This window comes from Lindgomyces ingoldianus, assembly GCF_010093535.1.
Source record: "Lindgomyces ingoldianus strain ATCC 200398 unplaced genomic scaffold BDR25scaffold_33, whole genome shotgun sequence".
NCBI classification, from domain to species: domain Eukaryota; kingdom Fungi; phylum Ascomycota; class Dothideomycetes; order Pleosporales; family Lindgomycetaceae; genus Lindgomyces; species Lindgomyces ingoldianus.
Genome location: NW_022985194.1, coordinates 33,134 through 98,619, shown reverse-complemented (window position 1 = coordinate 98,619; position 65,486 = coordinate 33,134). Strand labels below are relative to the sequence as shown.

The following is a 65,486-nucleotide window of genomic DNA, read 5'->3' as shown; positions in this document are numbered from 1 at the left end:
ATCTGAGGGGGTGACGTATTGGGTTCCAGATATCCATTGCATGTTTGATATTGTTGGTCTTGGCGGAACCAACAGCTCTGGGTTCAGAAGTGTATCTCTCATTTGGTCCCTCCATGATATTAGTACTTGGCTGCTAAAAGGAAGGAGATTGTAACTCACAGTTTAAGCCCAGTTCCAAAGACGTTGATCAAAACCAGCTCAGCGGGGCCCTTCCACCCAAAAATATCGCCCGTGCTAGTAATGACTGCCTCAGAAAACCTCCTCGTATCCAAGACTTGATCTACCTTGATCGATCCAATCTCCTTCAACGCCGGTATCGAATACGCTCTTGCACAGCCGTCACCGTAAAGCCCAAGCAGTGCATACCCAAGCTCTTCATACCGAACGATGGCAGCAGAATCACACAAGAACTCATCCCACGTCTTTTGGGCACCTTTGTGTGTTGCTGGCTTGAATATTCTGGCTCCTGATGCGGTAACTGCAAGAAGAACACCATTCACCTTGGCTCCATTTCTAAGCCCCGAGACGGCTGACTGGGAGGCATATGCTGGACGGCCAGTCTCTGCATGGATGGGACAGATGTTGACTATGCGGTCATCAAGCGAGACGGCGCCAGCGAAGCTTACTGAGTATCGGCCACCTGAGTCCGGAAGTAGCTTAAACGTAGCGAGGCGTCCAAGGTTTGTTCCAATGTGAAGTAAGATGCTGGAGTAATCATCGCCTTCCACTGTCATGACACTGAACTCAATACTCGTTGGCCATTCAGGTTTAGTAGGAGCCTGAGTCGAGCTGCGGCGGAAGCTGCCTCGCTTATCCGTTTTGATGAAGTCGGTCACTTTCGCACTGTAGATGATGGCAGGGCCTCTGAGGTCGATGACTGCTAAGCTGCCTGCTTCGAATCCAGCAGCGACGAAGCCAACATCTGAATGCTTCAACGCTGTCACAGGCCCATTTGATTCATTCAGTAAAGTAAACGGTAATAGCCCTTCTTTGAGCGCAGCTTCCGTCCTGTCAGTGATGCTTGTAAGTGCATGCTCTAGATTGGGTCCGGGTGGGAATTCCTGTCCAGAGTGCTTGTTGACGCCCCATCGGAAGATGACGACTTCACCGGATCTAAGACCCACGGACAGTTCAGCCGCGGCGCCTGCGAACGCCATTCGAGTGACCTCAACATCTTCGGGACGGCCTACCGCTCGGCTTACATCAAGTTGGAGAAGCGAGTCGTTCTCAATTTCGTCGGCATGCCCAGCATCCCAAAGCCTAACCGTTCCGTCTGCGTGGGAAGTCTGGACAATGTTGCGATGTTCGAATCTCTTCAGAGGGCTATTCGCTTCCGCGCCGCCAGTAAGGAAAAGAGGACCACGCTGTCGCTTCTCCGTCATACCTAGCCATCTGGTTCTGTCTACGGGCGCTAGATTGATGTGGTTTACAAACGGGTGCACAAGGGTCATAGAAAGGTGCAGTTGATTTGTTGGAGAGATGGGCATACCGCTGGGGAAACTCAACGTAATGAGTTCTCCAGATGCTAGTAAGGCTATGATAGCAATCGGATCCTGTGCTCCTGCAAAGTGCGGGGAAGAACGGGGAATGAGGCAGAAATCGATAACTTCGGTGTTTGGTGGGGTCGGTAAGATCCTCTGGCGTTTTGGATTTTCGAAGTGCCCGGAAAGAACCTGCCATGAGGAGGTGTTGTACACGGGCGTACGGCCGAGTTCGAAGAAGGTCAAGGCTTTGGTGGTTAGGGTAGATGGAGCACCGCCAGCGATCAGAATCCCCGTGTCATCCGGGTCTTGGTTGGCGCACCAAGCAATGCGAAATAGTGGTGACTTGAGTGCAAATGTTCCCGGCGCCGCACCAGGACTAAATGTTCCGGGGCCAGGTCTGTCCACGTTCGTGTCTTGCAAGGTCCTGGCCTGAACGATCCTCCCATCTTTCGAGTCCCAGATGACGATACTGCTGTCCTCATGCCCAGTCAGGACGAAGGTACCAGTTGGGTGCCATACAGCCTGGGTCAAGGGCGGACTCCTCTCTGTAAAGACTGACGATGGGTCAGAGTCACCCCCAGGAGCGCCTTTGCCGAGCACATAGTTAAAAAACTTCACAGCTTTATTCTGCTTGAAGGAGTATATAGCCGCACCAGCACTGTAGCCGATCAACAAAGATCCGATGTCTCGTGGGTGAAAGGAGAGCGAGACTATCGAGGTTAATCGCGACCGAGGGAACTTTTCCCTCCACAAATTTGGTATTTTGAATGGCGCGAGATTCTCTCGGTCGAGGTCATAGGCCAGTACATCGCCTGTAACTACATTCAGCTAACGCAAGTCATGCAAAGCTGTGCCACGCACCCGTTTGTGTCCCTAGCAAGGCATAGTCTAGCGTGGGATCACTGTGCAGAGCTGTGATTTTCGCGGGGGGAGAGTGCGCATTGATGAGCCGCTTAGTCTCCAACGAGAATATAGAGAGATCGTTTCGTGAATCGAGACACAACAACTTCTCGGCGCAGAACTGCAGGATCTTGACCGAGGCTCGATGTGGGAGGGGTAGGACGACTTGGACGCGCTTCTGGCCGAAGATATATATCTCCCCAGAGCCAAACTTGCTTTCGTTGGTACCGACGGCGATGAGGGACTGCACGGGGTCGTAGGCAATCTGCGATATTTGGGAACTAATTCCAAAGTTGGTGATCTGCCGCCAGATTAGCTGGCGCTCCCGGCAGCGCTCTGCGCCCTGTGGTGAGGCTGATAGCTACATGATCGAGCACAAAGAGGTCAGGTCCCAGGCCGGCAGAAAGGTCGCTGTGGACGCCGGCCTGCTTTCCGCGCAGAAGGTGTGCCATGGTGCAGGTGTTGTGGATGTTTCATGTCTTTGTTAATCGGAGCTCCGCGAAGGAAGCTTGAAGGCTGACTGTGGCCTGTCTTGGACGTTGCACGCGTCTGAGCCACTGATTGCGCCATGACGTAGGCAGGTCTTAGCGAGGCATCAAAGCCCATTCACAAAGTCACTACCTCACCATTCACTCTCCTACTAAGACACCCACTTCAGCAATCTGGGTTTGATATTACAATGCATTGCTCTGGGCTCACCCATCTGAGCTTAATCTCACAATCTTCAATAGAAAGTCCTCTTGGAGACGCACAGATAATGTGAACCCCGCCTCCCCCAGGAACACGAATTTCTAACCTGGATAGAACGGAACACAGCAACATAACTGGTCCCGTTACCAAAAAAAAAAAAAACTATTTGGGAAAAGAAAATGCTGTCCAGCTTCTGTGTGAACAGACACAATACAACAGAGTGGGCCCAATCGCCCGCGTCCCAGAGGCCGCGCTGTCCCGTGAATCTATTCCCTTATCCAACGCCGTGCACGCCGTCATTGGTATCGAGTATTCCGGCCCATAAGAAATTACTGTAAAGCACTGTCCTTCATTAAGCCACCATAGGAGGAGCGCCGTTGCCATATTGTGAGTTCGGGGGTTGAGGCGTACCCGAACCCTGCCGGTTGAAGCTATTCTGTGCTGCCATACGTGCCTGAGGCTGGGCAGCCAACTGTGCTTGCTGTCGATCCAACATCATTTGTTGGTGATTTGAACTCATTGCATTATATCCGGTTGGGCCAGGTGTAGATGGGGTGGGAGGCTGCGGGGTTGAGTATTGGGTACCTGGTTGCTGGTAATAGCTAGCGCGCATTTGCGAGCCTGAGACTGGTGTTCCGTAGGAAGGACGTGATGCACCACTGAAAGTGGTCTGAGGAAACGACTGGTTAGCCTTCAAAGGAGATGCGGTGCGCGCATGAGGGCTGGGAGCCGCGTTGTAACTTTGCATTGGTGCAACGTTCTGTGGCCTTTGGTAGAAGCCATTTTGAGTTTGTTGCGCCGGATAGCGATTCTGAGATTGAGCTTGAGGAGTGGACTGATAGTACTGAGAATTGGTAACACCACCATAAGCGCTTGATTGAGCAGGCCTTTGTGGATAGTATTGTCCAGGTTGGGTCTGGCCAAAAGATGCTCGTGGTGCTTGCTGGCTATAACCTTGCGTTACAGGGTAGCTTTGTCGTGGGGTGCTGCTGGCATATCCGCCAGGAGTCTGAAAAGACTGGGTAGGGCCCGTCGATGAGCGTTGATAGTGCACTGAGGGCGATCTGTGGACTGATTGTTGCTGGGAATAGTAGGTTTGAGACGTCTGAACTGGCCGGGCCGCTGATGAATGGACCGATGACGTGGGCCGAGTATACTGGGTGCTGGACTGGGGGTAGTGGGACGTGCTCGTGCCAGCGGATGCCATTCGTGACAAGGACGGTGGACCCGCCGCAGCACTGAGCGCGGCAGCTTTAGCCATTCTTGATGCTTGATCCTCTTCCAATACACCCTTATGCTCCTTGGTCTCGATAATGATAGTTCGGCTGATGTTGAGGTCGTCGAGTTGATCGCCGTTCAGCTTGGCAACAGCGTACGGAGGGAGCTGAGCAATCATCAAGGTCAATTGGGATTTGAGCATCTGGTAGATGTCAATCTCTTCTTCTGAAGGAGTGGAGGGGCTACCCGCAAGGGACGCAAGTGATGAGTTTTGGATCACCGGAGTGCGCGGATTGGTAGCCAAGGAGGAATTCCGGATGCGTTGGTGCGATGCCAGGATCTCGAGAAGCTCGGAAATTTCCTGAAGAACCTCATCTGTACTCTTCTCGAGATCGGGCTTCTTCTCCGAGAAGGGGTTATCTTCTGCTGGGGTGAAGCTTTCTACGGCTTCTTTGAAGCTTTCAGATTCGTCCACAGTCCCGTTTACGTCGGGTTCTAAGGACTCATCCAAGTTCAGTAAAGCAGGGTCAATGAGGTACATTTCGTTGAAGCGCTGCTCGCCAAACTGCTCCCACCAGATTTTGTTCTTGGTTTCTTCGGGAACTATTGCAGTGGAGTCATCTCGGCTTGGGGCGAAGCTGGAGTAGGCACTGCGAAACAATGCGTCCTCCTTTGCCTGTTGAACAGCCGCGCGGGTTGCTATAGATGGTGGTTGCTGTGCTTCCCCAGTACTGAGAGCGCGTTGTCTGCTCTTCTGCTTGGCGGTGGGTGACGTTGGATCCTTCGGCATATCCACTCCGCCGTACCCTAACCATTGGCCGGTAGAGAGATTTTGGTTCGTGTACGTGTGCGAACCTTTGCGTTTGGTCTTGGATAATGAGCTTTGTGGGACGAAGGTGACGGTATTCCCGCGTGTGGTGAGCGGCTTCGTGACTTTCGGGGGGCTAAGTTGGGGGACGTTTGCTGGCGCGAAGAGCTCGCCAAAGGTGGTGCCATTCTTTTTTCCACCCTCGGTCTGTTCTGGGGCTGGGAAGACCTGGGTTGTGGAGATGATGTTGGGGAGACTTGATTCGCGTAGAGGCAAAGTAACTCTGACCGAAGTATCAAGACCCGACCATTGCCGCCCACCCGAGGGAGGAATGCAAACTGGCTGCTGCAAGCTAGAGAAAAGCTGCTTCGGGCCTTGGGCGCTACCATAAAGCGTGAGGACCGTGCGGCCCTCAGGTTCCTCCTCTTTGATTTGCACGGATTCAGTCCCGTCGATACTCTCCACACACTGCTCCTTTGTCTGTTCTATTGACTCAGGCTCCATTGCCGTATGCGACTTTCGGGCCTCTTCTCGCGTTACCAAGGTTTTTAGCATCTTCCGAAAGGCCAGAACATTTGTCTGGAGCTTGGTATCTGCCAACGAGAGGCGCGCGGCAGACATCTCACCAGGAACAATAGAGGAGAGAATCTCCGTTGCTGCAGTTTCCACATCTTTCTCGAGAGCACCCAGGGAGTGATAGGAGCCGTCTTGGACCAGACTGCAAATGCTTGACGAGCCATCTGGGGGGGTCAATTTGGTCCGCTTCGAGGCGGATTCGCCAGAGGTGGCTCGAGTGACAGTGGAGGAAAGCGGCAGGTTCAGTATTGAAGGCTGCGTGTCGTAGCTGTGGGGCGCTTCTGTTAGAAAGGGCAATAAAGGTGCACTCTGGAAGTTGTTGTGCTTCTTACCTTTTCAGAACGGCTAGTATGTCGTCTAGATTTGCCTGCAGAGAGAGCGTGGCTCCATTCGCAAGGCCGCTCGTGGATGGTACGGATGTGCCATTGGTAAGGATTGCGGGCTCTGCCTCGGAGCGCTTTCGCTTTGCGAGAGACGGGGACGAGGGCGCGGGTGGGAATGATGGCGGGGTCAAGGTGCCGTTGGTAGTAGCCATGTTGATGATGGGCGCGGTCTTGGATGCGGAAGCGATGCAGTGGAAGTGCAACGCGCTCAGGGCGGCCCGTCGAGGCGTGGAAGCTCACTGCCCTTCGCCAACCACACCACCCAGAAAGGCGGCGACAGAGGGCGAAGTTATTCCACAGAAGGGGGCTGGGCGTGCGGGAGTTTATCGCTCGCGGGGATGCGCGCTGTGTGAAAATGCGCGGTTGCTCGGGACGTGCAAAGCTGGGGGGGGGGGAGGGTGTGAATGGAGAGAAGTTCGTCGAGAACGCGAATCTAACCTTGCCAAGAAGAGGCGCTGCAAGTCACACAGAATGGCACGACCACAACACGGCCGTGAATAGTCCAGTTGTGGGGCCCTGTGATGAACCGGGAACGTGAAGTGATGGAAGGGCCTTGCGTCTTTCGCTGGAATGTGTCTGGTATGCAGAGCTGGGCTGCTTGGTGCGAATCCGTGGTGGTTGAGCGGAATAGGAATAGCCGTAACGAACAGCCCAACCACAGTTAGCGTGGTTAAAATTACCACAAGCTTTCCGCCTTTCCGCCTTCCACCCGCACATAGTCACGCTCTCCCAGCTTTTTCTTCTACTCCCTCTTCTTTTCACATTCGTCCCCCACCCGCCGCAATCCACATCTACGGCCTTGTCAATGAATGCCATTGACTCTTTCCCTGGCCTCCCCAGGTAGCCAATGCTGCTTCCTCGCCAACACGTCACGCATTGCCTGCATTTCGCCCGCTCACAGCTTGGTAAATTCTCTCCGGTCATTCTGAGGAGCCCGGCTGACTATGGATAGCACTTGCCTGTCTCAATTTCACCCTGTCCAATCAGATGTCGTAGCAGACGGACATGTCTTGTCCACACTTACCCCGCTCCGGTGAGGCCTGGTTGGAAATCACAGTCCAATGCAACAACTCAAGCTGGCATTCAAGCGCTATTCCCTGAGCCCCGCCATGCTATTCCTCTCGATTTGAGACGGCTCTCAAGCATCCCCACTCCCTCCACCCAGGAAGCAAGATCAGCTGCAATATTTGACGAACAAGCTGCAACACTTGATGACAAGTCTTTTCTCACTGAGGCAGAATCCATAGCTAGCGATGAACAGTCAAAGTTTAGCCATGCGACTGATCGTCTGCGGCGGCGGCCTCAGCCTAGTAGGAACAAACTCAAGGCCCGGCGGATGAGTCAGCCAACGCTCCTTCTAAATGCTATCCATGGACAGGCTCGGACGCTATATTCACAACCACAACATGGGAAACCTGACCTAGCCTACGCCAGCCCCCGTGTGAGAGGGGCTCGTGGAGTACTTCGAAAGAGCTTCAACCGTCGCAACCAAGTATTAGATCATACTATCGATCTAGAGAAAATGCCAATATCCCTCTATACTATTCTAGCTCGATACCTCCGAAACCGGACATTATCCCCGTGGGGAAAATCTGAACATCGATTCACCGATCGCGAGGTCGCTGTCTTGCAATCGCAGAGCTATTCTCCCCACAACGTCGAACGGTGGGCATCCTGTCTACTCACCAGGGACTCGTATGTTGCTGCAAGGATATTTCAGCCTGGAAATCCCAACCCGCCCTTTTTCCTGCTAACCCTTTTCCTGTTCCGCAAGCACATGACCGCATACGCTCTAGGGGTAGTCGCAAGACATATCGCGTTAAGGTTGCAGCTCGGTCATCTCGATTGGTTGTCGGTTAAGCTTCTTGTTATACGGTTCCTTCGCCACGCCCGGATGATATGGTCTGAAGCCATCCCTTGGATAGCTTCCATCTTCACCACACAGGCTACCAGAATTTACGACAAGATGGGAGGCAATGGGAACCTCTCCCCAGAAATAAAGTCCGACCTAACTCACTTCTGTAACTCCTTTTTGTCCCTCCTTGCCCTTCCTACCAGCCATCACCCGGTCCTCTCTACCCACTATCAGCAGAGGGCACAATTCCAAGTACTGAGGTTTATGGCCAACCGTTCTCCCGCGCTGATCGTCACCAGAGTTGGCTTTAGGGCAGTGACCAGAGTTCATCTCGCTCAACGCAAGACACCCCAGGAGCAGGAATGGGCAGTGCTGAAGGGCGCCTCATGGCCGCCATGGAAGGAAAATCGGACAGCTATGGATGAAGAGAAGAATTTCGAGTTTGGGAGCTCTCGAGCATCGAAGATCATTCAACGCATGTATGAGGCCGGATACCCAGGTGACAAATTTGAAGAGGCTGCCGAAGTCTATGCCGGATGGGACATAGATCAGAGTCCTACCATTCAAACACGGACGTCTTTTCCTGGAGTGTCAACGCATTACGGAAGTAGTAGAAGGTTTCGTTACTTCCTTTGGGCGGCTCGTATCAGGGCGACGCGAACAAAGAGGGAGGCCTGGGCTTGTTTCCTTGCTTACGAAGCTTCGAAAGTTCCCGCACGTCAAGAGGTGTATCATGCCATGTTCGAGAAGCTCGTTCACCCAGAGTTGCAAGATGCACCGACCAGTTCCCATCACGTCCGAGCTCTCCCTGACACGCAGCTTGACAATCAACTTCTTCCAGGCGATATAAAGGAAGTCTTCCCAGAGCCTACGTCGCCTTTAGACCTAATCTACATTAGCGAGCCTATACCATCATATGAGCAACTGTTCCATCGAATGGCGGGAACAAAAATCAGACCCACCAACCGATTCTTGGCGTTCCTTGTGGAGACGTCTTCGGATTTCCACATGATATTGAGCCTTTTGGAATCTAACAAGGATCAGTTTGACGGCGGGATACAGGGCCTACTTGACGGCTCACACCTGGACGAGTCCTCCTTACAAACCCTTCCAGGGTATTTTCTCGCGGCTTTCGTGGGCTTTCTGTGTCGGTTTGGTCGCTATCCTCGAAACCCTTCTGTCATTCCCGCTTTGCTGTCCCGGGAAGAACACGAGGAAAAACTCAATACGGACCGCTCATATCTCATCGACTATGCTTACGCCCTTGTCCTTCGCTTCCCACCACGTTACAGACCCGTTTGGACGGCTTACATGCAAAAGCTCAGTGGTCCATGGCGCACTCACGCAAATAAGCAGAAACCCCTCATCATCTACAAGATCATGTGCGAGCTAGTCGACAAGATGCACGAAGTTGACCTCGAACTCGACGACGAGCAATTCCGGCTCATCTGCACTGCACTCCGCCATGCAGCTCTCTGCGCCCTCCGAGGATTCTTCTCTAGCACTGACACTAATTTTGTCCTTTCTACCGGTCCACGCCAGATCAGAACGCTTTTTCACACCCTAGTTAGCGCAAACATCGAAACCTCTCATTTCTTCCAGCCCACCCTAACTCCGATCCCGATCCCACCGCATATCCCCGGTCCAGCCGTCCTCCATGCATATGTCCGCGCCCTCGGCGTCCTCTGCGATTTCGAGGGCTTGTATTCCTTCTCCAACTGGGCGTTCTGGAATTCTGCGGAAGTCACGGTGCGCGCGAATGCGCAGTCTGGAGGGCCGGTGCTGTGGCGCAGGACGTTGGTTGCGCTGAGGGCAGGCTTGGATGGCGCGTTCAGAGAGGGAATTAGAAATGGAGATAAAGATGTGGCGCCTGAGGACCTGTGCGAGTTGGTTAGGACCCAGGTTCAGGGCGTGGAGGAGTGGGGGGGGTGGCCGTCGAAGGAGGAGGTTGAGGGGTATATTGGTGGGAAACGGAAGGGAGGGCTTTAGGAGCCCACCCATTTTATCAATGTAGATGTAGCACACTTTTCTTTCTGTATATAGTTTCTGTCGATACCCAAGTGTGCTATTTGCAAGAATAGTGCAAAATACATTCCAGTGCTACGATATTTGCCAACAGGTGTTTATTAGTATGGATGGGAGATCTAGATTTGATAGCGTAGATTTGTGCTTGTCGATCAAGGCGTCTAAGTCCAAAATTCCTAGTTCCAAGATGATACCCAATATAACCCTCAACCCATTCCAGACCCATTATACCCCCCACGACGCCATGCTGCCAGCCGCCATGGATATCAAGCATATCTCATGAGGTGTCGTCCAAACCCCAATCCCAATCCCAATCCCAACCCTAGTCCCGCACCCATAACCCCATCTATACGCCTACACCAACGCATCTAACTCCCCTCCTTCTCCACCCAATCCCTCCACTCCCTCCACTCCCTATACTCCAGCCTAACCTGCCTTCCCTGATACCTCACTACACTCAAATCCACCTTCTTCCAATCCTCCTTCCTGCCACTCCACCCCGCTTTCCGCATCAAGCTGATAATCGTTTCTTCCTTTGTCCAGCCTTGTTCCTTGGCGACGTCTGGCAAGTAGGTGGATCCGTAGCGGCGGCCATGGTAGGTGAAGGAGATGCGGAGGCCGTGAGTGCCGATGTTCCAGTCGAGTGCGGAGGAGACGGGCTCGAAGTGCGTGAGGAGGGTTACACCGCATTCGAGGGTGGGGAGTTCGCGGAGGGGGATGGGGAGGAAACGGGTATCATCGAAGGCACTGGACATTCAATTCAGCATTAGGATTCCCCATCGTGAAGCAAGCCAGGGTGTGCTTGGCAAAAGTGCCAGTGAGTATGGGCATAGGAATAGGAGCGGCGAGTTTACCTGGTCAAAGCATAAGACCTCAACCCATCATCCAACTCCTGCGCCTCAAACGTCCCAATACAACCCCTCAACCTCCTATCCCCACCCTTCGCAACTGTATTCCACGTCACGAAAAGCGGGTGATCCTGCACCTCGACCCTCTCCTTCTCCTTCTTCAACCGCCGCCCCAAACTAAAGAAACTGCTGCGCGAGCTACTCTTACTGGTCGCCGAGCTCGCCTCACTAACCCCACTTGCTGGCGTCGAAATACTGCTATTCACTGAAGAGCTAGACACGGTTGACGGACTAGGAGCAAGAAGTCGTGAAATCGCAGCTGGTCGATACGGAGACTGCGAATGTATCTGAGTCTCTGAACTGGATTCAAGGTGTTCATTCGCGTCTTCCATATCCTCGTCCTCCGAGGTTTCCACGTCGTGAATCGACGTATCAGCATCGATGTCCGAGGACGTGGGGTCGGCGTTATATTTCCTCCATAACGCTTCAACTTGTCGTAATGAGAGGCTAGGGCGCTTTTCCAAGCTCGCAGACAGCGATTCGAAGCAATATGCGCAGTGGGCTTGCGTCGCCATTTTGGGTGAGCGGCGGTGACGATGGGTGTCGTCGGCTCCGGGGCTTGCGGGGTGAGGGTGAGCTTCGCCAGACACGACGTAAATAACAAGCAGAGAGACAAGGAGTAACAAGCTGCAGACTGCAATATAAGTAGTTTCAGGTAAGACGATGCAGAACAGGGTGACGAGTGGCGTGCGGCAAAGATACGTCTAGTGATTCAGACTAAAGAAGGCTGTGCAATGCGTGTCGTTTACGCTGGTTGTTGAGCTTTAGTTAGGTTCAGGAACAGGGTTCGCTTTGGCTCGTCCGGGGTGAGCGTTACAAGAACATATTCATGCTTGTTTAGAAAGTTGGCTGCGGCGGGTGCTCTTGCATCACCTCCGGAGAGTTAAATGAGATGTGAAGGGTAGAGGGAGGCGTGGTGGAGAGATGAAGTTGGGAACAGAATCTCGAAACCCCGCCGGTTGGAGCGAAAGCTTGACAGAGGAAAGAGGGCAGGTCGGCCGGTGTTGAGCTCCGATCTGTCATGCACGTGGTGCGAAAGACATCACCTGGACCAAATACCTTAGTACTCATGCATGAAAGACCTCACCTGTTGACGTTATCTCTTGTTCTATGTCTCTTTGGGAATACTTTGCATTGGCTTTCTGCTGGGAAACCTGATCTCATGTTCTACAGCACGTTCCAAATCCCTCTCCGACTCATCTACACACGCCTCTCATGTAGGCTAAATATGTAACCCTATCTCCATGCACCCGGACCCTTATGAGGGAGAAGGGAGAGTGTTTGGTAATGATAGGGTAGTTGATCTCGGCACGAGATATTATCCTTCAGCATTCGCGTATGGGGGAAGCGCGGTGCTGTACACACTAATGCCGTGTTGAGGAACAGCCCTCAGTCTCAGAGAATCGTTAAAATCACAGCCAGCCATGAAAAATTTGGCAACGCTGTATTGCCAACGTCTTAGATCTCACCGGAAACAAATACAATCACAGGCCCAGAACCTTTGGACTTTTCGGCTTATTCATTCCCACACTCATACCTATATTGTGTTGGAATCCGCTTCCCGATATCTTCGGCTCGGGGCCGAATGCCGTCATACAAGTCCGTATGCCATTGACGCCAGCAAAATGTCGCATCGTGGAATTTGAAAAGCCGCCCCGCCATTCGTGCTCACCCGCCCTCTCATGCCGAGTCGCGCTTGCCCTCCTTGACCTCCTTCTGTGTCCGGCAGTCAGCATGCTGTCTGGTGTAGTCGCCAAACATTGCCATATTTGGCTATGAAGTACGCACCAGTGCCCTCATAGTGCCATGAAGAGCATGCCTATGGTTTCTTCGGAATTTAGGGTCCGTTCCCTTGAGCGAGGGGTATCGGTTCGTCTTTGGCTTCTTGATACTGCAATCCGCCGTTCAAATTAGCTCTATATATCCAAATATGCTTTGATACGCTGCGATAAAAAAGTTCAAGGGCCGGGGAGGGGGCTCATTGCCATCGCAGGAAGTGAAATGCGTACCCGTTCTTGTGGTTCTTCTTCGACTGGTTGTGCTGAGACGAGTTCTTTGACTCTAAAGAAAGCTGTCAGCGCGGTCTGCAGATTGATACTTCATCGTAACTTACTAGCCATAGCGACTGGTGTGTTTGCCTGTGTTGGCTGTGTGAACTTGCGTCGATGGGCTTGTGGAAGATGCAGCTCGAATTCGACAATTGTGGGTGGCTAAGCGAACCCTTTCGACTAACTCAATGTAGTAGCTTAGTCACCACATTCACTTGGCCAGTCCCAGCACTCCAATATCTCTAAAGATATGAAGGTTCATGAAGGAATTTTCTTCGCATTCAGGATACTATGGGTGAGAGGTATGATTCTGTCACCTCAATCTGAGCGAACCAGCCGCCTTTTTCAGGGGAATTCCTGTCGTAGCGGCTCCTCGCTGAGCGCCCTGCAAACCACACAAACGCCTCATGAAAAGGTATAGACATTGACCGACGACTAACGATCTCGCTCTCCGTAGTAGTCCATTTGCTCCTGATTCTGCACCCCACCTTGAGCCGCCTGGCGCTGGCGTTGACGCATCCTCTCGCGGATGACTTGCTCGGCAGTTTGGGCTCCTCCAGGGCCCTGGCTCGTCAAAGGAGGCGTACGGTTTGCTGTATCCACAACATTCTCGTCGTAGGTCATGCCATCGATCATCTTTGCATCCTGCTTCTGCTGCTCCGCACTTGAGGTTGTCTGCACAGTACCAGAGCCGCTGGGAACATTGACACTGGTCATTGGGTTGGCCAGTGGTTGATCCCTCAAGTATTGCGGCACGGCATTCACCTTGCCAATTGCTGGGCTTCCAATCGCGCTGTGCTGTCTAGCTGGTGTCCTTGCTCCCTCGCCAAATCCGACCAAGGATGCAGCCTCATCGCTGAAGCCGCCCATGCTGGACGTCTCATTGTCCTGATCCTCGCTCATTCTGTCAGGATCGTATACATCGCTGCCACTAGCCCACGTCGTTCGGCCCCCCACACTGCCTGTCGCGCTCGCACTTCCAACAGTGCTGCGCTCGCGGAACATCTGGGGCTGATTGTTGGCATCGAAGTAGCTAGGAGGCGGGTTGCTCATGCCCGGGGCTCCAGGGACAAGACCGCTGCTGTTTTGGTTGCGGCCAGTTACAGCGACCCGCTCAAGGCCTGCGAGTCGGGAGATACGGTCGGCACGCTCAGCTTCGGCCGGATGGTGGTGATGCGGAAAGTGTCCGCGGTGGCCATCCTTGATTGCGACAGTGGACAGCTCGGACATCGAGGTCGTTGCGGAGTTGGGTGTGCCTCTAGATGATGAATCTAATCAGCTTTTGGGGAGCAAAGCATAGCTAATAGGAGGGGCTGCCTTACGGCGCATCTGAAGGGGTGACAGGGTCTGAGGGTGGGGGTGGGAGGTTGATCAGGGTGGGATGATTCGCAGTCATGATGATGGGTTTCTGAGTGTTATCCGGGTTTGCTTCTTTGTGGTTTGATGTTGGAGAAGAAACAGCTGTTGGTCGTGAGTTCCCGAGGAAGGTACAAGACTAGAATGTCGCGGTGACGTAGTGGCCTGATTCTGCGCCCAGGATGAGTTCAAAGGATGCAAGGGCTAGTCACAGGGGCACTTCAAAGCAGCCAACGGAGAGTTTAACGGCAATAATATATGCGATTTGGAGAAGCTTGTCAGTTTCTGTAGAGATTAAGGGTTTGACACTATTCCGACTCGCTGCACCGTTCCTTGAGGGGTCTTGGCGGTGACGTTGACCCGGCGCAGGGACAGCAGATTCGTGCAGGCCCTCATTGGTTGGTATTATGCCTCACTTTCGCCATCAACCATTCATCTCTTTGGAAGCTTGCACCCATTCCTCACTTCTTACATAGTCCTCTATTGCATTTGAGAGAATATACCTTGGATTTCAAAAGGCGCAGCGCCCCCTAGGTGTTTCATGCCACATTGCATTCCGTTCCCCTTTCCTCTACCATTTCGAATTGAGACTATTCTTGACCTTACTGCGGACCAGGCCGTCCTTGCTGCATAATTTACCTAGCAGAACCCTACACCTCAGTCTTATCTGGAGAAATATCTCACAGACCTGCAGGAGAGCAAGAGCTGGGTATCATCTCATGCGTTGCTTGTAATGGAGCCACCACTCCAAAGAACATGTCTCGTCTCAAGGAGCAATGTCCAAAATGTTTAGAAAACTCCGGCCCTGGGAACTCAAGTTTGAGAGAAAGCTGGTGCAGCATAAACCCATATGAATTCCCAGAGTCAAGGTACAAGCCGTCTAGCTGACCCATTGCAATACCGACATCGCCAACTGTGGTGGCAATCGCTGGATATTCATGTCTCCACCGATCGCGTTTTTATGATCCTGTCGTATCTATGCGAAAGGGTGCCCAGCCCCAGTGCTATGGGCCAAATCATAAGTGCAAAGAGCATCATGTTACTGGCTCGATTGTTTTAGAATTGATCGGTCTGAGATAGCGAAGCCATACTCTCGGGACAGTTTACTAAAGATGAGAAAGAATGCAGATGTATGAGTTCATCGAGAGCGTCTTAGTTTTTAATTTGATTTCAAGTTCTAGGAAAGGTGGATTGCGTCAATATCGAGCCGTTGACCCAACCATTCGGAATTGCAGAGATACAATACAGCCCAGGGTGGAGCCTCAGCAATGCCGAAGCGTTGCTCTGCTAAAAGAGCCAGTTTCCTCTGCGACACTCTGCGATCGCCTCCAGAGTAGGTTGTGGAAGGAAACGGTACGTCGAGGGATTCGTGTTTGGTACATGTCTCCGAGGATGTGCACGTGTTGTGGCTGATCTAGTTTAAGAAGGGGAATGCGCCGTGGGCTACGTTAGGGTTCTGAGAGGCCTTTAGAACACCACAGAACTTGATGTATTAAAGCGAGGATGAGCTGGGAAAGGATAGCTATGCATCTATAAAGGCAGCTTAAATACAGCCGGATGGTTAGACTACTTCTCTTTCACTCTCTGAACAGTCATCTTGGGTTACGCAGGCTTTGCGATGCTAGTCACTTCGAGCTCTGCTTCTCCTTCCCTGATGGAAGACGAAAGACCTGGACTACCCTCCGTTTTGGCCTTTCATGAGGCAGATTTCCAGAGATAGGAGTCAAGCTCGAAGCAACCCCTGCGATGACTTCTGCTAAGCATTGACTGCGCTTTCCATTCTCGTTAAGATAGGCTTCCAAGTTCCCTTCCCTTCTGCGCAAGTTCCTTAATATTCAGTCATAGACAAGAAGGTAAAGTGTAAAGAAGCGGGCGCCTATTTCCCTTATCGATGCTAGTTCGGCTCAATTTTACCTTTATAGACATAGTGACAAATGCATCCAGACCCTGACTCGGGTACTTCGTGAATCGCCTATGCGGTCGTGCGGACAGCCATGCATTTTATTTCGTCGAATCTTACACAAACCACTTCTACCACCCTATCTTCCTGGGACGAAGGAATTTCAGGGTCTTCAATACAGTTTTTTCAACACGTTGTTCCACATGTTGAGCTAGTCTATCATTTCCTTCTGCGCCTTCTTCTCCAACCCTTTACAGACTCGACGCCGATCCCATTTCACTCGATCCAGGGATGCTTCCGACCACTTGGGCTACAAGCCAGCAACAATTCTCAAAGGAAACAGAAAAATGATATGTAGGAGAGAGAGGTGACATGATGAAATGGTTGAGAACAGGTCGCCTACCTTTCCTTTCGCGTCGATATCCAGCTTTTCTATCAAGTTAGAAACATTTCCTTCCATACCTTCTATAACTTACATGAACATATCATATTTTTCTGGATCCTAGATCCTCATCACTTCTTCAAGTTCAGCCCTAGAAAGGGCGAGCATTCCAAGATTTACCAGTGTAGTATCGAGTTGTTGCTTCTAGAGAAAAAATCCATGCTGGTCGCCGCTACCAGTCGCCTCATTGCTGGTAGTCTTTACCGGAATTTCAGACCCTCTAGTAATTATCTGAGGATTAGAAGATTAAGGATATCCTGTTCAAGATAACTCTTGCAATCTCCACGTCTACTTCGATTTGGTGAACATAAAAATGACGTCTTTACATCACCCAAGCTGACTGAAAGAACGTTTGGCTGTAGTAGGGTAAGGGAGGAGTGCACATAGTGTACATATAGTCTCAATGGCAGTTAATGAGATGACGACTTAGAGGATATGGAGAATGGAGATAAAATTTACCGCTGATGAATGAATCTAACTTCCTAGCCCTTGCCTCAGTTATCTACGCCTATAGCTGAAGGGTATCTCTTCAAGGGCCCGAGAGATACTAAATCGTGGTAGACCTATCATTAAGGCCGCTGGCCATTTCCACTAACCATTACCACAGACTTTTCTAGCTATCGCTGGCTACTAATCCATTCCAGTGATTGCAAGTCTCGGTGAGGTCAAAGAATTTGAAAAATCAAGCAGGTGTTTTGTCACAAAATCAAACTCCGATGAAGAGCCTAGAGACTATTTTCCAAAGATGAAAAATATGACGATCCAAAAGAGGAAAAAGGCCAAGTGGAGGGCCAAGGATTGACATACTAGTGGGGGATCTTGCTGAGAATATTGGCTTGTTATTCCATTTCTTCTCACTACTTAGTCGTCCGGGCCTTCGCAGAAGGTATGCCCATTGGGAAGAGAAGTATGAATTCGACCCTAAGATCTCCGACTTCAAACAATACAACCCCAGTCCGGTCGAAAAAAGCTCTTACATGGATGAATTTTCCACAACTGATCGAGGGTAATGAGCCTGAAGTCAATCCCATAGATGTTGAGTGACGAAGAGCTGTGGGGGCATTTCCATCTAGAAATCTGGAGCTATTGAGCCACAAGCTTTCTAAATCAGATACCAGGAGCCGTGAACAGCTGTTATATTGGAGTTGCCATCCTGGTGTACCCGCGGCAGGTGAGATCCGGGGGAAGAATTTGAAATCTGTAGTGGTGCTTATCATGCTTTCGGAACCTCTACCACTGGCAGACTTACCCACACAAAGAATATGCGAACATCAAGAAGCTGAGATAGAGAGCCACATTCCCTATCCACAACTACCAAACAGAGCTTTTCGCCTGTCGCTGTTTCTGAGGCTTTTGACTACTAGTCAAAGGTATACCCTCTTCGAACGAGATATGCAGAGTCCACCATTAGGCAAAAGAGTGCTATTCGTGTGCCTGATCTTCCAAAGGACGCGAGCGACGACGGATTTTTTACCCGTCCCTATTGTCGCTAGCAGCTTGAGGCCCTCAGGATATCAGGTCGTCTCAATTGGAAGTAAGCATTCCTTGAAAAGAACTATGCAAGGAAATATAAAGCTTTAGCTAACAAGAATCTGTTGGAACCACTTCTTCAGGGATCTTCGCGCCTACATTTATACATTCTCGGAGTGGCAAAACCAGCACAGGCAATACACGACCCGCCATGACTGGGCATTAGCGAGCAACAGATGCATCAGTGTCGGTGGATTTGCGAGGAACATGACCAAGGCAGATTTCCTACGAAGCGGCTTTTTGAGCTCTATGTAAAGGAATGTTACATAAGTTCCATAGCAGCACATCAGCGCCCCGCCTGTCGATGAAGACGAAAATGTAGTCCGTCCTTTCTCCCTCAACGAACTTTATCTCCAAACTCCCCAGAGTTGCCCTCCTGGAGCATTTAGGAGAGATTTCTCTCTTTGCTCTTTCCCGCTCTATCGAGGAAAGCCTCGATACAGATTTCAAGCAAGTTGTTGTAGAAGCTCTTTTTCTACTAGAACTCCAGATTCACAGCAGTCCATAGAAATTCCAAATGATAGGATCCAGAATCCGCAGTATCTACGCATAAACTGGGCCGACCGGAACTAATGATAAGCACCGGGTTTGGAATGGCTCACAAGTGATCCAGCTCCATAGATTTAATATGGGACATTTAAAACCAGTGGGCGTAATACAAAATTTACACACCGCTCTCACATACTACCCCTTCTCTGAATGGATCAGTGACATCAAGCCGATCTAGCAATGGTCAGGTAGGATGATGGCTATATAAGATATAGTCCACAAGTTCAGTCTACCTTTACCACTAAGTAGGCTTACGTTTAGATTCCTATGTACTGACTACGCTTTGGTATTCCAACGGTTCAGCTACAGAAATTTCATGGGGTTTCCGCGCTCAGGATGAATATATCCAATCTACGGAGAAGGAGTTTCAAGGGTCGCTCAAAGGTATGCCTGACAAGAGGCAGTTGGACGGAATGCGGGCTCTAAGTCGTAAACCGTCTAAAGGTCCGAAACTTTACGAAGTTTAAAATGCTAAATAGATGGTACTTCAACTAAGACTTAACAGTTACCTAATAAGAAGGTGAGACTTTCGTTTACTTAGATTTTGTTTACCAACACACCCAAGACAATTTCGCGAGTCCTCTGGAGCCTTAGTCAATATGGTATACCTAGGAGTACTTTTAATCTATTGCTAAGTACGTTGGCTTTGCCAATCCTCCTCAGAGCCCAAGAATGATTTTATTCTTAATATGTTCGAGAACAATGCAGTGTTGGGGCATACCACAAATTTATTACCTAGAGTATTCAATGCACCCACGCTCTCAGCGTTTCCATCAGGAAGTAGTACGATTCGACTCAGGCTTTCTAGACAAGTTACGTCTCACTTATTATATACTTTTGTTTGCTTCACCTGACAGCAGGGGTTAATACAATTAAGTTACAGTTTAAATAAAGCTGCTTGTACTTCTTAACTTTTTACTAAAAGTTACAATGTAACTGTTAAAGCTTTTAGAGTAGCAGGGTCTCCCTTACTCTTAATATAGCACATAAGGTTATTTAATTTACTAAAAACAACTTTATAACGTAGCTAGTTCTTCTAGAGTTGCAAAGCTTTAATTATAGAGCCTAAAAGATAGTAACTATCTTTTTCCTTTTACTAAAGGCTCTCTTGTAGTTGCAGCTTGTGGAAATTAAGTGCTATCTTAAAGAGTACAGGATAGTCGCGCTGACTAACCTAGAGCCACTAATCTAGAGGTTCCCTATACAAGGGACTGTCATCTTTTGCTATAATAAGGTTGTCTAAAAGGTTGTTGTAGTACAGGGCAAGCTCTAAGGCTACACTAACATGTAAATAGTAGCACAAACACGCTCCTCTAGCCCTCACGCGCGTTAGAGACTGCAACCTTAAAAAATTCTACCTTAATTGTATACTGCTTACATTTAAGCCTTATTAATTAAATTGTAACAGTTAAAAATGTAGTTACGTTTGTTTGCCTTACGTGATTGTAGGTAGAGCAAAAGTATTAATCGTACTACTTCCTGTTGGAAACGCTGCACGCTCTCATTCTGAGGGAATATGAAAGGCTCACAAATTCCCGAGAACAATGATTTGATCCTCATCTGCAACGGGAGTCGTCCTCACAGTAATCATGACCACGGTAATGGGAATGCCTCTATTAACTGGAGCAGAATGGCGGTCTTTTCCAAATCAGCGGTACTCATCACAAAGATGTCTCACCCTTGAATAGATCATTTAAATCATGGGTACACCTAGATTTGAGACTGCTGACACTTGACTACTTCATCCTCAGGATTGAGTATTTCCTCTATGAGAATGGACGAAACTTTTGATGCGTTCATTCTCCTGCGACTGCAATACGCTGAAAAATCATCCACAATGGAATTGACCAGTTTACAGCAAACAGCCTTTGGAATGAGGCTCAGAACAGCATGGAATTCTACCCGGCCCGCATTTGGCTCCGAACCCTCACCTGATGAGGCGTAGATCTTTCATGTTACAGTACCTGACCTTAGTTCCACCTAAGAGTCTGAGTGGTGTAATATTCGAGATGGTTTCATGACACAAAAGGTGATTAAATTGAAGTAAACTTGTCTCGGTATTCTAGTGATAAAGCCGCTCTAACCAGGCCAAGCCACTATCTACTCGTGCCTGTACCTCTATATACGTGGCTGCTCCGGAGACTCCACATCAATACAACACTCTGCTGCACTACCACCAGGCTTACAGCCTTATCAGGAACACCCTCGGTAACTTCTTTAACGAGCAGGTAAGTATATACAATTAAGGACGCAGATCTTATGCGTGTAATAAGCTTAATTTAGGATTCTCAAGCCCACTGGGCATGATTGAAAGCCGAATATCTCACACAAAGTTATTGAGAGAACTCTAAGTAGCGACTAAGGGGCTTGTTAGACCACAAGTTTCCAAAATGTCGTACTGTAACGTAAAACAGGCGTAAGTAATACTCACTGGGGAAATAGGAGGCTCGTCGTACTTCCTAACCCGGATTCAAGAGCATTATCACGGATGTAGGATTGCGAAGATCATGGTGGCACCCGATCCCCTCCTTGAAGTCCGCAAAGGAAGTCTTGCTAGCCGGGTGACAAGTTACAAGACAGAAAATCCGAACTGCCGTCGGCCTCCCTCTCCTGTATTTTACGGAATTGAGTGTGTAGAATACGATAAAATCCAGATAACCAGATTCATGCGAGTCTTTGAAAGGGGAAGGTTTCATCCGATAGGAAAGCGGTTGCTGTGGATTATATCGATTGGATGATAATAAGGTCGAGATCTGTTCATTTCCCTGTGACCATCACAGGGAGAGTTAATCTCACCCGAATTCCCTATAATGGAATCTTTCATCAGGAAATACTCCTCAGCCACGGCTGAGAACCTAAATCCAACTCAGACATTTTCAACCGAAATCCTTTACTCCAGAATAGGCAAAGAAACCCTTCCTATGCAGTGGGACTTGTGGAGTCCACGACCCGACGAATCGCGATTCTCTGCTCATTATCTCTAACGCCTGCAGCATGTCGTTTTTTTGTGTACGGCGCAAGAAGATTTTCTCCCTCACCTCTTAGGAAGTTCAAGCTTAAGAATTGGCGTTGGTGCAATACTAGGAAACTGTACCATCGCATCTAGTATAATTTGAAGATGGTGATTGGTGTAAGACCGCAGGACCTTTCCATTATGCTATGGCATCAACATGTATAATTGAAGAAAGACTACCTCGGGTGAAATGGCATGGACTCGGTCAGGCATGCCCTGCATCCGAGTCGAACAGGCCGAGCTCTCGTGACTGGGTTAGCAGAACAAGGGTAACTGTACCTTGGAAGGGCCACACGTGTTATGAGAGGAGTCATGTATTGTGGACTAAGGTTCCGAGGAGCTACATGATTTATATAGTTATTGTGGGACCCTCGGCCCAAAGTTGATTGGGCAGCCCATCGTAAAGCCCTCTGGTTTGCAGTAACTTTCTAGACCAGAAAATGGAACATATCCAGGGATAGTACTTGCATACTTAAATCTAGCTACAAGGGAAGGCAATCTTGTCTAAACACTTGGTCGGGTTGGAACCACCTTGATGGTACTGCCCCCGTTTCCAGACCTCGGGAACTTCTGTAAAGCTTCACGGTGCGTTGTCGGATCTGTTCCATCTCACAAAATCCATTCATCCTAGCGAAACCACCGAGTCAGAACCTACGCCCAAACCCAAGCTTAATCTTGATTCAGCATACCCTCCCTCAACGCGGAAAGAGGTGCGGAATTGATTCCCCACACCCGTTCCCCAGCTTCCCCTCACCATCCTAGCATCCGAAATCCGGGGTACAAGGGTAGCAAAACCGGCACGTGTACTACCCGCTGATTGGTGTCACTAACTGCACTCAGTAGTATGTCGATCCTCTATAAGGATCCTATCACCGCGTGCGCTTTCTCGCGATCCTAAATTTTTCAGTCTTAGACTTCGACCACAGTTTTCCCAGCACATCATTGCCACCATCCGTCATGGTAGAAAAGGAACCAGTCAGTTTTCCGGACGAGAAGATTGAGGTTATTAACGATACGGCTGGAGCGAACATTGATGCAGAAGCGGAGAAGAAGCTGTTGCGGAAATGCGATCTTTATGTCCTTCCTCCGCTTTTTGTTCTCTTCTTACTGGCGTTTCTTGATCGCACGAATATAGGTATGTATTCTCTTCTCTCCTTGTCCTAAGACTCTCGAATAGCTTTACTGACGGATATCTAGGGAATGCGCGCATCCAAGGACTCACGGAAGACCTCAATATGCACGGATCGGATTATAATATTGCACTCTTTGTGTTCTTTATTCCGTACATTCTCTTTGAAGTCCCATCGAATCTCATTATTAAGAAGCTTGCACCTTCCACATGGCTATCTCTCATTATGGTTCTTTGGGGTGAGCAAAAAATTTCGGAGCTTTCCGAACACTAGCTAACATATTGAAGGTATCTGTACCATTGGAATGGGCCTTGTCAATACCTTCGGCGGCCTCATCGCCATGAGAGTCCTCCTCGGTTTCTTCGAAGCCGGTTTATTTCCTGGTGCGTCTTCTGCTCTCCCTAATATTTCAGTTCCCATTGGAAATAGACACTGATCAACCCCAGGCTGTGTCTACCTCATCTCCATGTACTACAAACGGTACGAGCTCCAATGGCGCCTGACCCTCTTCTTCGCCGCGTCCATCATCGCAGGCGGCTTCGGCGGCCTCCTCGCCTATGCCATTGCCAAAATGGACGGAATCCGCGGCTACGGCGGCTGGCGCTGGATCTTCATCCTCGAAGGGCTCCTCACCGTTGTCCTCGGCCTCATCGCAAAATGGTGGGTCGTGGACTGGCCGGAAACCGCATCTTTCCTTTCCCCCGATGAGCGCGCTCTGCTCATCGCACGACTGTCGGCTGATAGTGGGGATGCGGTTATGAACCGTCTGGATAAGAGGGCAGTGAGGAGGATATTTAGGGATCCAAAGATTTATCTGGGTACCTTGGCGTATTTTGGAATTGTGAATACGGGGTATGCGGGGAGTTTTTTTATTCCGACGATTGTGAAGGAGTTGGGGTATACGAGCGCAGCGGCACAGGTATGTTTGTCTGAGGTTTCTGTTCTGTTTATCCTTTCATCCGTCCATGGATCTATCCATCGACCCACCCTTCGACCTACTCGTACGAGCTTGGTGTTGTGCGCTGGCATCAAGCATCTTACTGACTCGCACCCCAACCTAGGTCCGCAGCATCCCTATCTTTGTCGTGGCTACCGTCACTGCTCTCATTACTGCCTGGGTTACGGACCGAGCCCGCCACCGCTACGCCTTTTGCATCCTCGGCCTCACCATCTCTTCCATCGGCTACATCCTCCTCCTTGCCCAGAAACACCTCTCCTCCGGCGTAAAATACTTCGCGCTCTTCCTCATAGTACCCGGCGGCTACATAGCCCAACCCATCACCCTAGTCTGGCTGTCCAACCTCGTCTCCGGGCATTACAAACGCTCAGTATCCTCTGCCATGCAAGTAGGGTTTGGCAATATCGGGGGTATTGTTGCGAGTAATGTGTTTCTGGATGCGGAGAAACCGACATATAGAACCGGGTATGGGGTGAGTTTAGGGATGTTGTGGATATGTGGCGCTGCTTGTACGGCGATGTTTGTGTTTGTGAAGTGGGAGAATCGGAAGAGGGAGAGGGGAGAGAGAGATGGGAGGTTGAGTGATGTGGATGCGGACAATTTGGGGGATGATCATCCGCTTTTTAGACTGACGACTTAGAGGATGGAATTAGGAAATGGGTTGTACTTGGGGAGTGGAAGTGAGTTTGAAGAAAGAGAAGGTAGACCGGGTGTGTGGGAGGAGAAGGACGTGAAACGAACGCAAACGTAAACGCAAATTAGGAAGAAGACAGACTTGATAAGGAAAAGTTGTAGGAGTGATGACGAATCTCCACTTGTAGATCTACTGCTAGCATCTTTAAGCTTACTAGCAAATATGGTTCAGTGTGCATGATATCCTAGAGCAGCATCATACATATACTAATGAATACCTGTCCTTAGTAGTAGTATCCAAGAATTCCTCCAACGCCTCGCTATGCAAGACAACCCATGTTACTCATATCCTCATACATCCTATTATCCCAAATAAGCACTAATCCATACGTGGAGAGATGCGATACCCTGCCCGGGTTGCCTTCCTTTGAATATATATTTTGAATCATTACAAAACGGATGTCGACTCTTTATATCTTAGGCCTCATATCCACCACCTCTAACGGTGCTTGGGGAAGTTCGACAACATGTCCAGGGTTCAAAGCATCCGTGTATATGTTGTCGACGCTGTGGGGATGAAAGATGCCGGGTTGATTGCAATTCAGTATTACATTTTTGCCGGGAGGATCAGTGAGGCGGAAAGTACCCCAGCTAGTTGCAATGTCAGCACACGAAGTGTTGAAAGCCTTGGCAGATAGAAAAAGGGAGAAAGGATAAAGGAAGGTAGAGGGTGGGTAGTGAAAGGTAGAAAGTGGGGTGAGAGTGGCTTACCTAGGCTCCTTACTCGGCGCACAAACAATCGCAATACTCTCCGGCATCATGACCTGATAACCCACATGCGTATGCAAATCCCGACTGCTCATAAAGCACGTCTGGGTCGGATGGGTATGGATCCAGCCCAGCACCATCAGCTCTTCCTTATCACAATAATCAAACAACTCCGACTCATTAACCGTCTCGCAAGTATCACTCGTACTGGTTTGTTCAGGGATGACGAGTCGAGTGATGAACAAGGCGTTGGATTTGAGGATACCACAGAGGATGCCGCAGGTTTCGAGATTGAGTCGTGTGTTTTTGGAGGCGCAGGAGAGGAACGCTTGACGTAGGGTATTTGGGAGGAAGACTGTGCGAAGGGGTTCACCGTTTTCGAGGTAGGCGGAGGGTTTGAAAAGGAACTCGTCAAGGTCTTCTTTTGAGCTTGCGGATGGCGATGAGGGCCGTAGTGTGGAGACTGATGAGTGGGCGTGGTATTTACCGGGGAGAGGCGGTGGGGTGGGTTCGGCATCCCGATACTTTCCAGGTATTGGCGGAGGCCGAGGATTCTCGAATGGGAGTGAAGATGTCAGTGGTTTAGGAGGTTTAGGAGGAAGAGCGGGAGGTCGCGTCGAGGAGTCTGATGGTCTTCGGAGGAGCTCCTTCGGTGGTCTAGCGGGAGCTGTACCCTGAGACGGCAGTCTTGAGTCTGAGCCTGACCACCGCTCTTGGGCTTTATGTGGCACCGCCGGATAATGGTAGGGACTGGTTGGAGATTGATAAGACGTAGGGCGCTGTCCAGGTTAGCGAAGGATTCAGTTGCAACAGCCCGTGACCTACTGAGAAGTTCGGCGGCATGTGTCCATTCTGCATACGAGCCACCTCCTGGATCTGCCTGGAGAGGTCGTCATCGACTTCGTCGCTCTCCCGACGCAGCTCTTTCTCCCACTCTCCCCATACACCACCTGTTCGCCTCTCCTGCTCCTGCTCTTCTGACACCCCGGCTTGCCGCACACTCCTCCGGGCTGCATCTCTCCGACGGACTTCTCTCTGTGCAAGCTTAGCCGCCAGTGACCGGTGCTCTCCGGCATCAAGCTTAGTTTTTTCGTATGGTCGCCTCCCAGACGCTCCCGGATGCAGCGAAAGCCCGTCTAGCTCTTGTGGCAGCCTCTCCCCCCGACCCTCTAGTGATTCCAGGGCTTCCTGCTGTACCCGGCGCCTCTCCAAAAATTCCGCATGCCTCTTCCTAATATGTGGCGCCAGAACTTCAAGTTGGGTTAAATCGCCGTTGACAGCGGCCCGAGCCAATGCCATGCCCTTCTTATTCTCGGGCAACTTCACCTCGGGATGCTGTTCCAGGTGGTTGAGCACTAGCTGTGCGTGGCGGTAGAGAAGGAGGTAGGCCTGGACATTGTTGCCTTCTGCTTCATACACTTGGGCCTGCGAGGAGTGAGCTAGAAAACGCCGGACAGGTCAAAGCAACCGACCTCCTTCTGCATAGTGTCGGCAGTGCGGAGCCAGTACCGCAGCGGGATGTGAACATTGTACTGGAAGTTGGCCGCTTGCTCGACAATGTCCTCGATGCTCAAGGGAGCGCCTACTGATGCCATGATGAAGCAGGCGGGCAGGTATGGCGGGGTGAGGAGCGGGTGGCGTCGATGGAACAAGGGCGAGAGTGCTCATCAAAGAGCAGGAGCGACTACCGACATGGGAGGAGGCGATGGAGTTTCATTTGTGCGATGGCAATTCACACTCGCCGTTCGTTGTTTCACGCATCCGGGTACGGTGATGGTTTTTGGCGCCTGCCTTGTCGCGGGGCACCCAAGGCAAGCTTGGAGTGGGATGCACGAGCCAGGTTATGTTGGGCGTCAGGCGACGACCTTCAAGGCTTTTCCTGCTCAGATAAACTTCTCGCGTGCTAGAGGCTAAGGAAGCTGTTGTTTTATTAGTTTGCTTTTGACTGCGTGCGAGTATCGACACATGTCGCACCACCAGGTAGGGCTGGCTGCTGCATCGCGTCGTCACGTGCATTGCATCGGACACTTGAAATTAATCTGCAATTGAACACGATATGGGCTTCTGTTGGAAGAATAAGACAAGTTGTGAACAAGCAACCGTGCAGAGAGCTATTTCAGGGTATTCGAGACACCAATAGGCTATCATCTCTCGCCAGAGTCTTGAGACAGCTTCTCCCACTCGCTATCCGTGCTCAATTCGCCCGTTGACTCTCCCATGCTCCCAGGCCGCCTTTTCTTCAGCGCATCGTCCACCAGCGGCGCCAGCTTGGTAGTCGCACCTGTGGTGCTCGCGGCCGCGGGACCTGGCGCTGGAGCTCGTGGGACCGGCGTATCTCCCCTTCCTCCTGACTGCGTTGGCCTCTCCACGAACACAGTACTCTGCGTCTCCGGGCGCGGCGCCCGGCTTGCCGTCTTCGGTTTGTACTTCTCCTCCACCTCTGTGTCCACCTCTGTATCATCTCCCGTATCCATGGCCTCTCCCTCACTTTGGCCGGCGTTTACACCCTTCTTCTCCTTCTCCTTCTCCCGTCTCGCATCGCGGATCCTTTTAGCTTCCTCTTCTTTAGCTTGCGCGGCGCGGATCTCGGCGGCAAACCAGTTGATTGCCCACCACAGACCTGCGGTGAGGCCGGAGAGGATGACGAAGTGCACGCTGTAGGTTGCGATGAGCAGGATGAAGAAGAGCACCTGGAGCGCTGCGAATGACGCATTTGTTGCGACGAGGAGGGTGGGAGTCGGACCAGCGGTAAAGATGGACTCCCAGAGGTTCTCCATAAAGTTCGTCATGTTGATATTTGAGCTGCACGCGAAGTGTTGCGCGTGTCGTGAGGATTCCTGGTAGGTTGTGGAGCTGTTATCGGTGACGTTCGGGCTCTTCTACCCCACGGGTGCCTAATAACTGCTTGAGGACAGGTTTGCTAGACTTGTTGCAACGTTGCTCTTTTGGGACTCTCTACCCTGCGAAGCGGACGTAATCCGTCCAGCGGAAATGTGATATAACGGAGGAGCGGAGTACAAGAGAGAAGCTCTTCATGCTCCCTGACGTGTCTGGTGTTTCGCGGGGCTGGCGGGTCGGCAACACCCAATTCAAGTCCCGAGCCCGGGACTCCCTCTGATTGGCTACTCATTGTCTTCGCCAAATTGATCATAAAACATTGCGCGAAGTCGGAAGGTACTCCCGTATATGTGTTTGGTACATGAGACTTTATATAAATCCGTCAATCAAACTCCTCCAGAGAACGAGTGAATGCTCCATGACAGCACAGAACAAGCTGCCGCTAACGCTTCCACCCCAAGCACTGAGTAATTGGAACAGACACCGCCAACATTAAATTACGACTGATAGCTGCATGCCTTGAGAGAATCAGTACATCAAAACCATTCATCTACATGAAATCAAATACACTTTCGTAGTGATCCATATCTTTTTGTGTGTCGTTCCTAACTCGAGTTCACATTACGGTACAGCAGATAGGAGAGCCCCTCTGCTCATAAACTGTCTCACGATGCTTGAAATATTTCGTGGTCCGCGGCGGTGGTGGGATATCCCGAAACGGATTCTTTCTCCTCGTCTTCTCCCTTACAATCATTCGACTCGTCCGCGGGTCTTGGAATGCATTATCGCACCAAGGACAGCAATACCTCGGCGCCCTTTTGCAACCAAAGGGAGGGAGCTCCTTAATCTTGTGGAGGGCGCTTTCGTGAAACATGGGGCAGGAAAGGAGATCCTTGCCGGACCCACAGGGTTCTTCCAACGACAGCCAGGAGTGCCAGCAGGTTGGCGAATTGTACTGCACACATCTACACATCCCGAGAGCTAGTGGAACAGCGCAGTGGAAAGGCCACCGAAAAGAGGAGTTGATAAAGGAAAGCCGATTGGTGTTGGCTCTGGGTTGGCTGATTAGTTGGATTGGAAAGTGTGCTGGGAATTCGAAGTGGAAGGAGTTGGTTGGCGAAGAAAGTGTGGCTCTGAAGAGAAGGAAGGGTGGAGGTAGTCGTGACCCAGAGTTGTATCGCTTAGGATTCTACTATTAGATGGCTTTGCGAGCCTTATTCTTGGAGTACGAATGATTCTCGATGAAGACGCTGATGAGAGATTCACATAACGAATCGCCTTCCTCTGCAAACTCGGCGAAGGTCACTGCTTAATGATGTGGTAATGTCAGTGACTGAATGCGCAAGATTGTATCATGTCATCTGCCTGTGGTGCCTGTGAAAGAATACAATCAGACAATTGTAGATATACCCGCTGTAAATTCACTTACAGAGCCTCACTGAGCGGGCTTGTACTCTGGATCGTTATCTTCCAGCTCTTGCTTGCGAATGGCTTGCATCAATTCGTATAATTGGCCGATTTGTTGGTCTGGGTGTGAGAATCAGTTTGGTGGTCACGGATGTGGCTTCCGCCTTCGAATGGCGAATGCTTTGAGTGGAGAGTAATGACAGGCAGAGAATGAACGCACCACTCATTTTGTCAATCTTCGATTTATCCATCCTGGCATCTTTCCAGGAATCGCCTTCTAATTGCTGGGCATACAATTGCCACTCTGTGAGAAACCCAACCTGCGAGGTTTCAGTGGGAGGGTCCTTGGCAGCCTAAAGGCAACGCCTTACGATTTGTATGGGATTATCGATGTCCTTGTGAGCTCGAAACTCGGCCTTAACATACAAGTCGCCAAGCAAACGTTCCTCTGTTGGCAGCTTTCTTCGGTGGGCCCGCAGGAGGCGTCGATAAAGCGGAATTGGGGGCAAAAGAGCCATTGGAACAGCTCTGAAGGGTCTAGCTGCACCAGCATCTGCGGCTGTTGCAAGCAGTCTGCTGTAGATTCTCATCCTGTCTAGTTGTTTTGATTTTGGTCAATTGAAAGAAAGAAGGGTGCGATGAGGTGATTGTGAAAATTCACAACCTCGGTGATGATGACACCGATTTGACTAAGGCCCACTGACGCACTCTCATTGGACGTCCGCCGTACTGTCCTTCAACCTTATCCTTCACACACGATGCTACCAACTCCTTCGACCTCCCACGTATGCTTCGATCGCGTTTATGAGCCAGCTGAAGACTCCTTTCTACTTCTCGACACGATATCGTCGTTTTCGGAGGCAGCTTTCCTTCACGATAGATTTAGGCAGACCACCCCCGAGCTAGAACCATGCTCGACCTCACCGCTGGTACTCGAAGTCGGGGTAGGTTCTGGGGTTGTCCTCGCATTTGTTGCGGCCAATGCTAAAACAATATTTGGTCGAGATGATGTGCTGGCTCTCGGAACTGACATAAACAGCTTCGCCTGTCAAGCAGCTTCTCAAACCGTGCAAAATGCCATACACAACCCTAGCGAATCAGTCTTTCTCGATATTGTCAATGGAGACTTGGCATGCGCAATTCGGCCGTACTTAGTCGATGTGTTTATATTCAACCCACCTTACGTACCTGCCAAGCTTCCCGACTATTCTCGCCACGACAATTATAATACCATACTAGCAGGTCAAAAGTCGACATCATTCGAGCAAGACTCGTATCTCCTCGAATTATCATATGCTGGGGGTATAGATGGAATGGAGGTCACAAACCGAATGCTCGAGCAGATACCACACATCCTGAATCCGTTGAGGGGGGTTGCATACCTATTATTATGTGCCCAAAACAAACCAGAAGTGGTTAAACAACGTATTAAAGATTGGGGCCCTGGTTGGATGGCCGAGACTGTAGGAATAAGTGGGAGCAAAGCTGGGTGGGAGAAGTTACAAATTGTAAGGATTTGGAAGGCCACTCTATCATGAAGAAGATAAGGCGAAATTGTCCGGATGTCGGATCCACACACTGAAAATTCAGACCAGGACATGGGTTTGGCCTGCCCTCCGATACAGCTGCCTATCTAGGTCCCAGAATATATATTCACTGCCTCACCCACTGATGCACAACAGGATGCTATTAAGATTTGAATACAAGAAACTCAGGTCAAGGCACTAGAGGAGACTTAGCACGAAGATGCGAGTGTCCGCGGCGAAACTACAGCCCTCCACTCATAGGGCGCAAAGCAGCGTTAGCTTGACATCCGCCCCATACTTTATTCACTACTGTCGATTTCGACGACACCCACACAGGCCCTCGTAACTATGATCAAGATATCTCCGCGCCATTGTCACAATCCACAACCAGCCTCCCCGACAGTTACCCTCAGGACAAATACTGTGGAACAGCTAATCAGTAACCTCCACTAGCTTAATGGGACCGCGAGCCACGTCTAAGTGTTTACTATCCCTAAACTCTTTCGTCAGCCAAGCATGACACACATTCGGGACTTTAGAGATAGCACAAAAGCCTTGTAGTCAGTCTCCAATAACAGAAATCTAGACGAGGTTACCACCCCCACAAGCAGATTTCAGGGAACAACATGCCTCTGCTGTGTGTACCAACTCTAACGTCCTACTCAATCGGAACGTTATGGGTGGCGACCCAGTCTTTTGAGGGCTCAGTGCGGCATAGGTTAGGAGGAGCGCTGTTCGGATTCGCTTTTCTTATTGCCTCATACTGGTCTTTTGGCAGCTTAGGTATGTCTTTTTCACCTCCTTCGCACAAGCATTGATGTAATTATCGACGTCCTTTATGGAGGTTGTCAGTTCGGCCAGGGGAACTTGTTACAATTTTCTGGGCACTTGATACTCATGCTCTCATACACTGCAAGTACCGGGCCGGACACGGCCATACTTACCAGTCGATATTCCGGAGAGTTCAGGTTGGTGTGTTGTTTACCGCTCGACTAAATCACCAACATATTGTGTTTGGACCCTAGCGTCCATGTTTTCTTTTCATGTAAGCTAAATTTTTCTACAGCTCATCGACCTAGGCCCACTCTTGCCAATAGTGGCGCCGCCATTATGTAGAAATCCCTTTCTTGCTGCTGGCTAAGACTTGTTGAATTCATTCTCTTCTCAGGGCACCCTTTCTGCTCATAATCGCTTAGTTTGTTGGTCTAAAAGGGCTTGAGTCTATTAACCAATCGCGCTGTTCGGCTAACTGAAAACGTCTGAAGTACTTCCCAACTTCAATCATGCTCAAGCACATTTATTCAGTGACAAGACCACTTTCCACGTTGTTTTCGTCGTGCCCTTGCCTTCCTAAATTCATGAAGAGGTGAAGGCATCTCCTCGGAGAATTGATAAGCGACAACCCTATATTACGTTTTCTTTCCGACATTGACCATTTCCCCGGAGAAGTGGCTCTTCCCACTCATTCTCCAGCACCATCACGCTACTTTTGAAGTTGCGCCGTCGGGATTTAAAACCCTCAATGTCATGCGTATTAACAGCCAAAGACACGTAGGAAAGCCTGCTTTTGCCTCGTGGGGGAGGATCTGCATGGAAATAGAGGATCTACAATTGGTTCAATCATCCGATGCGCTAGTAATCTTGGTGGTTTTATCTTGCCTAACTTCCAAGATCTTCTCTTGATTTCCTAAGTTGTATTTCCACTTTCCTAACTCCCCACCTTCATCTAGTTATCATCATCGCCACTAGTGCTTGTCAGCAATTCCCGACCCTGGGAAATCGTGGACGAGATGGCTGCTGTCGAAGAGATACAATGCGAACCTAATAATAGGAAGAGGATCGTGGTTGTCGGGCTGGGAATGGTTGGAATCTCGTTCATGTAAGTTTATCCCCGCAAAGTTTCATCATCTCTGACGGAATGGTAGTGAAAAACTTCTGAAATTAGATGCAAAGAGAAGGGAGTATGATATTGTTGTCATCGGGGAAGAACCTCATCTAGCCTACAACCGAGTTGGCCTTAGCAGCTACTTCCAGCACCGAGATGTGGAGCGACTGTACATGAATCCAGAGGAATGGGTAAGAGATTGTTGCACAATTGGAGACTGTGTATTTACCAGTTACAGTACACTTCGATGCCAAACGGATCGCTCAATTACCACATAAATACAGCGGTCACAGGGATCGATTCAGACAACAAAACAATAACAACAGCCACAGGCGACAAATTCAGTTATCATGAGTTGGTTCTAGCCACAGGATCCACGGCGATCCTTCCACGCATGCCCGGATACGATGCTACGGGCGTTTTCGTTTATCGCACTATTGAGGATCTTCAGAACCTCATTTCATTTTCCGCCGCAAAGAAGGGCACAGGCCAAAATGGAGTTGTGATCGGCGGAGGACTTCTTGGCCTGGAGGCTGCAAAGGCAATGCTGGATTTGGAGGTGTATGACAAAATCACCGTCATCGAAGCGATGCCTTACGTGCTTGGTCGCCAGCTTGACAAAGATTCGGGAATGATGGTTGTCGAACAAGTGAAAGGCTTGGGGGTTGAAGTGGTCCTAGGAAAGATGGTCGGCAAACTCACTACTGCTGAGGACGGCAGCGTCACCGGCGTCGAGTTTAAAGACGGGAGTATAGTGGAAGGTTCTTGCGTATGTTTTGCAGTAAGTTTCCGTAATCTCTTTTATTCACTTGAAAAAAAACCTAAAGTACGTCGCAGATTGGTGTCAGAGCTAGGGACGACCTGGCTAAAAAGTCTGGCCTTCAATGCCATGAACGAGGTGGAATTCTGGTTGGCGACGACCTGCAAACCACAGCGAAGGATGTTTACGCAATTGGCGAGTGTGCGAATTGGAAGAATATGTGCTACGGTTTGGTCGGTCCTGGATATGAGATGGCCGACCTTCTTGCTTTCAATTTGACAGAGGGAAGGATTCATCACCAACCGAGATCCTTCACTGACCCTGATATGAGCACCAAGTTGAAACTTTTGGGGGTCGATGTTGCCAGCTTTGGAGATCCCTTTGCCGACGTCTTTGGCCCTAAGTGGTTGCCAGATGGAACGTCTGGACCAGACAGGAAAGATCAAGTCCAGGCATTGACTTACAAAGATCCATTCGGTAATGTTTACAAGAAATATCTGTTCACCCTTGACGGAAAATACTTACTCGGTGGAATGATGATGGGCGATGCGGCTGACTACGTCAAACTCTTGGCTATTAGCAAACGGCACAAGCAGCTCGAAGTTGCTCCAGGAGAATTGATTGTTGGAAAGCCAGGAGGCGATGAAGGTGCCGATGATCTGTATGGTGCCAGCAACCAACTATCTAATATCCGACTCTTGCTAACTGGTTCTATAGAGATGATGATGCGCAGATTTGCTCGTGCAACAACGTCACTAAAGGGGACATTACCACGGCGATCAAAGAGAACTCATGCAAGAGCATTGGCGATGTGAAATCATGCACTAAAGCTGGGACAAGCTGTGGAGGCTGTCTACCACTTGTGCAAAGCATCTTCACCAAGACCATGAAGGACAGTGGTGAGGAGGTTCAGAACCACTTGTGTCCTCATTTCCAGCATTCCCGAGCCGATATTTTCTACATGGCCATGGTCAAGAAGCTCGAGTCCTTCGAGGCCATCATGGCCGAATGCGGCATACCAGGCTCGCTCGGATGTGAGGTCTGCAAGCCGGCAATTGGCTCAATACTGGCGTCTCTGTTCAACAGCCATATTCTCGATCCAGGCCGAAAGGGCCTCCAGGATACCAACGACAAATTCCTTGCAAATATCCAGCGTAATGGTACCTTCTCCGTAGTCCCTCGCGTCCCCGGTGGTGAAATTACCCCTAAGAAGCTAGCTGTTATTGCGAGGGTCGCCGAAAAGTATAACCTATACTGCAAGATTACAGGAGGGCAAAGAATCGACATGTTCGGTGCAAAGAAGCAAGATCTGTTGGCTATTTGGACCCAATTGTCCGAAGAAGGCGGAATGGAGAGTGGCCACGCCTATGCTAAGGCGTTACGAACGGTGAAGAGCTGTGTAGGTACTACATGGTGTCGCTTCGGAGTTGGCGATTCCGTGGGCATGGCTATCCGGATCGAGGAACGATATAAGAGTATCCGGGCGCCACACAAAATTAAAGGTGCCGTTTCTGGGTGCGTGCGAGAGTGCGCAGAGGCCCAAAACAAGGATTTCGGGTTGATCGCCACAGAAAAAGGATATACTATCTTTGTGGGTGGGAATGGCGGAGCTACACCTCGACACTCGGAGATATTGGCAAAAGACGTCCCTGTTGATGACGTGCTGCCTATTTTGGATCGATATCTGTTATTCTACATTCGAACCGCCGACCGGCTTCAGCGGACCGCGAGATGGATCGAGGGGCTTCCCGGTGGTATTAAATACCTACGAGAGGTAATTCTGAACGATAAGCTCGGAATATGCTCAGAACTAGAACGACAAATGGAGGAACTTGTTTCGTCCTTCTTCTGCGAATGGACCGAGACAGTCAAGAACCCCGAACGACGGAAACAGTTCCAGCAATTCGCCAACGTCAATGAAACCGTTGACTGGGTGGAACCAATGACAGAGCGTGGGCAACAGCGCCCATCAAACTGGCCAAAGGAACCCGCCAAAATCGACTCCACCACAACTTGGACTAGTCTGTCCTGGCAGCCGCTGGTGGAGGCATCGAAATTCAGCGACCTCGACACTGGCGATAGCCAGCAAGTCAAGCGCGGAGGAACGCAGCTCGCTGTTTTCAAAATCCGCGGGAAGTACTATTGCACGCAACAAATGTGTCCACACAAACGCGCGTTCGTGCTATCCGACGGCCTCATCGGTGAAGGCGATGACAAACTCTGGGTTTCGTGTCCGCTCCATAAACGCAATTTCGAGTTGACAGGGCAGGACGCTGGAAAGTGTGGGAATGATGATATGAGCATTTATACTTTTGAGGTCGAGGAGAGAGGTGACGGCTGGATATACGCACAACTACCTTCTGTGGAGGAGCTTGATAGCGTGCTTGGTACTGAGAAATGGAAGGTCAGGAATGGAGAGACGCCTGGTCAGTTCGATGGGCTGAATGACAAGCTTACGAAGAGAGGGGGTAGAAAAGGCGTTGTGAAAGGGAATGATGGCCTTGATTGGTGATTGCTTGTCATACATAGTCTTCGGCCTGTTGGAGCCGCTCCGTAATAATGGTACATAGCTTTTCTGTTGGCACTCGTTAAATTGGTACATCCTCAGATCTGAAAGTTGAAGTGATAGGGAGCTCTCTAGTGATGGCTGTCTCTATTTGTTGAACTTAACTGTGTCGAAGATTTCGAATAGCCCCTTTCAACATTGGCTTTAATATCCACTGGTGCTGCGATTGATGGTCTTTCATGAAGAAGCAAGTCACTCCCTAATCAATAACGGTATTGGGTATCAACTCCGCATTACTGACTGACTGACGCGTCAACTGCTAACAATCCCAAGGAAATCTTATGCTAATTCCACTACAAAGTGAACCATATTTCTTTTTCAAAGACCGAAAGAAAAAAAAGATCAATGACCACAACCTCTTTCCCAAACACCGAAAAATGCACTCCCCCATTCGTCTCCTCTCCATACCAATGCCATCCCTATCAATATGTCAATAGCTTCTGTCCTCCAGTTCCAACCTTCCCATCCACCCCTTCAACCACCTTCGTAAAACTACACCACCGATCCTTGATGCTCACAACTTCGTACGTTCCCTCTTCCTGCACGGGAATACCCATGTGGTGTTCATGCGAGACCTCAGTCCTAATCTCTAATACCTTACTCTTACGGCCCCTCTGCGCATTTGTACTCCGCGTATATGTGAACTCAAAAGGCGGGGTACCCCAAAATTGGAACTCCAGATCCGTGCCTCCACCTTCATGAATATCAACTTCAGAGACGAGGCCACCGGATAGACGGACCGAAGGTATGGGATGGATTTCCTTGGTTAAATTAAGGGAGGCTAGACACTCGGATGCAGAGTCTCGGAGACCGGTTATGGTGAAAGATCCAGGGAGCTCGGCGAGACGACGGAAGGTGGTGCCAGAGTTTGAAGCTTTGCGTTCTTGTTTTTCGAAGGTGTAGTATACTGTAAACGGTACTTGACCACCCAGTGCAAAGGACAATCTTTCGCCCACGCAGAAATCCATGCGATCTTCTAAGGCGGTAGCAGTTGGGGCGTCGTGGACACTGATTTGCACTCTTGGACCCCCTGGCGTAGACTTCCGGGTACAACCCCTCGCATCGCGGATCTTGCGGATGGATATTGCCGAGTGTCCGAGATGTAGCTTGCGATGCTCGATTTTAAGGTCGTATTTCAGGGACTGGATGTTCTTGTGAATGCTGATTTCTGGTTTCGGCGTGCCGTGGTGCTTGATCTCAACTTCGAGGTAGAAGGGTGGTACGCCCTCAAAGGTCATTGGGATGACTTCTTCACCATCTGCTTCACGTGAACAGTAGCTATATGTCTTTCCAGGGTTGTTGAAACGAGCATTTGGTCGTGGATTGACGGTTTGTTGTACGGTAAGGGGGGCAAAGTGCTTGGAAGAATGGTCGTACTTGCTATCGGCAAGCTGAATGAATTTATACTCGTACGTGCCGGCATGTGACGTTTCTGCGCGGATAGACGTGGCGCCACCTACGGCGCGAAGTTCCTTCGGTGTAAGAGCAGCAGTGTTTCCGTTCTTCTTGTCCATTAAACGCCGTTGGTACGAGACATCAAAGGGGGGGTTCCCTGAGATACTGTTAGTTTATCAGGTATCGGATAGGAGGTGGGCACACTTACCACTCAGAAGGACGTCAAAAGTATCTTCGTCACCCTCGCAGACAGCCTCTTTGATGAACCTTTCTCCCTCACGAACCATCGTTGCGGACTCGGCAACACTGATCTTTGGCCGAGGAATCCATGCAACATCAAACCGGCTTGCCTTCTCGTCAATCACGCCAGGGCATATCGAGTCCCTAACAGACAAGAGCTGATAGGTACCTGCAGACTTGATATCGATCTTGTCGTTAGCACTGTAAACGGTTGTCTTCTTGACGTCTCCAGTATCAATATTCTCATATTCCAACGTCCAAGGCTTTTCACCAGTAAGACGCAGGGGAAGTCCCACATCCTTTCCTTCAAGCGCTCTGACGGCTTGTTTGCTTTCGATGTGTCCAAAATAGGCCTTCGGACGCTCATGGCGGACATTGACTTTCACCCCTTGGCTCAGGAATTCCTTGCACCCCATCTTGTCAGTAATACTGGCCAACGATACGGTATATTCGCCGCCATTGTTCAGCTTCTGGGTCTTTATAGTGTAATGTTCCTCCTCCACGTTGGTGGCGTACTTGGTACGCTTTCCGTTGTGGACCAATTCGTACTCTAGCTTCCATGGACCTTCTCCTTGAAGTTTGACGTCAAATTCCACAGAGTCGTCAATGCAAGCCTTCTTCGACTCATTTCCTTCAATGAAATGAGCGGATGCCGAAGGCTTCACGTCCTGTTGCAGAACGAGGTTATGTAACGCGCGCTCTTTGTAAACAAAGTCTGTGATGGAATCGAAAGTATAGGAGTAGTGGCCTGCCTCGTCTGGAGTTAAATCGATAGTACTCCTCAACGCAGTAACGGTGGTAACGCGTGGATACTTTCGGTGACCTTTCTTTTGCTCTGTATAGCGGATGGTAAAAGGTGGGGTACCGATAAGATCCAAGCCAACGCGCAGACCGATTGGATTGCCGGCGCACTTATCCACAATATCCTCGCTTGATAGGTACAGCTCTGGTTCCGGAGGGTTCTGGAGTAAGCATGAGGCAGGCTCGAGAACCTCGCCCCCGCAGAATTCAGTGGCGACGGACTTTATGGTGTACAGACCGCTCGCTGAGATAAGCGGCTGCTCTCGATTAGTCTTCATGGTCTGCTTCTTCAGCTCTGCGTTCGGACTATGATCTCCATCTGAAGTAAGATCTGCTCCAGCTGTGAAGAGGTATTCGATGGTGTGGGCTCCATCAATCGCAGTTTTTCCGGTTGAACCATACTTGATGGGGAGGCGGTCTATGTTGCCCTTTGCAACCTGCAGGGGCTGCTGTGGAGTGCATCCTTTGAGGTAGACATTGGGTCGCTCGTGAACTGTGAAGGCCTGTTGAATTCCGGTGACCTTCTGCTTTGGTCGGTCCTCATCATCGGAGGGGATGTAGTTGATAATATTTCCAAGTGCATCCTCGACTTCCTCGACTGCGTAAGTCCAAACGCCACTGTTTAAGAGAGTTTCGTTCAGCGCTACTGTGACCTTTTGAGACCGCGCCCAGGACACATCCTGCCGATTGCTCTGAATCAAAGCTTGCGATGTGTGTTTTGAGAGCGGGGAGACGAAATCATCTGGTTGAAGGCTTTGGAACTCGGAGGCCTCTCGCGGGCGGCCATCGACCGTTGTTCGGTACTTGATGCGGAGAGGTGCAATGCCTTCAATCTCTAAAGAAACATTGGAGAGGTCATTACGACAACGGCTATTTCCCGTGGGTTTCACACGAGATTGTGGACATGGAGCTACGATAAGACTCGACGCTCTTGGGCGAACCTCAAGCTTAGACTGGTCCAAGACTTTCTTCAACAGATAGACGCCCGTCTTCTTTACTGTGTGCCGCAGCACCAGGGGGCTGGAAGGATCCACCACTTTGATTAACTTCCTCGCCTTTTTCAACAGGGCCTTCATCTCACCCTTCTTGATGAGGATCGTCTCATTCTGATTTGTATCAATGTCTATTCGAATGAGTTCGATTTCCACGGGCTCGGTTTGGTTGATCTGTATAGGGATCTCGAGCTGCGTGATGGAGGAATTGAGGCAGAAGGGCTCTCTGTTGGGGTTCAAAATAGCAGAGCTAATCCTGTTAGAATCTTCTATGTAAATGGCCGGATATTTTGTGCATACCCTTCTGGCAGAATGTGAATAATCTGCTTTCCCAAGATCAGGGACGCGTTGTGCAAGATAGGCCCGGGCTTGACGCTCCGCTCGCTGATTGCTAGCTCGCTGTCGAAGAAGAAAGCCAGAAAGGAGAGCAGCCAAGTCTGCACGGGAACGCCAATCCGGAACATGAGCATAACGTCCAAGGCCGCATGCAGCATAAACAGCACGAAGGCCGTGGCATTGCTCCACTCCAGCCACGGGATTTCAAACAAAGGCAAACAAAAGATGAAGGTCATATCGAAGAAGCACCATCTCAGGCATAGAGCCAGCGATTCCTCCTCGTCTATCGCCAGTGTATAGAAGTCGTATAACCGCCATGCCCACAGGCCGACGTAGATGGCTAGGACGTAGAAGCGCTGTGTCGGGGCGTCGAGAATGGTGGTAGGTATTAGAGGCCCCGTCTTGCTGTCCCCAGCGGGTCGCGGGACTTCGGGCAGCGGCATACCCACATTTGGACGGCTGGTAGTCGAGCCATTGGGACTGCTTGCTCCTGGAGAGCGCGCGGCTGTCTGGGGGGTGGCGGGGAATCCGCCTGGTCCTCGGCGAGGAGTCCCATTCATCGCATCGTGTTGCAAAGAAGATGGAGGGAGGACGCTGTCATAGATTGGGAGGGAGTGGGAGGGTGAGAAAGGCGTGGTGTGTGGGATCGCCGTGGGTGGTGTGGTGTGGAGTAGAGAATGTTTCTACTGCTCTCAAACCAAATTTCAGTCGCGTCGTTTGGACCGCGCATCATAGGGCTGAAAGCTTGGGCCACCACGTGACAGCGCACCATCGTCAACCCCCGAGACGCCATACTCCAAATTCTGCTTGATACATTCATCATTCTGTCCGGTCTCGCATTTCTGGCAAACGCTGAGTGTATCACGAGGAGTGCATCCCATCTACTCTGACATGAGTGCATAGACGGCCCCATGCAAAATGGTCCTTGGCGAATCGTGGACGCGAATATCCGTCCTTGCGCCTTCACCTTCTCTCTCTCCACTTCATCTCCCTTCCAAGAGTGCCAAGTCAAAGCGAACATTTTATTGATCGTGCGACGGGATAATAGCTAGATTAGGCCGGCTCCCACATAAATACTCTCTCATCATGCTCCTTCCTGGTGATCTCCTTCAGCCTCCTTCAACGCGCTTTTCTACCATCGATTCACTCCCTTGAACATACAATGGCTGGTTCCAATTCGTCTGATTCGGCCTTTGAGCCCGTATCCAAGCAGAGCCCAGCGCCAAAACGCAAGGTACCATCTGATTGTGTTATCAATGCCACAGACCCCTGCAATCGCAAGCAAGTTACATCTAAGCCGACTACGAGCAAACTTGCCGCTACCAAAGAAGCGGCCACAACCGAGAAATCCACGGCTCCAGAGCCATACAAAATAAAAGCCCTCACGAGAAAGCCTTCCACCGGCAAGAAATCGACCTCGCCTTCTAAGTCTACCGTTGAAAAGGGATCAGCTGTCAACAACCCAAAGTCAATCTCCCCTGACCCCAAGAAACGATCCCTGTCTCCTGAGACTTCCCACTTGGAGAATCTAAGCAAGAAAAAAGCTCGCGTATCTCCAAGCACGGCCAGCAAGAAGGAGATGCTAGAGGCCTCAGGCACCTCTAGCACGAAGACGCCAGGGGCCCCAAGCAGCTCCGGCAAGAAGGATTCGCCGGAAGCTCCAACTACTCCTCTAAATGGCGAGAAGGCTGAGAAGGAAGAGAAATACCCAAGTCCTCCCCACCTTCCTGCTACTGTACACGACAAGAACACCTGGCAAGGCTTCTGTGAGATTGAGTCTGATCCAGTCTTTTTCTCCGCCATGATTCGAGAAATGGGCGTGAATGGCGTTTGCGTTCGCGAGTCCTACGCAGCCACTCCAGATGCCATCATGGATATGCCTCAGCCAGTCTACGGCATTATTCTCCTCTTTCGTTTCCGTCCCGTTGACGCTGAGAACGAAGAAGCGGATTGCCCTGAGAATGTCTGGTTTGCCAACCAATTGCCTGCCCAAAATAGTTGCGCTACTCTTGCCATACTTAACATCCTCCTGAACCTCAAAGGCGTCGACATCGGCGATCACCTTCAGCAGTTCAAGGAGTATTCGCAGGGCTTAACGCCATACCAGCGCGGCCAGGCTCTCTCTAGCTTCGAATTCGTAAAGCGAATCCACAATTCATTCGCCAAAAAGCAGGATATGCTACAAGAAGATCAGCGATTGGCCTTAAAGGTCGCCAAAACCCAAAAATCTCGCCGTATGTGGCGAGAGGATCGCCGCAAATCAACTGATTCCGCAGAGAGTATCGAGGACAACGCCAACCATTTCATAGCCTTTCTTCCTATCGACGGCGAGGTTTGGAAATTGGACGGCATGGATGCGCAGCCAACGTCCATTGGTAAGTTCAAGGACGAGTACGACTGGATCAGCATCGTTGCCGGCAAGATTGGTGCGGTCATGCAGGCCGCAGGTGACAACGACTATAATGTTATGGCCCTGACTCAGTCTCCCCTCGTTGGCCTTCGAAAGGATATGCGCACCAACATTGCCATTTACAAAGCCGTAGAGGCGCGGCTCGACTCAATCGATAAGGACTGGTCCGCTTTTTGGATCTCTAACGAGGATAGAACCCTTCCCGATGCAATGACCAGCCCAGGCTTGCTCACTTCGCTCGGAACATTCCAGGATCAGCTCAGCGTGGCTATGGTTCCAGACTACGTCCAGAAAAGGATTGATGGTGAGGATTTGTCGCATCTGGTCCGTCGACGAGATGGGTTGCTGCAAGAGCAGTCGAAGCTGCAAGAGAGTATAATGAATGAGATGACAGTTGAGGCTGAAGAGGATGCTAAGGCTAACGAGAGGCGATGGGATTACGGCCCGGTCATCTCTCTCTGGCTTCAGAAGTTGGCGGCAAATGGATACCTTGAGGCAAATCTGGATAGATTCACTAAGTCTACTAAGTAAACTTAGGCCTACTTTCTTCATAATATGCTATCTGTTGTAGGTAGCTTGGTAACCCTGGATAACAATGATGGGACACCCTTGAAATCTTTCAAATACGGCGTCTGGTTGATAACATATCCTTGGCTACTACGCAACATACGAAGAAGAGTGGAAACCTTAAAGATCGCTTGCTAATAATGATTCTGTAGAGAGTCAGTTGCCCATTTCAGCAATGTACCCTGCTCATTATTAAGCAAGCAAGCCCTCCCAATTCTCCATATTGACATATTCTTCCTAACCTCTCAACTTCTCTCCCTGGGGTAGAATCTGTATACAACATTAGTGCAATCTCTCCAACCTAGCCCACGTTCAAATCCACACACCTGCGCAAACCCCTCCGTGGCAAAAACCGCTTGTCTAAATTCCCCAAAAACTGCGATACACCCTCCATATCCTTGTAGATCATCTCACGCAATCCCAAGCTCTTAATATACTCTTCATATTCTCCCACAACGGCCGTCTGAAATCCAACATTTCGCCCAACAAACTTACCCCAAATATCCAGAACCTTGGTTTGAGTGACCTCGCCCCCAGAAACCATACTCACCGTCCTTTCCCCAAAGCCCCTGACACCTTTGGCAACAATCCCATCAACAAACTTCCTCGTATTACCAATATCTACCATCGGCATCTTCGTCTTCTTTGCCGGAAGCCGCAAGATCCAAATCTAACCTTCCTCCCCCTCCTTCCTCGGCGCAAAAACCGCCGGGAATTGCAGCCACAACAGGAAATACGTTGAAATCCACAACACCGTTTTCTGCCACAACTCTCGATGGACGTTTTCTGCATCACGATTTCGGCTTCCGAGTCAAAGTGCATCATTTTCTTGAACTTGCCGCCGGAATTCTCAGTGACTGAAGGGTAGAGAGCTGAAAATTAGGCGTTTGAGCGTTTGGGAGGTGGCTGGGGTGTCGAGCGCACGTTTGCCTTGTTCGATTTCTTTGGCCGGGAACCACAGGAGAAGAAATAAGTTACGAGGTACATGCCTGCGAGCGTGGCTGAGAGGCTTGTGAGGGACTTGAGGTCGGCCTGGACAATGGAAGCCTCGGCAGTGGAAAGTCGAGTGGGTTTGGCGGAACCGAGGTTGCGGGTGGGCGTGCGAATTTGGTAGGGTGACTTTGGGTGGCGTAGGAAGTACTGGACTACAGAATCTCCTTGAAGAGTGTTAGGGTAGGGTTGAGGGTTGAGGATAAGTATGGCGGCTGACTTGGTAGCCTGTTGCTTCGAAGATGGCTAGGATGGCTTTTGAGGAGGTTAGTATTCCTATTCCTTCTGCGGCAATAACTTGAGAGGAATGATTTGAAGGAACTCCAATACTGAACACAGTAAAAAAAAAAAAAGGAGAAGTGTCAGATAACTCAAAGTGTAGGTTCTCTCTTCCCTTGAGCTATACAAAATCTCCAATCACACCTTGAAACTTGCGTTTTCGAGATTTTGTTGCTTGGAAATCAGGAGCGTGCAAGTTCTCCAACTTCCTTCGCCTTGTATTCATGAATTCGCCGTAAAGCCCACAATTCGAGTGCTACAGGCGAACTATCGGCCAACAAGACAATGAATCCGAGCATATCTTCCAGCAATTGTGTGCTAGATCTGACGTATTATGTGGAATTGATTATTGGAAATAGGATAGGATTGTGACTACGGAATGTCAGAAAGAGTGCCAGAACTGAGGAAGGTCAGTCGACTAAGGTGGAGTAAGATCAGCCGGAGATTTGCGTGCAACACCTAGGACGAGAAAGTCTTGGAGTACAATAAATACTGCTGCAATAACAGGCTTGAAAGAGACTCCCATGTCCTGGGATAGACGTCATCCCTGGACAACCCAACAATGGTCTGCAAATACTTTGATTTCTCGTGTACTGGTGATGGGTATCTACATCCACCTTGAACAACCGTCTTGAGCGCCGACACGCTACCGGGAGATGGGGCAGTTGCTGAATACAACTATGGTTACAATTCAATATACAAAGTGTGTTGCTTCAGATCCGCAGACAGCACCGGGACCACTGGGGCTGCTCTCAAATAAAGATAACGGCTTATCTCTTATATGTCAGCATCCTCATTTCGGGATTTTCAAGGGATGTGCCTCGGTATTGAATACGTAGTCGTCTAGGCTGATAACGTTGGGCTCGCTGAAAATAAGATAGAAATACTTCAAAGTTTCTGCCATCCAAAAACTCTGCACCATGTCAGCGATCCCTTTTCATCCAACAAATAATAATAAGACTTACCTCCATAGAATCCATCTTCGGCGGCGATGAGTCTGACACAGAAACATCTATCAACGCAGCATTCGCCAAGTCGGTTTGGGTATTCTGCTGGATGGCCGTGAACATATCCCAAGCAGCTGCCTGCCACTGCTGTTGACCAGTGATTCGATATAGAATGAATACGCTCTCAATTGCCTCCGGCCGAAGGATGTAACGTCGATCGTTTATGGCAGTAAAGCCTTTCGGTAATCTCAAGTTAGCTATGTTCTGCAGAGGATCCTTTTCAGTGCCCAAGTCTGCCCTTCTTGCTACCTCGTCCTTCCAGATCTGCTCGTCCCAGTCGCATTCAGTGGTATTAGGGCATGCGTAGAGATGGGAAACTTCTGGCATGATACCAAAGGGTAGGGCTTTGTAAGCCCATACACAACCATCGGCGAGCTTCCGACCAATCGCAACGTGCTCCTCATTTTCGAAGATTTTGCCGCCAAGGGCAAACATGCCTCCAGCGAAACATACTAAGTGCTGCATTTCAGGGTAGAGATTAGCTTCAGACCCTTCTGCACGGACGAAACCGGACATAAGGATATCGGCGTTTTCGGGAGTCATTGGTCGGTACAGTGTGTGCCTGATAGCGGTCTTCATCGATCCCTGGTATAGCTTCTTGTACAGAGGATTCAGGCCGCCAAGCAGAGCATATGTCTTCGGCAAGTACTCGTACAGAGAATCGGCCATGGCTGCCAAAGTAAATCCAGTATCCTGGGTGAAGTCGGGCTTCCTGGCGTTTACTACGATGGGCCACATGCCGGGCAATCTAGTCTTGCCTTGCTGTTTCTCGAAGACTTCCATAATGCGACTGATGGCGTCGTACCACTTCGGATCATTGGTAAGCTGGGAGAGACGGGAGAACTCCATGGTGAGAGAGCCAATCTCGGCAACCAGAACCGTTTCATCAGCAACTTGCGCTTTGCCCGCGCCTGCCTTGTGAAAATCCCATCTTGTTATGGGCATACGATTAGGTGTGTCAAATGCATGATATAGCATTTCGCCCACCTCCTTTGCTTTCTGCAAGAGAATCTTCTCGCCACTGAGTTCGTATGCAGCTAACAGCCCACCAAGATGCCTGATATTTGTCTCAAACACGTTCACCCGTTCCGAATCCGTCCTTCCGAAATCAATCGCAGCCACATCTTTCATTGCCGAGTGGAATTCTTCTTGTAGGTCCATTATCCACAGCGTGTCGAGCGCATCGATCAACGTAGCTGCCCATCCTCCAAATGGGTTCTTTGATCCTCCGGTGATAGGCTCCAACTCGTCCTGCATCCACGCCCTTTCACGGTAAGACCTCCAGCATCTCTCAAACGCCTTCTTTACTTCAGTTAGCCTTTTCTCTCTTATATTTTTTGCCGTCTTGTCCTCCGTGCCGAAGTCGAATTGGATCTTTGGGAGCGGAAGGGGGGAGCCAGTGGGCAGCGGGATCATGGAGGTTACGGGGTGCTTGAGGGGTATTTTGGCCCATTTGTAAGACCCTTGTTGCGGGGCTTGTTTACTACCGCCATGTTGATTGTGGCGATGGGGCACCTCGCTCGGTTCCGACTGGTATGGGAAACTAAGAGTGTAGAGGAAGTAGACAAAAGCGGCAGCAATGGCTAGGTAGGCGCCGTATCGCCGGAGAAGTGCCATATTAGATTACAGGAAAACCGAAAGGCACATGGAGAGGGAGGAATAGTGGAGGCAGCCTGCAGCCTAGAAAATATGGCGGTCAAAGGAAATATGGGGTTGAAGCTGAAGCCGAGTCCCTGCCAAGCTGGAACCTCGGAAGGAACCAATGACCAATGACGACAAGCCCCTGGATGAATCATCGTCTTCATCAACTTCAAGTGTTTCGACTTATCCATGCTTTCGGGTCAGAATGTTTTTCACAATTGACGAGGCTTGAAGACTAAGAAAGAGGAACCTCGGGATGCCTCTTCAGTGGTGATGTGGGCCCCCTTGCAGCATGGTTCCACCTGGCAATTTCATTTCACTATTTGAAGATGTAGGTATTCAATGCAACGCGGAAACTATTCTCCCCAACCATTTGCAAAGATCTTTCAGCTCTGGTCCTAATATCACGTGGCCCATTTCTTCATATTCCTTCACAAGCACCTTCTCCTGCTTTATGCCCAACCCGAATAGCGTTTCATAACATATTCTGAAGTGTCGTTGAGACACGAGCGTATCTCTTTCCCTCTTGCTAGGAATATGTCAACGCCTGCGTCGACATATTTTATCAACCCAGCCTCTTCCCTCAGCGCAGAAACCTTGTCTGCCACAGGAAGGTATCCAGAAACATCTACCAAGTCACCTAGCTTGCTGGCATACTTCGATGTAAGACCCGTAAGACGCGTCATGGCGCATCCCTAAGAGAAGCCACCTAAAACAACACTTTTCTCGGGTACCCTTTTGGCAACTAGATCATCGATTAGGGAAACCAGGTAAGCTATGCTCGACTTCATCCCAGCATCATCCCCCTCATCCTCCAATTCTAGGCACGATGACGGATATGAAGACAAGGCCGTTGGTATATACCAGGCAGTTTGTATAGTTTCGTGGTTCTCGAGGGCATTGGGAAGAATCCAAGACAAGTGAGAGAGTTTTGAGACCGAGCGGAACTGGCCAGGAACGTCTTGAACGAATTAGAACGAATTAGGATCTACTTGGTGCTTCATATACGGACTTTCTAATCCAACCCCATCATCGCCAAGTCCATAGATAAAAATGAAAGCTGCAGGATTGGTGGGACCCTCAGGTGGACTTGAAGCTGTAACAATGATTGGCGGTTCCCTTTCTGGATTCGACATTGTGAAAGGCGATTTCAAGAGGGTAGCTATCTATGTTTTTGGGGAGATAGTGACCTGGTTTCTATCGTCTCCAAGTGGTCGTACCTCACATACAGGTGAGGTACTGGCACGTGATCTAATCTCCGCCCATGCGGACTTAGTAAGGAGAATATCCATCGGAAGGCGCACATCTTCCCTCGCCATGCCACACGTCGAAGTTCTCCCCAACTCTGCCACGGCTGCAGCACCGGGCTGGACCTATGTCGTAGACACCGGCTATGATCCATCGAGGGTCGCAATCAACCCGAAAGATCGCAAACGTGCCGCAGCTCGTACTGCAGGCCGTTGCGGCGACAACGAGCTCACTGCAAGACAACAAGCAGCCATCGCGCGACGAATAGGAGAGTTGGACAGGGACAACGACCCGAAACAGCAGATAGGTATTCCTGGGAAGAGTGCGTACATCCGGTGTCGGTACTCGTTTCAGAGCTGAGGGTGCTTTTCTAGGTGCTCCCGCGAAGACGGCCAACGCTAGGAGGATCCTGCAATCCGCGCGACAAATCAAACACTGGCTAGATGAGGAAGAAGCACTTGTCCAACAAGGTCCGGCACCTAGAATTGCCGCGGCTGCCCCCCGAACAGCTGCATCGACTCGCAAATTGAGTACCGTACCTCCGACCCCGCTAGAAGCAACACCCGGGCCAATGTCAGTTGTGTTAACCCCAAGACCTTCAACAGCTCGTGAGGAAGGAGACCTACTGCTCTTAACTGAGAACTCGATGGCACCGCCGCCTAGTAAAGCCGAGCTTCACGTGCTCCTCTCTGCACTGCCCCTCTCGTATGCAGAATCTTTTGCTACATTACCCGCAGATCACCCACCGCAGCGACAATTCTGTGATAATTGCGGTTACTGGGGCAAAATCAAGTGCTTGAAATGTGGTGCCAGGATTTGCGGGTTGGAGTGCAAGGAGGCACACGAGTCGACTCGTTGCTTGAAATGGGCTTGATGCAACCTTTCTTGGGCTCTCCACTATGTCCCGGTCTTGAGAGGAGCAGGCTTATCTCATTCATTTGCAGTCGAGCACAAGACATCAAAGACGGGACATTAGGTAAGCCAGTAGGTCCGCTCGGCGTTCGGCTAGGGTTGTGCGAAAGTAATTGCATAGTACAAAAGTTACATAGGCTTATAAGTTTAACTAGTAGAAACTACAATGTATTACTTGTAAGGACGGAGCTCTGTACCACTGCTCCAATACAACCAAAAAGGTGCGAATAATCAACCAACGGTTGATCTGCGTACAGAATAGTATATATACCCGTCGCACGTAAGCGCCATCTCGGCCTTACATTACTCTACTAAAAGTCTTGGCAAACCCCGGGTGGCTGCGGAAACAATTCACTGCACACCTCGACCACGCTTCGACCACGCCTCGTCCCGTGGCCAAATCATTCACTCTCAAATATACCAATCATCTCCCCATGACAGGAGAAGCTCGTGCTCTCGCCGCCTGAATGTACTTTTCGTCCGGATCGGGCTAATGACTCGTGCTCGGGTGCCACAGCCCTGGGACGCTTTCCATCACCAGTATGTTGGCGGCGCCCGGTTTAGAAGATAAACACCAACATGTCGCCCTAATATGACTTCAGGCTCCCTTACCTGCCCTATCTTGAAAACCTGATCATTTTCACTTTGCACATCATACCCTGCTGAGCCGCCATGTCGCAGAACGACCTGACGCGCATTGAGTCGTTCCAGTACCCCGCCGCCCACTACGGCCATCTAAGCGATAACCAACAGGCTGCCCTCGACGTGTTTAAGCAGCAATGCCTTGACGAGGGCTACTACAAGCCCGCGGGCACCAACAAGAAGACTGATCCTAGCCACGACGACGAAACTTTATTGTACAGCTTCACCAGCGCCATTGTTTCAATGGGCACGGCACTGACGGTGGGCTAGGCGGTATCTCCGCGCGCGGCGCTTCAACCACCAGGAAGCCTTCAAGCAGTTCAAGGACACCGAGGACTGGCGCGTGGAAAATAACGTTGTAGATCTGTACGATAGCATTGAGGCCGAAGAGTACGAGCAGACGCGCCGCCTGGTACTCCGTCCCTTCTCCTCCGTCCAAAACGCCGCCTGACAGCCTTGCTCAGTACCCACAATGGACCGGCCGTCGTGACAAACGCGGCATTCCCGTATTTCTGTACGAAGTCGCGCCGCTCAACACCAAGGCGATTTCCGGGTACGAGAAGATGGTGGCTGAATCCTCGCTCAAAATTCCCGCCAAAGTCGCTCCCAAATTGCTACGCCTGGTCGCCCTCTACGAGTCCTTGACGCGATTCGTGATGCCGCTGTGTTCCGCCGTGACAGACCGAAAACACCCCGAGACGCCCATCTCACAGAGCAACAACATCGTCGACATAAGCAAGGTGGGCTTGAAGCAGTTCTGGAACCTGAAAAACCACATGCAGGACGCTTCGCAGCTGGCAACGGCACACTATCCGGAGACGCTGGACAGGATATTTGTATGTTTCGTGCATCGCCCTCTCTCTGACCTAGGGACGGGAAGCCACAGCTAACCCGCTGTACTAGATCATTGGCGCCCCCGTCTTCTTCCCCACCGTCTGGGGCTGGATCAAGCGCTGGTTTGACCCCATAACCGTATCTAAGATCTTCATCCTCTCGCCCTCAAACGTCTTTCCCACGCTCTCCCAATACATAGATCCGGATAACATCCCTAAGAAATATGGTGGTAACCTGGACTTTGAATTCGGCATGATGCCGGTCCTCGAGCCCGCTATTCAGGCATCACTACGCTGGGAATCACCAGCTACCCAAAACGGGGAAAACACCTGGCCAATAGGACCGATCAAATGGGAGGAGAGCCATGATGGAAGCGTAAAAGCAGTTGCAGTAGGCCATGAGAAGGGGAAGCCCCGGCGGAGAACAGTATGCAGGCTCGAGACGCCCGTGTCCATCAAAGCTATGCATGGACTGGCCACAGTCAACACGCCTATTGACGAGCTGGAGCTGGCACTCACGACTGTTGGGACAGCGACGCAACCTCTAGACTTAGATGACACCAATATTGATATTGCCACGCCCCCAACGGATACCCCAACCCCCGCTGCCACGCCGAAGCCGGAACTCCAGGACCCAGCGTCGACTCTAGCGACCCCTGTCTCGAATTCGAAGGTAGAAGAAGGTAAAGATTCAACAAACGTCCCAATCAGCGACGCTTCCTCTGAACACCATACCGGAACTTCAGATACGCACTACGAACCACAGCACCAGGCCCACGTCACCGGCCAACTCACAGATGGTACTCCCTACGCTGTTATCAACGACCACAGCGATCGCGATAAGACTGTCACCATCAATCCCAGCACCGCTGGCCAGGAACCCAAGGACTTCAACATCCCGCCGGAAGAAACACCAGCACCCGAATTCATTGACCAAGCGAAACAGGCCGTAGACAAAGTGACAGTAGCAGCGATCTCTACCGTTGGTTCTGGTGCTAGCGGTGGAGTCAAAACGGAGGAGATGGTGGAGGACCCGCTGCCCGAAAAGAGCCCCGAGGAATAGGAACTAGACAGCAAACTTGAAGGCAAGTAGAACTCTCTACCATTGAAAACTTTTTGAGGGAGTAGAATACTAGTAAAGTTGCGGCTTAAAGGTACGTGAAGCGAGACACCCTCTATTGATGGTCGAGGATTGTTGGATTTGGCTCTTTGCATTTTTGGTCACGTTTTCTGGACCCCTTGGCTGATTAGAGCATGCATTGGTGAGAGGCTGTTTATGGATCGGCATAGATATCATATCCACATTCCTATCTTCAACATTCTCATTCTCATTCGTAACTCCGAGTTATTTGCACTGGGTGCAGAATCCCAAAACCGACGCATTCAACATTAGCTGGGAGGACTCAACGTAAATTCTAGCGCTTTTGAGAAAGGCAATGGCATACCGAATAACACTAGGACAAGCTAGAATCCTGTTTTCGCTTACGGAAGCAAGGCCCCGTAAGGGGTGAAGGGGATTTGACCGTGTCTCCTACTCTTAGTATAAACAATTAGACGTCTTTGCCCGATTGATGTCCAGAGAGTGGATGTCGATCTGTGCAGGACAGCCCTAGAGTACCCTGAAGGCATACCATATGTATGATGCAGATTGTGGGACGATTTGGGAAAGGCTCACGGAGACTATCTTGTCATAGCAAAGTCTCAGCTCACATACGAAACTATTTCATGGTTTATACTTATGTCCAGGTCTCAAATCAGCATGTCATTCCGGATGGTACTTGCCTCTCACCCAACTACATACGACATTATCTACCCGGCTCCCACTCCTACCAGATCAGGCTTCAAAGTTGATCTCTAAGTCTACTAATCTAGATTGCCTTGCCAAACTCCTTCTCAGCATCCTCTTTGCTAGTGGAATCATCTTGTTAGCTAGGTCGACCCCTGATGGTCGGCTGTTTAGGCCGTGGCGAAGGACTCGGGTCATTCAGGAGCTCAATTCGTTGCAGCAATGCGGGTTGAACCTCGCTCGCTCTAGATTCAGGATGGGACAATGCCCCGTGCCTCCTGCTCTACTTTCGAGAGGTTGATGGAAATGATATGTCACGGCACTCTTGCGGCAAAGTACCGGAATCGTCTGTTGTAATTCCTCATTACTGGCCTGTCATGAAATTAGACTCAGTTCTTGGCAGCCATATCCGCCATTTTAGGTGCAATTGACTTAATAGGGGCTTCTCTGGTAGCAAGATAGTGACCACAAGCCCCAAACAACCAGATGTTGGCAGGGAGGTGTTGATTCTCGGATTCTCCGGTACTTGCCATCTGTATGTACCCGCAAATGTCATTCGGGGCAACTAGGCCGTGATTTGTTTCGCACAAGCAAAGTTGTGACGCTTGAAGGATGGATACGTCGTGCCGTTCAAATACACGAGCGCCTGCTTTTGCTTGATGTAGCGGTGCCGTTGAACGCGTCGACTAATTTAGATGGAGCGTAGGGCATTGTGAATGCATGCAAGAGCCTGGGTCATTTGGATAAAGAAGTGCCAAAGGTGCGATTCTAGGATCTGCCTGTGGTTGCGCTGCACTAAAGTGCTCTCCCGCCAGTTCTTCAAGTCACCAAGGGGAAAATAATTAAAGCGAATGGTGTCTTCACCATGGCCTAGGTTGCGGTCAGCGGTGTCCAAGATCTGGACAATCCTACTATATTCAGGTAGGAGGGCAAGGGCTTTGCCTTCACTGGATCTAGGTGTGGCTGTCTCGCTTTCCTCGCCACGAGCGACCTTTTTTGCGATACAGAGATTTTCGAATGAACAGTTTTAAGGAGCTCCCACGTTGTAGGCAATGTCACAGTCCAGAATCCTACCCTTAGGCTTAGAGGCCTAAATTATCTCTTTCTGTCTTTACATGTTTTATTTTTTGCGATGCATGTTAGAATATAGAGGCAGCTTTTGTCCTTCACTATAACGCTAGAAGGGTTAGAAGAACCTAGGAAGTAGCACAAGAGAGAGGAAATGTTAACCTAGTAAGAACTGCAAGAGCTGATAGGCAGTTTTCTATGCAAAAAAGTATTCTAAAGTGTGCACAGAGTGTTGTTAAAGCAGAACAAGATAATAACAGTAACTGTTAATAACGTACACCACAGGCGAGTTGCTCACACACCTAAGTCGCTCACTTTTCCCAAGACCACACCACAACGCACTCTATTATGGCCTATAACAACCCGTTTTAGCACTGTATAGTACAGTACAGCCTAGAATATTATTTAGAGATTACTTCTACTTCTTACTTACACATTTGCGTGTTATGCCTAGTCTAATTACACTGTTTGTAGCGTCTTTAGAATAGCTTACTTACTTTAGCTTATACTTCTTTACTTTTTTTTATTACTACATGCTTTAAACTTTTTTTAAAGGTTAGAGACCTACATGTTTCTTAAGCCTAACTAGTAGTTATAACATCTACTCTTCTCTCTCTAGGCTTTAACTTAAAGCCTATAGTTGTAACAATTCTCACGAATCGTTCCATCTCAGGTCGCTCGGAACCTATCCAAAGAGTCCCTGTATCGGCCCTGACCATGACTTGACCCTGTCCCCCGCAGTTACCCCTATTCACCTAAGTATTTAGTTGTACCTCTCCCCTTAGCTAGCTTAGTAGTTGTTACGATCCACGATTGGACCGTAAGCGACCAGTCAGCAGTGCCCCGCTGTTTGAACGATCAAGGATGGAAAGTCCTTGATTCCCTGCCCAACAAGTCACGTGACTTAACGGACGAGGAATGGACCAAGCTGCTGGACCAATGCGCGGCGGAATGCGTCATCTAATAGGAAGGAAACACTTGCATGCAAATGTATGCAGTGCATGCAAGTGCATGCTAGAGATGCGCTGCATGCAACAGCATGCAAAACATGTAGACATGCAACTCTATGTATATAGTTTAAGATCCTAACTTTACTTAAAAGCTGTAATTAATAGTTAGTTTATTAATTCTATAAACTAAGTAGTATTACTACTTTTTAATAAAAAGTAATTTAATTATATATTTTACACTATATATACCTTCTCTCTTGTTCCTACTAGGAACTGTTTAACTTAAGCACCTTATACTGCTGTTAAAGGGCAAACTACAGTTAGCTGCACCTCCTTGCCCTAGTAACTACGCTCTAGCAGACTGTACACCTGTCTAAGGCTAAGTTCTCTTCTCTCTACACTCCTAACTCTTTTTTTAGGCCTAGAGTTCTTTAGATACTATTTCTTTAAAGTTAAGATTATAACATTAATTACTATTTTCTAATAAAGTATAAATTCTTATACTACCTTTACTAACTAAGAAATAATTAGTGCCTTACTAGTAGGCACTAGCTAGATTCTAACTTTAAATAAAAAAGTAATAACTAAATAGCTAAATAATATAAGAAATAAAATAGCTAAGCTAAAATAACTATTAGCCTAATTAGTAAACTATAGACTAATAGCAGTAAACTCTTAAATCTAAGCCTTTTAACTTAAAGTATTAAACCTAAGAAACACAGCCTAAGAAAAGTTAAGTATAAACTTTAAAAAAACATTAAGACTTATACTCCCTAAACTTTTTAGTAAAAGTGTAAAGAACCTTAAACTTTTCTTTATATAATGCTACTTTTATATGTAATATAATAAGAGCGCTTTTTAAACACATAAAGAAATAATCTTTTAAATAGAACTTTACCTAAAAGGCTTTTTAGCTATTTAGTTCTAACTTTACACTAATAGCTAAATAGATTTTAAGTCTAATAAAGAAACTTTTTTACTAAAAAAATAATATTTTTTTTAGTAACATTAACTTTTTTAAAAAAAAGTGTTAACGTATAAAGTACACCCTCTTTAAATTATACAAACAAAAGAATACCCTAGATAGACATAGATACAACTAGTACTAGTCTATATAAACTTAAAAAAGTGCCTATCTAAATAGTATATATGCACTAATTAATATTATGTGCAGTACTAGCCTACAAAGCATTAAGCAGGATAGTGGCTATAATTAATAGAAGGAAATAGTATAAGTAACAACACCTTAGAAAAAATAGCAACTAAATGTAAAATGCTACATTACCTTTACTATAGCACAGGTCTAGACTATAAGCAGAAGGCATAGATAGACTGTAGAAGAGACAGAAACTGTGTCTTTGTTACAGTCTTAACTTCGGAGAAATGGTCTCTAAAGAACTCTAGGCCTATAAAGGATGATTAGGTGCGCGGAGAGGAAAGGAAGCTTAGTCTTATCAGGTGTACAGTCTGTTGGGGCGTGGCTGCTAGGACTAGGAGGATTAGCTGACTGTAGTTTGCTCTATAACAGCAGTATAAGGCGCTTAGGTTAAACAGTTCCTTAATAAAACAAAAAAGAATGTATATATAGTATAAGATATATAATTAGATTACTTCTTATTAAAAAGTAGTAATACTACTTAGTCTATATAAAGAATAAACTAACTATTAATTATAACCCTCTAGTAATAGTTAGAATTAAGACTATATACATAAAGTTGTGCGCAGTGCACGCAGTGCATGTAATTATAGAGTAGCTTGCATTGCGCGTGTTTGCTTATAATAAAAGAGATCCTATTCGATAATGCATTCTGCTATGCACTAGTTTAATAGCTTAGTTTATTTTTCTTTTAATAAGTCTATAAAGTCACGTGACTTACTAGATAGAGGCTTAAGAAATTTCTAGCCCTAATTATAAGAGCTGTAGGGAATTACTAACTAGTTGCTTATAGTCTAAGCGTAGGCTGTAACACGCGGGCTCTTCTCCCTATTAGCGTCCTTGCTGTTATGCCTACTCTATTATAGGTGTTAGAAATTTCTTTTTACTTAGTAAGTTTTCTTCTATAAACGCTTTTTTAATATTTATTCTTTTTAACTATGCTTTACTAGGCTTCTTATCTTTCTAGCCTTGCGTAATAATTACACACTATTGCTTACTTTAATCCTCTTTATTATATAAAGATGCAGCTGTGTAGTTCTTACTAGTTAAGTAGTGTTTTTTATGTTTTAACTTTATTATTAGACAAGTGTATAGAGTGCGTAAAAAAGAATAATTAGTGTAATATCTTTATTTCTAACACAGCCTAGAATTATTTAGAGAGGGAGTAACAGCAGCTTCTTTAGAAAATAAAGAGAGTGCGCTTCTAGTAAGAGTAAGAGTTAAAAAATGCTCAGCGTCTTGTAGAGAAAAAGCAAGCTACTTATGCTTAGAAAGTTTATGCGTAAAAGCAGCTTAATCTTTTTAAGAATTAAAAGGCAAAGTATCTAAAAGAAGACTTTTATCCTTAAATAAGATTAGAGCGTTAGAGGCAGAAGCTGCTAGTCTTTCTCCTCTTTAACCTATGTTAAAGGGTTGTAGGCTTCCTACATCGCAGCTAGCTAATGCTGCTGTGGGGGCTTTAGCTAGCAATAGTGTTTTCTAGTCTAGGGAACTTTCTCTATGCTAGTTCTAGTTAGAAGGGACGCCTAATAATCTTAAAGAAGCTGTAGAGTATTTATTAAATTCTTAATAAGTTCTTATATGTTTTTACTAGTAAAGTATTCTTTTTATTTTACTAAGAATTCCTTTTTATTTCTGTTATTAAGTAGTTATTTAGCTTTATACTCTACTTCTATGTCCTACTAACTAATCTTAGAGAGTAGTATCTCTTTTAGTGCTTTTTTAAGCTTTAAAATGTAAAACTATAAGTGTATACGCATGTTCTTTAGTAGCTTAAGCTTATAATTATTTTATAGCGTTTGTAGTACTTTATATAGTCTAATACATTTCTCTGCAAGTTTACGTGAAGGTCTAGGGGTGCAGAGGTTCTTTGTCTTAAGATAGACATGGTCTCTAGGCTAGATTTCTAGACCTTGCTGTTGTGCCTAGTTTACATATTTCTCTATTATTTCTTAGCTAGCTTTAGCTTTAATTACTAATTTCTAGTGTAGCTTTAATAAATTTAATAGGCAGTTAACTAATTTTAAAAAGTTTATTAGTTAATTTCTGTAAAGCGTGTAATAAGAATAGTAGCTAAAGTTAACCTTAAAAGAGGTTTTCTTTATTATAGCAGATTCTACTGTGTTAATAGCAAGCTGTGCTATTAAAAGCTATTCTGCCTAATTATTCTAGTTAAAGGACACATATTTTCTTAAATACCTTTCTACCTAAGCATTAGCCTGTTAGTTTGTCTGTCTGTTTGCAGGTAATATACTGTGGACAGTTTGTGTTCTATGCCTAGGTGCTTAATAGTAGCTTTCTAAAATTTGCTAGTAAACAGCTTGTCCCTATTAGAGATAATTATTTATAAACATCTATAGACTAAAACTATGTTTTGTTTAAGCTTATATATAAATTTTTTAGCTGTTATAGTTTTTTCTAATAGCTATATATGCAGAAACTTAGTAGTCTTGTTTAGAGCAACTGTTATTATATTGCAGAGTCTTTCTAGGCTAGGTTCTTAGAACAGTAGAAGCCTAGTTACAAAATTAATAGTTATTATTATCTATAGCTGTGCAGAGGCTATAATAGGTTGCAAGTGCCTATACGCTTTATGTCTCTTAGAGTTGTTTTTATTACAAATGTTGCATTTATATAGGATTTCTATACATAGCTCTTTTAACTTTAGGATGTTTTAGGGAATTATAGCTTTAATTTTTTTTTAAAGCGTTCTAATTCCTAGATGCCTAAACATAGAGGCCTTATAGTATTCTCTAACAAGGTTTTTCTATCCTTACTCTGCTATTATAAGAGAGCAGATTTCTGCCTTTAGATTTAGTCTGTTATAAATTAATTTTTCTAGTGTTTTCTTAAATATAGCAAACTCTTTTATGTTTTTTTCTTTATTTTTAAAGTAATTAGCTTGTCTGCTTAAGGTGTCTACTTATTAATTACTAGTGCCTACTACATGCTTTATAATAAAGTTAAACTAAGCTAGTTCTATTGCCTATTATACATGCATTAGCAATAGTTTCTTTGTTGTTATAAAAGTAGTTAGGTTTACATAGTTAGTATATATAACAAATTATTAACCTGTTTTTTATAATTCTGTTTCTTATGTTCTTACTACATTTACTATTACTTTAAATTCTTTGTCTAGGATAGTGTACTTTTGTTCTAAAAGAGAGAATTTTGCTAAGTAATATGCTACTAGATGCTATTGTCTATTTTTCTATTTCTAGAGGAGGGCTACTCCTTTAGCTCTTTTAGACGCATCTGTGTGCAGCTTAGTTTCTAGGTTTAAGTTATACATTTATATTACTAGTTTACTAGTTATAATTTTCTTAAGTTCTTAAAAGCTTTCTTTAATTGCAGGGGTCTAGATAAACTTAGAGTATAGTCCTTCCTTAGTTGTTGCGTCTGTAAGAGGGAGTGTAATTTTTAAATAATTCTTAATTATTTATTACACATGTCTTGTTAGGCCTAAGAATTCTCTAACTTCTTTTACACTTATAGGCGCTAGCTATTCTATTACCTTTTTGTAACGGCGCAGGCAAGACAATGGGTCCGAATGCGGTATGAATCCACTCAGAGGCATATGGGAGTGCGTGGGGACTCAGAGACCTGGGAATACCAATGACACCTATAGGCCTGGTACGTAGGATATCAGAAAACTACTGAACTAGCTACAGGGGCAAGGTGCAACTAAATACATAAGGGAATAGAGGTAACTGCGGGGGGCTGGGTTAAGTCATGGTCGGGGCCGATACGGGGACCCTTCAGATAGGATCTGAGCAACCCAAGATGGAACAATTTGTAGAATTGTTACACTACCCCCCCCTCTGTAGGCTAATAGTCCCTATCTGCAATATGTAGAACATATTTAAAACTGCTTTAAAAACTAATTTAGATAAAATACAATAAGTATAACTATTTTAACTAAAATTTCTTGTTACTAAGAAATAAACTAAAAACCTAATACTAATATAATGCCTTTGTTATAATGTTTTTGTTTAGTAGTAACTAGCAGTGTAGTTATTGTTAATATAGCAAATTTATTATTTATAGCAATAAGTGTTTACTTGCCTTACTTATATAGTCTAGTTAATGTTGTTAGTTTCTTTTTTAGCTATTATTTAAATCTCTACTTTATAGGTATTGTTGTGCACCTAACATTCTATAGCTTAGTCTACTAACTAATTATAGCATTAAAGAAATTTACTATGCTGCTCTGCCCCTCTTCTAGAGCCTCTTTAAAGGCGTTTTAAGTTATCTGCTTTTAGGCTGCCTACGCCCTTACTTACAGCCTTTAGGTTAAGTTTTCTTATTAGTCCTTTAAATTAAAAAAATGTAAATATTACACTTTACACAATAAAAAATGCAACCCTATATAAATATAGTTTAATACTGCTAGGGTATAGTTTACTAATGCGCGCGTAGGTCCCTTTGTATTGTAAGGAGGAATTTTTAGTCCTTTAGAGCTATCTTAAGCTATAGGCAGCAGCCTAAAACGTAGGGAGTAAAAAAGATAAAAAGAGAGCCTTTAAGGCTATTTTAAAGTCTGCTTAGAACCTAGCGCAGGTAGCGCAGGTTATAAAGAGTTAGGAAGCTAGGCTTCTTATAGCTAGTGTTTAGGTGGCCTTGTTCTACTAGAATACTAAGCTGCTTTAACAGGTTTTAGCCCTAAAGGCTCTAGTGTCTAACCTTTAGGCAGACATTGCAGTGCTTTTAGGTAGCTAAGGATAAGGTAGAGGGGGTTTAGAGGGAGTCTAGAGGGGAGGGAGAAGGGGAGAGAGGAGAGGAAGAAGGGCAGAGGAGGAGGAAGAGGAGAGTCTAGAGGTGTCTAATAGCTTACTATTAGACCTCCTAAGCAACATGTCTGTAAAGTTGTAATAATATTATGTAAAAATATAATTTAACTTTTTACTTTTATACCTTATTATCTGCTAAGTAATTTATACCTTTTACACTAGCTTTAAAAGCCTTAATTTACTTCTATAAGGCCCTTAGGGGTCCTAGCTAATTTAGATGCTTATTATAGAAAGCTTTTAATTTATAAAGGGAACTTATAAAATTTAAAGCCTTGTACTAGACTAGATTAGGGTTGTGTTCTACTTATTTTACTTAGTACTTAAGTGTTTTCTAGTAGAGCTTACTAGTAAGTATTTCCTCTACTTCTTACTTCTTTACCTTATTAATAGTAATTTTAGGGGGTTTTAGAGGTTCTTATCTTAGAAGCAGATTCTAAGGGTCTTTATAAAGCATGTTTAGTGTAAAAATGTTATGTATCTTTAACTTTAAAGGTAGCTTTAAGCAGTATAAGTTTTTAACTTATTTAAGTACCTTAAAGAGGCCTTTTTATTATTTAAATAGTTTTTAGCTAGGTCTTTAAACAGCTAGGTTCTTAGTGTTTAGGTAAACTATGTTGCTAACCTTTTAGTTAACTAGCTAGCAGTAGTAATTAACTATAGTTTGCATCTAATCCTAGGCCTTTTTTATATAGGTCTTAGCTAACTCTTAGGCTGCATGCATGTAGGTTGCTAATGCTAGGGCATCCTTATAATTTAGCTTGTCTATAGCTGTGATAGGTTCTGTAGAATGTTTCTAGTCCTAGCTTTAACATAGTTTAGAGCTGTATAGGACTTAATACAAAGACATTTTAATTATTGCATAAAGCAAGGTTATTTAAGCTTAATTAATTAAAAGCAGTAAGAAACTTTAGTTGTTTTAGTAAAAAAATATAAAAAGCCTTAGTCTTTAATTAATATACTTATTTATAATCTTTATTTAGCTATTTATCTTCTTGTAATAGGTAGTAAAGAGCTTAACTTTTACACCTAAAATTTAATAAAATTTAGACTAGAAACTAGATATAAACTAAAGTCTCTAGTTAAAGATAATAGTTTTAAGTGTGTAGCTAAAATAGTACACTTATTAAATAAACAAGGTAGCTATTTCTTAAGCGTTAATTATTTTATAGCAGGGAATAAAAATAGCTTGTTTAGACATGTAATTAATTATAACTATAATCTAGTTATAACTAGACTTGTCTTTAAAAAAATCCTTAAAGTTAATACACAGGTGCTGCATTAGTTAATTAGAGATTAGAAAGAGGTAAATAAACTCTAGAGTTTAAGTCTATTTTAAATAAGCTTTGCAACAGAGAAGGTAATTTTATATATATTATTTACAAGTAGCCTTTATACCTTTTTAGTAGTACTTTTAGGATAGTAACTAATAGGTCTTAGTAGCACTAAAGTGTGCTAAAGATACTTAATTATAGACTTCTTAGATAAGTTAGGTGCACAGCAGTAAGTCTGCTAGAACATATAAATAGTTAGTATAAAGAAGTAGTCTATTTCCTATTTAATAATAGTAAAGTAAGAGTTTTTGCTTCTATGTAAAAAAGGCTTAATTCTTCTAAAGTAATGCATTAATTAATTTTAAAGAATTTAAAAACATAACCTAGTCTAGTTCTTTTATAATGTTTAGTAAAGTTACTTAAGTTGTTGTTTAAGTAATATAGTACTAGGCTAATTCCTTATTAATTTAGGGGTAGAGTTAGTGCAGTCTAAGTAGGACTCTTAACTAATTATTAGTTTAAGCTGCTTTTAAATTTTCTACATCTTATTTACAACAGCTAAGAATGTCTGCCCTAGCATTATTTTTACTAGGGGTGTACTTAATTTAGAAGTAATACTAAGCTAACTTTTTAGCTTAATAGACTTAACAAGCATTTAGCACTTTTATTATTATAAAGTACTCTAATAACTAATAATTAGTATATACTAGGGTGCTTATTGTTGCTAATGTAAGCTTAGCCCTTTATTATTTAAACACTGTAACAATTATAAATAGCTCCTTGTTATGTATTTCCTAGTTTAGCTCTAAACTAGATAGTACCTTGCTATAGAACAAAATAGGGCACTAATTTCTATTAGCATGTTCCTAAGATAGGACTTCTACTACTACTCTATTAAAAGTGTTAGTTTTAATTTTAGTTTATAACACAAAGTTAAAATAGCAAAGTGTGGGTATACTTAGTAGCGCAGACTTTAGCTTTTTAAAAGCTACGTTACACTCTAAAGTCTATATAAAAGGGGTAGTAGAGCTCTAAAGCATAATAATTAGTTTTGCTATATAAAAAAATTCTAAAATAAATTACTAATAAAATCTAGTAAAGCCTAAGAAGAATTTTACACCTGTTATAGTAGTAGGCGCCTGCTAGTTATGTAGCACCTCTACTTTCTATAGGTTAACCTCTAGTCCTTTGTTTAAAAGTATATAGCTAAGATACCTTATTTAAGTAATATAAAATTTACTTTTTTTAATCTTTACTTATAATTCTGCTTGCTAGAGCCTTTCTAAGACTTTTTTAACATAGAGGATATAAGTTGCTTTGTTTTTAGAGTAAATAAGAATGTTATTAAGATAAGTAATGTAAAAATTATTTAGATAGTTAATTAATACATTAATTATATAGCGCTAGTAAGTTGCTAGACTATTACACAATCTAAAAGGCAGGACTTTACACTTATAAGTTTTATATTATGTCTAAAAGGTAGTACACTCTTTAGAGCTTAGATCTATCCTAATCTTATTAAAGGCTGCGCAAATATTAAACTTAGTAAAGATTGCTGCCTTAGTAGGTCTTAACAGAAGTTTGTCTATGCGCAGTATTAGATACACATTCTTGCAGGTAAGAGCGTTAAGTTTGCAGTAATTAACATAGATACATAAGTTGCTATTTAGTTTCTGTACATAAAGAATAGAAGATGTAAAAAGGCTCTAACTTTACTTAATAAAGCTATATTTTAGATTATCTATAACATATTTTTTTATTGCCTCTAGCTCCTTAAGGTTCTGTTTGTACAACAGACTATAACTGTTAGAGAGAGGCTCTGTAAGGACAATCTTGTAGTTATATAGACAATGTACTAGTAGCTAGTAAGCTGCTGTGTAGCTAAATACATCTTAGTACTAATAGTATTTAGAGAGTAATTAAAGGTTTACTAATGCTTTAGTTTTATGTTTAGTGTCTAACTATAAAGCTTACTTATCTTTAATTAACTGCTTAATTTTATAAATAGAAGTTAAAAAGAACTTATTCTTTTTTCTTTTTATATTAAAATAAAAAGCATTTACTAAAATTAGGGTAATAGTAGCTAAATAAACCTCCTTTAGACCTGTTCTAGACTTTTTAATAGATAGGCAGAAAAACAATTTAAGTGTCTTTAGACTATAGATAATAAAAGATCTGTATAATTTTAGTAGCCTTAGCAAACCCTTAATGCAGTAGATTGTTAGGCTGTATAACTACTAAAATTAGTTCTTTTCTTATAGTGCGTTGTGTTGTTTAATATCTAGCTCTACTTCTTTGTTGCGCGCAGGCTAGGTTAATTGCATAAGCAAGGGCAGCAAAGGTTTGTAGGTAGGCAGATATTTGCTAGGCTATATAATCTAATTCCTCTTTGTATCTAAATAAAGTTTAAAATAATGTAACTATTTAATGCTAATAATGCAATCTTAGGAGCTAAGGTCTATAATAACAAAGAGGCAGTTTTAGATGCTTCTTCTATTAATTTACATGTGCAGGTGGATATACTAGTAGATAGGGACTTAGATCTAATCTTAAAAGCCCTTAACTATAACTTTAAATAGTAAGTGTTAGATAAAGACATAAAGGCATTAAGACAATAACTTAGTAGTTAGTAAGTTAATAAATAAAAAACTATAGGCACTAGTATTAACTAAAAAATTTAAACAGACTCTAATGCTTTTTAAATATAAAATAGTAAAAACTTAGAAGTGTTTTTCTCTAAATAAGTATAATAGATTAATGTTTAATAAATTATACTTACTTAAGCCTAAAATAAAGAGTTTTTTTAAGTGTTACTGTTTTCTATCTAAAAGGCATCTAGGTTGTAATTATTTACATCTATAAACTTTTTCTTAGATTCCTATTACTTTACCTTAATCTCTTGTACTCTAGAGATAGGATAATTACTAGTAAAATGTCCTAGTTTACTATAATTGTAATAGCTGCTAGAAGTTGTTTGTCTTTTAGGGGCAAGTGTCTAGCTAGGTTGTCTATAGGTAGCTAGGGTAGATTAGGGTACTAATAGAGGTGCAGGTTAGGGTGCACTAGAATAGTATACCCCCTTAGATGTATTACTAGAAACCTTCTAAGACTAATCTGTACTAGGTCTAATAGTAGACTATTAGGTAAGATTAACAGTTTACTCTAAAATAGTAGGGGTATTTCTTCTTTCTATGTTATAGGCTGTTAGGTAGGCTACTATAGTTTTAAAAAAGCCCTTCTAAGTGTGCTTAAAACCTAAGTTTAGTACTTTTAAGCTAAGTAGTATCTTTTCTTATAAGTAGAAGAACTATTCTACTTTTAATATAAACTCTTTAACAGCAGCACTAATAAAGTAAGCTTTAAAAGTAAAGAACACTTTTTCTTTACTTATCTTTAGAGTTTAAAACACCTGTTGCGCCTCTGTTTCTTTATTACTAGTAATAAAGTAAGTTTATAAAAGCTTAATTATTTTTTTTATGTTTTTAAACTAAAAGTAATCTAATTTAGCTAGGTATCTAGGCTCTAGGTATTCCTTCGCGATACTAGCAGTGTGTCCCTATACTAGCGCTATGCGTGCGCGCTTACTCTAATAGTAATCTGCATTAATGTTAAGTCTGTCTGTAATAGAGGCTTGCTATTATTTAAACATAAGTTCTTTACTGTTTGTAAGGTTCTTAATCTTAAGTATACATTTAGTAAGGTAGCTTTAAAGAAGCTTAGGGGTGCCTAAAAGGTCTTTTGCTATTAAAGTGGCAGGGGTGATTTAAAGCATTATTATAAGTAATTTAGTAGTTAGTAAGGGATAATTAGGACTAATAGTTTTTAATCTAGTTAGCTATTTAATTTATGCCCTTAATTAAGCAACTTAGTTCTTAAGGGCTATACTGCTAGGGTTTAACTCTAAATCTAGTAGGTTTTTAGCTTTAGGTCCTACAAAAAGGGGTTTAGCTGTTAAGGTTAGTAGTTATTTAGTTCTAAAAGTAAGCATCTTGCCTTAGCTGCAGCTAGAATAAGTT

The 65,486-nt window shown here is 46.7% G+C and overlaps 19 protein-coding genes across 19 annotated transcripts in view; 7 read left to right on the top strand and 12 right to left on the bottom strand.

The window, feature by feature from the left end:
• Positions 1-2,878, bottom strand: part of BDR25DRAFT_345436 (uncharacterized protein) — a 3,515-nt gene extending 637 nt beyond the window's left edge. The window contains exons 1-4 of the mRNA XM_033694054.1: positions 2,750-2,878; positions 2,346-2,685; positions 160-2,296; positions 1-109 (exon numbers count right to left, since the gene is read on the bottom strand). The exon at positions 1-109 is cut by the window's left edge and continues 13 nt beyond it. Of these exons, the coding sequence (XP_033543345.1) occupies positions 1-109; positions 160-2,296; positions 2,346-2,685; positions 2,750-2,836 (2,673 nt within the window). The 5' untranslated portion in view covers positions 2,837-2,878. The remainder of the gene's footprint in view (positions 110-159; positions 2,297-2,345; positions 2,686-2,749) is intronic.
• Positions 2,879-3,150: 272 nt separating this feature from the next.
• On the bottom strand, positions 3,151-6,446 carry BDR25DRAFT_268441 (uncharacterized protein). Its single transcript, XM_033687110.1, has 2 exons — positions 6,009-6,446; positions 3,151-5,944 (listed from the first exon to the last, which is right to left on the bottom strand). Exons 1-2 carry the CDS (start codon positions 6,209-6,211, stop codon positions 3,427-3,429), a joined length of 2,721 nt encoding a protein of 906 aa, XP_033543344.1. The 5' UTR covers positions 6,212-6,446; the 3' UTR covers positions 3,151-3,426.
• A 376-nt stretch (positions 6,447-6,822) lies between these two features.
• Positions 6,823-9,903, top strand: BDR25DRAFT_395696 (uncharacterized protein; the record flags this gene model as incomplete). The annotated part of the gene is made up of 4 exons (XM_033698389.1): positions 6,823-6,964; positions 6,990-7,071; positions 7,098-9,825; positions 9,856-9,903. The coding sequence occupies exons 1-4, from the start codon at positions 6,907-6,909 to the stop codon at positions 9,901-9,903; spliced, it is 2,916 nt and encodes a 971-aa protein (XP_033543343.1). The 5' UTR covers positions 6,823-6,906.
• A 119-nt stretch (positions 9,904-10,022) lies between these two features.
• On the bottom strand, positions 10,023-11,711 carry BDR25DRAFT_306053 (uncharacterized protein). The gene is made up of 2 exons (XM_033690538.1): positions 10,794-11,711; positions 10,023-10,686 (listed from the first exon to the last, which is right to left on the bottom strand). The coding sequence occupies exons 1-2, from the start codon at positions 11,360-11,362 to the stop codon at positions 10,308-10,310; spliced, it is 948 nt and encodes a 315-aa protein (XP_033543342.1). The 5' UTR covers positions 11,363-11,711; the 3' UTR covers positions 10,023-10,307.
• Positions 11,712-12,036: 325 nt separating this feature from the next.
• BDR25DRAFT_293397 (uncharacterized protein) lies at positions 12,037-13,075 on the bottom strand. The gene is made up of 4 exons (XM_033688719.1): positions 12,961-13,075; positions 12,857-12,908; positions 12,636-12,738; positions 12,037-12,563 (listed from the first exon to the last, which is right to left on the bottom strand). Exons 1-4 carry the CDS (start codon positions 12,965-12,967, stop codon positions 12,528-12,530), a joined length of 198 nt encoding a protein of 65 aa, XP_033543341.1. The 5' UTR covers positions 12,968-13,075; the 3' UTR covers positions 12,037-12,527.
• A 315-nt stretch (positions 13,076-13,390) lies between these two features.
• BDR25DRAFT_183289 (uncharacterized protein) lies at positions 13,391-14,291 on the bottom strand (the record flags this gene model as incomplete). The annotated part of the gene is made up of 2 exons (XM_033684228.1): positions 13,391-14,153; positions 14,218-14,291. Coding segments are annotated over 2 exons (837 nt in total), but the record flags the coding sequence as incomplete, so codon positions are not given.
• An 8,351-nt stretch (positions 14,292-22,642) lies between these two features.
• BDR25DRAFT_293393 (MFS general substrate transporter) lies at positions 22,643-24,542 on the top strand (the record flags this gene model as incomplete). The annotated part of the gene is made up of 5 exons (XM_033688718.1): positions 22,643-22,820; positions 22,883-23,053; positions 23,103-23,198; positions 23,262-23,734; positions 23,877-24,542. 5 exons carry the CDS (start codon positions 22,643-22,645, stop codon positions 24,411-24,413), a joined length of 1,455 nt encoding a protein of 484 aa, XP_033543339.1. The 3' UTR covers positions 24,414-24,542.
• Positions 24,543-24,584: 42 nt separating this feature from the next.
• Positions 24,585-26,812, bottom strand: BDR25DRAFT_268425 (STAM binding protein). The gene is made up of 4 exons (XM_033687109.1): positions 26,647-26,812; positions 26,000-26,599; positions 25,178-25,953; positions 24,585-25,057 (listed from the first exon to the last, which is right to left on the bottom strand). The coding sequence occupies exons 1-4, from the start codon at positions 26,767-26,769 to the stop codon at positions 24,877-24,879; spliced, it is 1,680 nt and encodes a 559-aa protein (XP_033543338.1). The 5' UTR covers positions 26,770-26,812; the 3' UTR covers positions 24,585-24,876.
• Positions 26,813-27,213: 401 nt separating this feature from the next.
• BDR25DRAFT_306049 (Pkr1-domain-containing protein) lies at positions 27,214-28,215 on the bottom strand. Its single transcript, XM_033690537.1, has one exon. The coding sequence runs from the start codon at positions 27,961-27,963 to the stop codon at positions 27,319-27,321; it is 645 nt and encodes a 214-aa protein (XP_033543337.1). The 5' UTR covers positions 27,964-28,215; the 3' UTR covers positions 27,214-27,318.
• A 1,232-nt stretch (positions 28,216-29,447) lies between these two features.
• Positions 29,448-30,009, bottom strand: BDR25DRAFT_236693 (acetate non-utilizing protein 9, mitochondrial precursor; the record flags this gene model as incomplete). Its single annotated transcript, XM_033685557.1, has 3 exons — positions 29,448-29,539; positions 29,640-29,739; positions 29,791-30,009. 3 exons carry the CDS (start codon positions 30,007-30,009, stop codon positions 29,448-29,450), a joined length of 411 nt encoding a protein of 136 aa, XP_033543336.1.
• Positions 30,010-30,173: 164 nt separating this feature from the next.
• Positions 30,174-31,080, top strand: BDR25DRAFT_293380 (N(5)-glutamine methyltransferas-like protein MTQ2). Its single transcript, XM_033688717.1, has one exon. The coding sequence runs from the start codon at positions 30,178-30,180 to the stop codon at positions 30,955-30,957; it is 780 nt and encodes a 259-aa protein (XP_033543335.1). The 5' UTR covers positions 30,174-30,177; the 3' UTR covers positions 30,958-31,080.
• A 1,655-nt stretch (positions 31,081-32,735) lies between these two features.
• BDR25DRAFT_293377 (nitrite reductase) lies at positions 32,736-36,102 on the top strand (the record flags this gene model as incomplete). The annotated part of the gene is made up of 5 exons (XM_033688716.1): positions 32,736-32,824; positions 32,871-33,021; positions 33,069-33,611; positions 33,668-34,251; positions 34,308-36,102. The coding sequence occupies 5 exons, from the start codon at positions 32,736-32,738 to the stop codon at positions 36,100-36,102; spliced, it is 3,162 nt and encodes a 1,053-aa protein (XP_033543334.1).
• Positions 36,103-36,386: 284 nt separating this feature from the next.
• On the bottom strand, positions 36,387-40,583 carry BDR25DRAFT_268409 (uncharacterized protein). Its single transcript, XM_033687108.1, has 3 exons — positions 39,885-40,583; positions 37,760-39,834; positions 36,387-37,708 (listed from the first exon to the last, which is right to left on the bottom strand). The coding sequence occupies exons 1-3, from the start codon at positions 40,478-40,480 to the stop codon at positions 36,579-36,581; spliced, it is 3,801 nt and encodes a 1,266-aa protein (XP_033543333.1). The 5' UTR covers positions 40,481-40,583; the 3' UTR covers positions 36,387-36,578.
• On the top strand, positions 40,501-43,164 carry BDR25DRAFT_359384 (cysteine proteinase; the record flags this gene model as incomplete). The annotated part of the gene is made up of 7 exons (XM_033696070.1): positions 40,501-40,542; positions 40,595-40,627; positions 40,685-40,790; positions 40,824-40,951; positions 40,978-42,848; positions 42,906-43,008; positions 43,054-43,164. The coding sequence occupies 7 exons, from the start codon at positions 40,501-40,503 to the stop codon at positions 43,162-43,164; spliced, it is 2,394 nt and encodes a 797-aa protein (XP_033543332.1).
• Positions 43,165-43,198: 34 nt separating this feature from the next.
• BDR25DRAFT_359383 (uncharacterized protein) lies at positions 43,199-44,692 on the bottom strand (the record flags this gene model as incomplete). The annotated part of the gene is made up of 10 exons (XM_033696069.1): positions 43,199-43,567; positions 43,604-43,657; positions 43,693-43,769; positions 43,822-43,886; positions 43,919-44,037; positions 44,108-44,287; positions 44,311-44,340; positions 44,373-44,484; positions 44,540-44,625; positions 44,660-44,692. 10 exons carry the CDS (start codon positions 44,690-44,692, stop codon positions 43,199-43,201), a joined length of 1,125 nt encoding a protein of 374 aa, XP_033543331.1.
• A 3-nt stretch (positions 44,693-44,695) lies between these two features.
• Positions 44,696-46,860, bottom strand: BDR25DRAFT_345424 (seven-hairpin glycosidase). Its single transcript, XM_033694053.1, has 2 exons — positions 45,132-46,860; positions 44,696-45,079 (listed from the first exon to the last, which is right to left on the bottom strand). The coding sequence occupies exons 1-2, from the start codon at positions 46,788-46,790 to the stop codon at positions 44,960-44,962; spliced, it is 1,779 nt and encodes a 592-aa protein (XP_033543330.1). The 5' UTR covers positions 46,791-46,860; the 3' UTR covers positions 44,696-44,959.
• A 299-nt stretch (positions 46,861-47,159) lies between these two features.
• On the bottom strand, positions 47,160-47,947 carry BDR25DRAFT_377005 (uncharacterized protein; the record flags this gene model as incomplete). The annotated part of the gene is made up of 2 exons (XM_033697477.1): positions 47,160-47,775; positions 47,827-47,947. Coding segments are annotated over 2 exons (387 nt in total), but the record flags the coding sequence as incomplete, so codon positions are not given.
• A 184-nt stretch (positions 47,948-48,131) lies between these two features.
• Positions 48,132-49,144, top strand: BDR25DRAFT_336392 (uncharacterized protein; the record flags this gene model as incomplete). The annotated part of the gene is made up of 2 exons (XM_033693097.1): positions 48,132-48,384; positions 48,437-49,144. 2 exons carry the CDS (start codon positions 48,132-48,134, stop codon positions 48,934-48,936), a joined length of 753 nt encoding a protein of 250 aa, XP_033543328.1. The 3' UTR covers positions 48,937-49,144.
• Positions 49,145-49,646: 502 nt separating this feature from the next.
• Positions 49,647-51,512, top strand: BDR25DRAFT_327904 (CRAL/TRIO domain-containing protein; the record flags this gene model as incomplete). The annotated part of the gene is made up of 4 exons (XM_033692354.1): positions 49,647-49,831; positions 49,887-50,028; positions 50,081-50,452; positions 50,520-51,512. The coding sequence occupies 4 exons, from the start codon at positions 49,647-49,649 to the stop codon at positions 51,510-51,512; spliced, it is 1,692 nt and encodes a 563-aa protein (XP_033543327.1).
• Between the last annotated feature and the right edge of the window lie 13,974 nt (positions 51,513-65,486).

Coding starts and splice junctions, on each gene's coding strand:
- BDR25DRAFT_268441 (XM_033687110.1), bottom strand. CDS start 6,211: ATGGCTACTACCAACGGCACCTTGACCCCGCCATCATTCCCACCCGCG. Junction 5,945..6,008: donor ATACTAGCCGTTCTGAAAAG/GTAAGAAGCACA, acceptor AGCGCCCCACAG/CTACGACACGCAGCCTTCAA.
- BDR25DRAFT_293380 (XM_033688717.1), top strand. CDS start 30,178: ATGCTACCAACTCCTTCGACCTCCCACGTATGCTTCGATCGCGTTTAT.
- BDR25DRAFT_268425 (XM_033687109.1), bottom strand. CDS start 26,769: ATGGCATCAGTAGGCGCTCCCTTGAGCATCGAGGACATTGTCGAGCAA. Junction 25,954..25,999: donor ACATGCCGCCGAACTTCTCA/GTAGGTCACGGG, acceptor TAACCTGGACAG/CGCCCTACGTCTTATCAATC. Junction 25,058..25,177: donor GCGCCGAGTAAGGAGCCTAG/GTAAGCCACTCT, acceptor CATTGCAACTAG/CTGGGGTACTTTCCGCCTCA.
- BDR25DRAFT_345424 (XM_033694053.1), bottom strand. CDS start 46,790: ATGGCACTTCTCCGGCGATACGGCGCCTACCTAGCCATTGCTGCCGCT. Junction 45,080..45,131: donor CGAAGATGGATTCTATGGAG/GTAAGTCTTATT, acceptor GACATGGTGCAG/AGTTTTTGGATGGCAGAAAC.
- BDR25DRAFT_306053 (XM_033690538.1), bottom strand. CDS start 11,362: ATGGCGACGCAAGCCCACTGCGCATATTGCTTCGAATCGCTGTCTGCG. Junction 10,687..10,793: donor AGGTCTTATGCTTTGACCAG/GTAAACTCGCCG, acceptor TTGAATGTCCAG/TGCCTTCGATGATACCCGTT.
- BDR25DRAFT_293397 (XM_033688719.1), bottom strand. Junction 12,739..12,856: donor AAGAAGAACCACAAGAACGG/GTACGCATTTCA, acceptor GGCGGATTGCAG/TATCAAGAAGCCAAAGACGA. Junction 12,564..12,635: donor ATGGCACTATGAGGGCACTG/GTGCGTACTTCA, acceptor TGCCGGACACAG/AAGGAGGTCAAGGAGGGCAA.
- BDR25DRAFT_268409 (XM_033687108.1), bottom strand. CDS start 40,480: ATGAATGGGACTCCTCGCCGAGGACCAGGCGGATTCCCCGCCACCCCC. Junction 39,835..39,884: donor ATTCACATTCTGCCAGAAGG/GTATGCACAAAA, acceptor TAACAGGATTAG/CTCTGCTATTTTGAACCCCA. Junction 37,709..37,759: donor TTTTGACGTCCTTCTGAGTG/GTAAGTGTGCCC, acceptor ACAGTATCTCAG/GGAACCCCCCCTTTGATGTC.
- BDR25DRAFT_306049 (XM_033690537.1), bottom strand. CDS start 27,963: ATGACGAACTTTATGGAGAACCTCTGGGAGTCCATCTTTACCGCTGGT.